This window comes from Uranotaenia lowii, chromosome 3 (assembly GCF_029784155.1).
Source record: "Uranotaenia lowii strain MFRU-FL chromosome 3, ASM2978415v1, whole genome shotgun sequence".
In the NCBI taxonomy this organism is placed as follows: Eukaryota; Metazoa; Arthropoda; class Insecta; order Diptera; family Culicidae; genus Uranotaenia; species Uranotaenia lowii.
Window position 1 is genome coordinate 157,186,477 of NC_073693.1, and position 70,506 is coordinate 157,256,982.

Here is a 70,506-nt window from a genome sequence, read left to right on the forward strand (position 1 = left end):
AAATAAAAAAAATCAGAATACTACTGTTGAGCATATTTATGATGGTGATTTTGTTTTAAAATTTCCTCACAGATAAAGTTGTTTGATAAATTAACTTATCAGATTTTTTTTAAATAACATTTTTTTTAGTAATTTGAACAAAAACGCTGATTTCGTTGGTAATCAAATTCTGGCAAAAAAACGAAATCATTAACAAATGATGTACTTTTGAATATATAAAAGCGTATATGACCTTCCTCATTTTGATAATAAACATGGTTGAGCGATTTAAGATTTCAGATCGACATGACTAAGCATTAAAATTGTCGGAAAATAATCTGTGATCATGACAAAACTTAACGTATCCTTTCAACACAAAATTATCGTTTATTCAGGTGCTAGTTGACAATATCAAGCTTTACATGAATTTTAGTCTTTCAATACTTCGTCTTTGAGTTCAAATATGTTTTTATTTTATTTCATACAATTATGGGTCAAAATTGTAGCCCGTGACAATTATTAATCAATTTACTCACAATTATTAGTCATATAGAAGTCCATGGCAACACCCGAATATCAACATAGAAATCAACAAGTTTCTAGCAAACTTTTGGGGGCATTCTGCAGGGAATATTTAAAGAAGGTAGTGTCGAGGCAGCCCTGCTTTAGTATTAGTACATACTGCGACGTCACAATCACGAAAAATCTGTTAATTTACAAGGAAATTTGCCTTTTTCGTAGATAATTTGAAGAATTTGCTGGAAATGTTCCACTTTTAATACCTGTTATTTTAGAAGGATTCTTGCTCTTCAAGGTCGGTACGAAAAAAGTTAGATTTTCGAGTAATTTTTGTATGAAATAGACCATCGAAGTTCGAAAAAATGGTGGATTTTCCTTACTTAAGGGGGGGGTAGGGTCTAACACTTTAAAAAATTCGATTTTTTTATTTTTTTATTTTCTTATTGTAAAACATTTCAAGAATGTTGTGTCAAATTTTCAAGTCAATTGAAGCAAAACTGTAGAAGTTATAGGCCTTTATCTCCTCCTATCTAATACTGCAAGAAAGCAAGAGCAGAAATTTCAAACGCGTTTTTCTCGAAAGCACATTTTTAAAGTCCGTGGACATCGTCATTTGAAAACTACTTATCCGATTCTTTTCAAATTTGGATCATACTTTCTACATATAAAATACCAGACCCCAACGTTTTTCTTTTTTGATTTTTTTACTTTGGGGAGATTTTACAGGTGAAAAATGGCAGATTTTTAAGTGAAAAATCGTAGTTTTTACTTCAAACAGCCACAAAAATTCCATGAAAATATTTTTAAGTAAAATAAAAACGTTGGGGTCCAGAAAAACATCTATTAAAAATATTTTGCTCTGATTTTTTGACCTCAGACGATTCTGTGCTGAGATACAGTGTCCACCGCAAATCCTGTTTTCTAAAAGGCATCCGCGAAAGTGCTCCGTCACCGGCTCATTTTTCAATATTTTTCTACGAAAAAATACTAAATGTTCTTTTAACAATGCTTTGTATAATGCAAAAAATTTGAATACATTTGTTTGAACGATAGCTCTAGAAAAAAATCGTGAAAATGGAGTTTTTTTATACCCGTTAGACCCTACCCCCCCCTTAAATTTGCAAAACTTTAAAATTAGTTCAAAGTCTTCCATGAAAATGATCAAGTCAGTGCAGTGTAAGATTTTTATTACAAAAAAGTTATCAAAAAACAAACTTTTATACAAAACCACAATTATTTATTGCCATTTTAGTAAATCGGTTAACAATCATCAATTGATGTTAATTATTCTACATATAAATTGAATATGGTAAACCGATTGGATAAAAATCATGACAATCTGTTCAACACTCAATAACTACCAGCTAGACCTTTTTAAAGTAGATTTATTCTTCGTTTTTGATCGTTTTAGTTTCAAAATGACATTGCGTTCATTATTAAAATGAGAAAAAAACATAATGCAATCTTCAGAGGACCAGAAAATTTCAAAACATAGTGAAATAGAGGTCTTACAACACAATCAAAATGAAATTGGAATTCATTTTCGTTCTAAAACATTTTTTTCTTTGAAATTTCAGCCATTCGCATACAAATTTTCGATACATTCGTTTTTGTGACGTCACAAAAAAAATCCAATATGGCTCTCGACACTACCTTTAAATTTTTTTAAATATTTCTTGGACATTCTGCTAGTATACATTCGAGGGGCAAATATCATAAACCACGTCTCAATTTTATCTCAATCGGACTTGATTCTGAAGTGCCTTGATTGGGCCAAAGGAGATTGAGAAATTGAGATGAACGTTGAGAAAAAAATATTTTTTTTAGTGATAATCGACATAGTTGGTGGTTCATTTATTTCCCACTAGGGTGGTCCTAAATGATTAAAACATTTTAGAAAAAGAATAAAAATTATTCCAATGACAAATTACACCAAGTTTGGAATCAAAAATCAAGAAACAGGAAAATGACAAACATGTCAAGAATGACATAAAAATATGAAATTGACAAGTCGCAGCGTGGTTGTGATATTCGTTAATTTTTTTTTAAATAATACCAATTCTCGACATTTTAGGCATTTCTAAGGGATTTGGCATAAAAATTAATATTTCCATTTTCCCGATATGCATTTTTTTAAATACGATAATTTTTTCTTCTATATTAATAGTTTTTATTTCAATACAAAAATATTTTTTTACAAATATTGAGTTGTTCACGGAGAAAAATATATAGATTTATCAGTTATTTTACGCGTCTACATGAACATAAATATGGTTGTTTGGTTCTGACCCGAAAATACGTTCAAACCAACAATCAGATGATACTTTGCCACGAAAGGATAAATGGCTGATTTAGCGATCGCATCGATGCTAAGAATCCAACAGGAATGTTTATTTAATCATTCGTATGGCTGTTTGTACTGTAAATGCTGCTCCCCGTGAACGTGGGAAATCGTTGATTCAAAATATTAATAAAATTAATTGGAACAGATAAAATGCATTGTTTTTCTTTTTTAAATGAAACAATTTTATTTATTTTTTTTAAATTTTATTTATATATACGATTAGTGGCATGAATTTTAATTTCAACCACTGCATCGTTTTTTCGCTTCTGCTGGGGGAGCCAGCGCCATAACGCTGAAACAGAATGCTGTTATTTTTTTCGGTGGAAGTTGAACTTCCGGCGCCCTGAAATAAGATAAAAGCTCTTATCAAAGTATGATTGTGATAGATTAAGAATACTATGTAACTTACGTGATATGATCTTGTTTGTCGCTGTTTATTATTCCACATTCCGGATAGGCCCTCGGGGGTCAAAATGCACCCACACATCTCTATATGTATCTGAAAACAATTAAAAAAAAATAGAAAAAGAAATCAACTGAAAAAAATAAATCATATTTACCTTCCCGCTTCGTGTTGGTTGATTTTTTCCACGAGAAATAAATACTGGTTTTTTTTTCCTCTAAGTCAGACAATTTACTTGCTTGTTCATACGAAATTCAAGGTCTAGTCAAGCATCAGTGATATTTAAAAAATAACTATCAGTTATTTTAATGTAGACTAGGAAAATATAGCCAAATCTACTAGCTGTTAAATTATTTTAGCGATATGCGGTTGAGAAATCCTCTACAGCTAAATCAACTTTACATAAACGCTAGTTTGTTTGTAGTTATCGATGTTGATTAAGTAATATTATGCGTTCAAACAAAAATATGTGATATAGATGAGCCAACCATACGAATTTTGATAACAACCTATAGAGTTTTTTTATCCGTGTTTTATCTATTTTCTTACTGTCTTAAGATAACATTTGCTTATAGTTACTTTTTTTCTTATTTTAATCTATCATCTTTAGGTCATACCAATGTTTTGTTTTGCTCTGCCGAAAATTATAAACAATTAGCCATGATAACGAGAGACAAGATATTTCTGATATCGTGTAATCGTTCGTTGATTCAACGTCTCATTGTTTAGGTTGTTTTAGAAGAATAACATGCTTAATCTAATCGACAAAACAGCCGCCTCAAATTGTGCTTCAAAAATTTACGTCAAGAATCAGGACTCTGAACGTTTGAAGGAAGAATTATTTGATGAGGTGGAATCAAATTATATTTTCGAGGGCGTTTTTTCATAACTTTTGATTGACGTACTTCCGTTCTGTTGGTTTCTGGAGCTCTAGAGAAATCTGTGCACGCGCCAGTAGATGTATGAGTTCGCCAAATCATTGTTTAATTTTTCGTATTTGATAAACCGTCGGCGTTCTGGTTTATTGCTATCACCATGACTCGGCAAATCGAGGAAACAATCAACAACTGCCGGCTATGTGTGCGTCGTTTTGTGCCCGTCGCTGTTTACGTCGCCTTCAAAACTAGGTTTCCGTAACGTTCGTTGTGTTAGTGTTTGAATATAATAAACAGCATGCGCTTGAGGCGTGATCCTGCCAGATTGTTTCTGCAAATTGCAATTTGCTATGTGAGTAACTCGACACAATTTTTTTGTCATTCAAATTCGAAGGAAATTTAGAATAAATAAAAGCAAATCATCTCTAAGTCGATGAGAAATGTCTAACCTCAGACGGGGTCATCAATTATTTCGTAAGCGCACTTGCTCTCCCGGCTCAAGTTACGATTGCATTTTGTTTGAACTACCGTTACGGTCATCGAAAGGAAGAAGGAAGGAAGAAAGCCGCAACTTGAGCAGGTCTTGATTTCTCATCATCTGATTTACTACATGATGAATGACGAATATACATAGGTAGTAGTTGCTTATCGAGGCGCTTGAACCAGTGATATGATGGTTTGTAAAAAAAACTTTCATTCAAATTTTTGTTATTATGCTTATTTATGCTAAAGTTTGTTGGCATTTTCTTCTCAAAATTGAAGGATGCTTTTTGGGAGTTAAGTTGTACATTTCAAGTGAAAAGATGAAGTTAACGTGAAATTTCAAAAAATAATTTCACTGTTGCTTAGCAATTAGGACAGCGAAGAAATTTTAGCCAGGAAACAACTAAATTCGACAATCTATAACTTAGAAACCACTACACAAAATTTATAAAAAATGTATCTTTGAGATACCAAAAATGTTGGTTTTAATTTTGTAGAACAAAGTTACATAATTCAATTTATAACATTATGAGTTAAGTGATGCATATTCGAGGCAAGCGAAAAAACGAGAATTCTCGTATATGGTCCGAATTAGCCGTGGACCGTGGCCTAGAGGATAGAGTTCAAGTCTTCTAAGCCAAAGGTCATGAGATCGAATCTCGGTCACGGCGTATACAGTACTTTTCCTGTGGGCTAGTGGTTTTAGCATTTGTAAGATGTTTTTGAAAAATGTACGCCTTAGTGTAAAGTTTGAATTAGATCTCTTCAAAGAAACATGAAGTTTCACTGAGATCCTAGTATTTGTTCATTTCCTTCATTCCTCAAAATAAGATAAAAGCAAAATCTAGGTTGAGCCCTATAAACCCTATAAAATATAAAACATATCGTCAATTTGTCTTCTAGAAGATTTAATCTTTCTTTTGTTGTAATGGAAAATAAATTGCAATTGTACAGTTAGGGTTAGGGTGATATACACTTTGTTTTGCAGAATCTTATCAGTGGTAGCTTTTATTCTTTAGGCAAACAAGAACTTTAGTCAATTTCACTTTATCCGGCTAGTTATAATTATGGCTTAGTTTCTCCGGTGTTCTTTATTGAATCTATAAAAAAAATGAGAAAACGTTCCTCAGACATCAACTAGAAATGTTACATTTCCGATCACATAGGCAAGACATTAATCCAGAAAAGGTTAGAAGACATTCTATTGTAAATTATCAGTAAAACCCCTCAATAGTTTAATCAGTTTACCGGTCGAAGAATTGCATCACATTTTTAACCGCCAAAGCGTGTGCCTCATCAAAAAGCACATGTTGGCGCGGCGCCCGGCTCAAAAAACGCCTGACGAAAGCCATCGAGTCTGACTGAGAATGGCGCTCAAATGATTTCATTCAATGTGATTTTCCGTTTGCAATTTGGGGATCTTAATTTGATCATAATGTCATAAAATATGGTGTTTCGGAATCGTGAAGATCTAAACTTTTGAAATATGTAGCTTTTGAAGGGGGTCGTCTAGAGATGCCGTCAAATGTGTGTTTTCGAGATTTTTTCTATACCAGTTGAAAGTTCCAGCTGTTATGACCCTCAGGGTAAAATTTTAACCAAAAATTAGGCCCACAAGTTGTTAAAACACGCCCAAACTTTTCGATATGAATGACTTACAGTAATGCCTCTATCACCAAGTCAGACGAGCCGGATTGGCTCAATCGCGTCGCGTTTTTGTTTTGTTTTGTTCGCGAGCTTTTCCGCGTCACTTCTATACTAGTTAGTAAGTGGCTTATAGTAAAAGTGTGCCAGTTAGCGATGCCGTCGTCATATGTACAATCCATGCTACGTCACTCTAAGCGGTTTGATGACTTTATGACCGTTAATGAAATGTTGGTTGATTTTCAGAAAATACAGTAGAAATGTCAAATTATTTTTCGAGGGATCTTTCGATACACTTCTAGTTACAGGAGAAAACAAAAACGTCCAAAAGGTAAGTCAAAAATTGTTTATCAAAACATACATAATCGAAAGGTTCTTGACCAGCTGAACATATTTATATACTTGGGACGCTAATCCGAGAGCTAGAAGTTGCCAAAAATCGGTCCCAAAATAAACTTTAAATGATATGGAACCGGATCGCGCTACGCCAAGGGGTTTGTTTACATCCGCTCAGCTGCGAATAAGCTCTCGATCATCAGAAGAACGCTGTGCTCAGGGTGTGATTAAACTCATACAAACACGCGGGAATAAGCTTAGCACGTGCTCGCTCGGCTAACTGTTTTTAATTGGTGTGGGTGATATTAGCATTTCAATTTAATTCAAAACTATGCCTCAATCATTGCTGATAATACTTTAAAAACATAAAATTGCTGATTTTTTCAACTCATGATTTTTCTGGTATAGTTTACACTTTGTTCTAACTTTTCATTTAAAAAATCAGTTTTCGATAAGTCATATAGCTTTAAATATATGAATAATGTAACCACTACATGAAAGGACAAAGGTATGTGTTTGTTAAAGATAACAGAGCATCTGTGTTTTGACGCTGACAAAGAGTTTTTAGTGAAAGTTTACTCTAAGATAAAACTCCAAATTAATCCTAAATTTTTTACTTAAAATCTTCATCAGGATGGCAACGGTAAGTAGAGACGCTAAGCTAATTCAAATAACGAACATTTTCTCTCAACAAGACGGGCCCGTTACACCAAGTTGATACACCCTACGAAGTGGCAACACTAGGTATGGGATGCTACTGGGGCAGCGATTCTTTGTTTGGAGCCACGAAGGGTATCCTAAGGACCCGTGTAGGTTATGCTGGAGGGACTACTGGTGCTCCTCAAGGAAAAAATATGTAAGTTTCTCATGCTCTTTGTTATCTTTAATTTCTAAACTGTTTATTTTATCTAAGAGGTGACAACGTTGAGGTGATCGAACTTCACTATGACCCTTCGGTAATCAGCTATTCGAAACTGCTCGATATCTTTTGGAAGAATCACGAATATCTTGCCTCTGCCAGACTCAAGCGGGAATACATGAGTATGATAATGTATCATTCCGAAGATCAGCGGAAGCTAGCCGAGGAAAGTAAAATCACACAACAGAAAAAGGAAACAGATGATCAAATTGTTACAGAAATTGTTCCTTCGTCGGAATTCTACCCGGCTCAAGAGTGTGTTTCATTTTCATGTTATTTTAAATCCATTTCCTAACTTTCTCTCCTTTCAGCCACAATCAAAAATATCGTTTGCAAGGTCATGTTGATTTGGCAAAAACCTTGAACCTGACGACGGACTTGCTGCAAACATCCCACGTAGCAGCTCGCTTGAACGGATTTCTCGGCGGAGCCGGTTCTCTCGAACAGTTTGAGCTGGAATCTCAGCACCTAAACCTGTCACCGGAGCAGATTCAGTATGTGAAAAATTTTCTCATCGAGAATCCTGACATGGGAATTTCCTGCTGAGCTGATAAGTTTTTGATAACTCTGCACCGATGCACTTACCGAAATATAAATAATGACTTATCAAAGCTGCACGTGTTCAACTGGTTCCTGCAGAGATAGTCCCAAATCAAAACATAATAAAAACATCCCGGGACCTGTTATCTACATACCGCAACCATCGCGAGCCGTTAGGTCATAGATTTCGCTATCTTTTTAGGCAGGTTCGTTGAAAGTGGCGCAATTGAAATGACATTCAGGTGTCAGAAAATTGCGTTGATGCCGATGGAGGGCAATCAACTTTCCAAAACCAAATTAAGCTAGTCTATCCCTATTCTATGCCCATATGTGATATCACAAAAAGCGAGATTTTGAGGTGTCAAATAGTTGCAAGTAGACCGAAGGATCGATTCGATCAACCCCGTAAACTCTTCCCGCGGGAGCGAATCATGAATGGAGATTTTTTAAGTGTGTTTAGTTGCTTTTTGGACAAGTAGTGGTTCAAACGCATATAGTCAAAGAATTTGGCTTAGTGTGTGAGCGAGCTTAAAAAAAGGGTGGGGGTAAGCCAACTTCGGTGCAATATTGCTTGATATAAAACTTCTGAACTACAAACTTGTTTTAAACATTTTATTCAAAAATCAAGCCTGGCAGTTTTTTTCTCAACTAAAATATGTCGGTATCTTACTTAGGATTAAAATAAAAAACCTTTCGAAAATTTTAGTTTTAGTTCTTTTTGCTGTCGAATTAAGAGTTAAAAAACAAATCTGGTGAAAACTTACGTTATTTATCATTAGAACATATATTCCAAACTTTCAATTTTGCTCACATCTTTTTCAGTTATTTGTTATCTTATAAGTAACCTACTAGCATTACTTACTAGATTGAGGATGAACAAATACTCGTCGTCAAGGTCCTTATAGATTTCGACAACCTTATACACATTTTCATCCTGTTTATTCTCGTTACAAATATTTTCACATAAAACGTCATTCATAGGGAAAAGGCATCTCATTCCCAAGCAATCTCACTCACTCGAATCCATCCAGCTGCTGCTATTTGTTTGGCTCAAACTTCAACCGCCCCAGCCGCAGGATGAAATCTAGCAAGTACATTTGAATCTTAATCTCCTTTGGATTGTCCGTTACGTAAAATCCCGGAACACCGGCTTTCTCCAGGGTGGATTGTTGGTCTTTCACCTTCTGGTCCAGATGCAACACTAGCTTCATGTCGGTTTCTTTGAGATTTTTGGTATGCTTTATCTTCATCAGGGCGATTATATGTGATAGCTCTTCGGGGTCTTGAATTTTCGATTCCCACTGCTGAACTTCCACTGAAACAGCAAATTATTGCATGAATTCTGCGGAATATTGTTATAAAGGTAAATTGCATACATTGATGGTCGTTTTCCACCTTTTCTCGAACTTGCATCAAATGCTTTTCGGTTACATGTTGAATCTCCATCAAACCTTTTACTATTTCGAATATGGTATCGTTAAGTAGTGAGTTAGCCAACCCGGCCAACAACTCGTAAGATATTCGTAACTGGTATTGTCTGCAAAAACCAAAAATAATTTCATTAAAAAAACTTAGGTGTTGAACAAAAATCATACTCCGGCAATGTGTTGTGCATTTTCTTCAGCTGTTCCAGCAAGAAGTAGAGCTTCTTCTGCAGAAATTCCTGGCTCTGGTAGGGGTCGTCCGGAAGACCGGTGTCAGTGCTCTCCTGACTCGGTGCTTGTGATTCTTGGGACAGCTCTTCTTCGGCGTCTGTCGTCTCCGGAGCTTCCGATTGAACGTCTGATAGATCGGTATCCATGGTAAAAACCGCCTGAAATAACTGTAAAAATTGTGATTGCAATACCAAACTGCACCGAATGCAATGTTTATAAACAAACTTTGGGGTTGTTGGGTTGGGAGATTCACGTGGAATGAGTTCATTTGAGTAAAGTTCGCTCTCCCTCTGTTCGAATGAATTTTTGGATCATGCTCTCTGCATTTAAATCCTAAAATGAACCATTTTAAGGTAACTGCACAAACTGCACAGGACATATCATTGAAATTAAAAAGTTGTGAAATATACGAATAACAGAAAAACGCTAACACTTGTCATTTTGATATTTCTTTGATTCGAAATGAATAAAACAGCCAAAAAAGATGAAAAATAAAATATTGTAAAAGTTAGTGTAATGAAATAAAATAATTGACTTATGAAAAATACCTAAAATAACAAGACTGACAGAAATAAAAGATAACGAAAAATGGCAAAAGATTACAAAAACTTCCAGTTGTGTTTACTGCTAATTCCCGGAAACGTCCAAAACCAGCTCCTAAGAACACCAGAATCCCCAAAAAAATAGTCACGTTGAACCCTCCAGTCGTCGAAAGACAAAAAGCGCCAACTGTACAGAAAGAAAAACCATCTCCTCCTGGATTCCAAATGAATATTACACCTCAGTATAAACCCGAAGTAGCGGGAACTTCTAGTAGCTTCAACCCCAACGTAGTTTCACCAGAATCAACCTCCCAACCTGGACTTTTCAAGTTGTCGGATATCCTGAATAGGGTTTTTTCGTTTTTCAACGTATCAGAATCAATGAGAGGCATTGTAATCACAATGCTTCCTACAGTAAAGACATTTTTAAAGCAATTGATGCAAACTTGGCCCCTCATTTCAGTGTTTATCTCTCTCGATGGCTAATTTACGCCCAGAGGTCGGAGATATCACTGTTTTACAGTGGAATTGTCGTAGTCTCATTCCTAAACTGGATCCGTTCAAATTTCTTCTTCATGAAACTAGTTGCGATATTTTTGCCCTTTCTGAAACATGGCTTTCTTCTCAATCAAACATCACTTTCCACGATTTTAATATTATCCGTTTGGATCGCAACGATTCTTATGGAGGGGTGCTTTTGGGGATCAATAAGCGCCACTCCTTTTATAGAATCCACCTCCCTTTATCAGGAGGAATTGAAGCTGTTGCATGTCATATAACTATAAGAGGTAAGGACTTATGCGTTGTCAGTTTGTACTGGCCTCATAGAGTTGCAGTGGATCAAAGTCACCTAGAGGACCTGTGCTCAGTGCTTCCTGAGCCAAGGTTGATCCTGGGTGACTTCAATTCACATGGAACTGTCTGGGGAGAACAAATTGACGATAGTCGTTCTACTCTTATATATGACATTTGTGACAGTTTCAATTTAACAATTTTGAATACGGGTGAAAAAACACGAGTACCTAAACCTCCTGCAAGACCAAGTGCAATTGACCTCTCACTCTGCTCAAATTCACTATCATTGGATTGCCAGTGGAAGGTAATCTCTGATCCCAATGGTAGTGACCACTTACCAATCAAAATTACAATCACCAATGGGGCCAGCACTTCGAATCAAACAAATATGGCATATGACCTTACAAGACACATCGACTGGAAAAAATATGCGGACACGATTACAACAGCCATCAATTCTATGAATGTTCTTCCTCCTTTGGAAGAGTATAACTTCCTAGCTTGTTTGCAACATGAAAGCGCAGTCTGTGCTCAAACGAAACCCATCCCAAATTCATCTGTACGTCGAAGGCCTCCTAACCCATGGTGGGACATCCAGTGCTCCAAGCTTTATAAGGACAAATCAAAAGCATTCAAAGATTTTTGAAAACATGGAACCCTCGATCATTTTCAAGCATATCTGTCCCTTGAAAATCAATTCAAAAAATTGATTAAAGGGAAAAAACTAGCACATTGGCGTACATTCGTGGAAGGGTTATCACGAGAAACGTCCTTGAATACCTTGTGGAAAGTAGCACGAAACATGCGTAATCGATCTTCAACAAATGAACATTCACATAGATGGATATTCAACTTTGCACGAAAAGTCTGTCCCGATTCCACACCGAACCGAAAAGTTGTCCGGAATGTGTCCCTAGACAGGTGCGATCTGGATTCCAGCTTTTCGATGGTCGAATTCTCACTTGCCCTCCTCTCTTGCAACAATTCAGCTCCGGGAATTGATAAAATCAAGTTTAACTTGTTGAAAAACCTTCCGGATGCCGCAAAATTTCGCTTGTTAAATTTATTTAATCAATTCTTGAAGCACAACATTGTCCCCCAAGAGTGGAGACAAGTGAGAGTCATTGCTATCCAAAAGCCCGGAAAACCAGCGTCTGATCCCAATTCGTACCGTCCAATAGCGATGTTGTCTTGTATACGCAAATTGATGGAGAAAATGATATTGTTTCGCTTGGAAAAATGGGTGGAAACAAATGGTCTCCTTTCAGATACTCAATTTGGGTTTCGAAGGGGCAAAGGAACAAACGATTGTCTTGCTTTGCTGTCTTCAGAGATACAAATGGCGTACGCAAAACGTGAGCAAATGGCTTCAGTGTTTCTAGACATAAAGGGAGCTTTTGATGCAGTCTCAATAGAGGTTTTGTCAGACAAGTTGCACTCCCGGGGTCTGCCTCCTTTATTGAACAACATCTTATACAGCTTGCTTTGTGAGAAACATCTGAACTTTGCTCACGGAGATATTGCAGTTAGAAGAATCTCCTACATGGGCCTTCCACAGGGTTCATGTTTGAGTCCACTTTTGTACAACTTTTATGTAAGTGACATCGACAGTTGTCTCTCTGAAGGCTGCACTTTAAGACAACTTGCAGATGACGGCGTGGTGTCTGTCACAGGATCTTCCGAGTCTCATCTGCACAGACCTTTACAAGATACTTTAGACAGATTGTCTTCCTGGGCTTTGGGACTTGGGATTGAGTTTTCCCCTCAGAAAACGGAGATGGTTGTTTTCTCTAAGAAACATAGACCTGCTCAACCTAAGCTTCAACTCCTAGGCAGGACGATCACTCAATCGAGGTGTTTTAAGTATCTGGGGGTTTGGTTTGATTCCAAGTGTACTTGGAGAGCCCATATTGAGTATCTGAAAGGAAAATGCCAACAAAGAATCAATTTTCTCCGATCAATCACTGGCACCTGGTGGGGAGCCCATCCAGAAGATCTTTTAAAATTGTATCGAACAACCATTCTCTCAGTGATGGAATATGGTAGCTTCTGCTTCCAGTCAGCTGCCAAATCTCACCTCATCAAACTCGAGCGTATCCAATACCGCTGTCTTCGCATCGCTCTGGGCTGTATGCCCTCAACGCATAACATGAGTCTCGAAGTTTTGGCAGGAATACTTCCTCTTAAAGATAGATTCAATCTACTATCACTTCGGTTCCTCATCAGGTGTGAGGTCATGAACCCATTGGTGATTGTGAATTTTGAAAGGTTACTTGAGCAAAATCTTCGAACTAGATTTATGTCTATATACTATGTCCTCATGTCAATGCAGGTAAACCCTTCTTCGTATTCTCCAACTCGTGTTTGTAGCCCAGACTACGATCATTCTTCTGTCCAGTTTGATTTGTCTATGCAGCAGGAAATTCGTGCAATCCCGGTCTCGCATCGCCCTCTTCTGATTCCAAGAATTTTCGAAGCTAAATATAGACACGTCGATGCTGATAAAATGTACTTTACCGATGGATCACTAATAGAGGAATCAACAGGATTTGGAGTGTTCAACGAAATATATAGCGCCTCTCACAGTCTTCAGTCACCATGCCCTGTATATGTAGCGGAGTTAGCAGCTATTCACTGGGCTTTGGACAGTATCGCATCACGGCCAAATGGACACTTCTATATTGTAACGGATAGTCTGAGCTCTGTTGAAGCAATCCATTCGATAAAACCGGGAAAGCACTCGCCGTACTTCCTCGAGAAGATACGAAATAATTTGAGTGCTTTATCAAAACGTCGCTTTACCATCACCTGTTTGGGTTCCCTCTCATTGCTCGATAGTGGGCAATGAGAAGGCAGACTCTCTGGCAAAGGTGGGAGCGATGGAAGGCGACACGTATCAACGTGAAATCGCCTTCAACGAATTTTACTTTATAGTTCGAAAAAACTCTCTTGTCAACTGGCAGCGCAAATGGGACGAGGATGACAAGGGTCGGTGGTTCCATTCGATTATCCCAAAGGTAAGCCTTAAACCATGGTTCAATAGATTGAACTTGAGTCGGGATTTTATTCGTATATTTTCCCGTCTCATGTCCAATCATTGTTCCTTAGACGCGGTACTCTATCGTTTTGATATTGCTGGCAGCAATCTATGTGGTTGCGGCCAAGGTTACCATGACATCGAGCATATTGTTTGGTCGTGCGAGGTCCATCTTGTCACTAGAACGAATTTAATAGAGGGGGGGAGCCCGAGGAAAACCACCCTATGTTCCAGTGAGAGATGTGCTGGTTGTGATAGATTTGGACTACATGTTCGAAATATATCTTTTCCTAAAAGCTATTGATCTTCGTCTATAATTCTTTTTATTTTCACATTTCCCTATCTATCTTCTATCTTTTCTTAGAAAAGTGAACTAGATATAAGCACACAATTGTAATCAAACAAAATGAGTTTGGCTCCTTAAAGCCTAAAGGTACGAGCCGTTTCAAATAAAGAATTTACAAAAAAAAAAAAAAAGATTACAAAAATAACATACATGCCAAAGTGGCTAAAATGACATAAATAACAAGAAAAAAAAAATTTTTTTTGGGGTATTTTATTCTTTTTATGATAACTTTTTGGAGTTAAGAAATTTTGGCTAAAATTTTCTAAAATAACACAAGATCTCAATGTGTTATGCATATTTAAATCATTCTGACATCGATTTTTTTTTGCGATTCTCCGAGTTTCCTGGTATTTCACGCGATTTTTGAAGATAAAAAAATTTAAGCTTTGAGCGATTTGAGGTCCCTTCAAAACAAGTTCGATTGTGCAAACAACAGTTGGTCGGGCCAATAATCAATGTATATGGTTGGTTTGTGAAATAAGAGATAAAATGTTCCTATGTCTCCCATACATACATTGCCATCCTTATGTATGCTAAAAAATATATCATCGATTTTAGAAAATCAAAATTTTGTTGGTTATTTGTTTTTATTCTAATTATTTTAAAATTACCCTGAAATAGGCCCATGAAAAAATTAAATATATGCTTGCCTATAAATTTTTACATCGCTCTTCTGTGCTTTGAAACTAGTTGAGAGTCAATTTAGATATTAATTTAAAATCGTCCATATGAAGCCCCTGGTTGAAAAAAAAGTATGTAAACAGTGTTCTACATTAAGCCAGAAAATTTTATCCGGGATAATGATAAAGATCAATATTTCATTAAAAAAAACTTTTGAGGATCGAACAACCATTGAGTTATAAAATTCAAAAACCAATTATTTAATTAATTTGACTGCGTTAGAAATGAAAACTAGTCTATGGTCTAGATCAGCATTTTCCATAACTGAGCAGTAATAAGCATTTAATTGCTAGAACTGATTCTAACCAGTTCCTCCATTTGAATTCTTAGAAAAAATAGAAAATAGTTTAAAATCGAGTTAGAATTGACGACCCCACCTTTGGGGCACTGAGTCTTTTACGCCCCATTCAGCATGCCAATGTTAACTGCCCTCCCATTCAGAAAATGCAGGAATTTGCAGAGTGGTTTTTTAGTTTAGGGTAGCAATTTCTTTGATCAAGAATAAAAGAAACATAAAAGTCACACCTGCAAATTCCAATCGAACAGGTAAGCAACCATTTCTTTGTCAACGGTTTTATATTGTTTGCCAAATTTCAGAAATGAAAAATACTTGTACCTAAACACATTTTTATGCATCGAGTACCCGTATAGGGGAATTTTACCACCACTACCATAGACAGTGGTCATTAAGGGTTTTCCGTATTCCGTTTTGACGAACGTCCTTGCCTACGTAGCTTTCCGAGAAGAAGGATACCAGAAAAAGGAATAGTTTTCTACCTGCAGTTCTGACTTTCCTAAGTTGGGAATCGATTTCTTGACGAAGGGGATCGCAACATGTCATTCATCGATCAACACGCCAAAGAATAGGTCTGCCTATTAGGAGGGAAAGTCAGGACAGTGTAATTCATTTAATTTTACCAAGCTCGGTTTGCTCGTTTGGATTGCTGCAGAAAGTTCAAGTATAATGGAAGTAGTTGAGTGGCTAAGTGCAATTCTCGTGACATTGGTTATTAAAATTTCCTGGACTTTACGACAAACTATGGAGACTTTAGAGCTAAACAATAGTGGTAACAATCAGCAGTCGCGTTACTATTCGGCTTTCATGGATCTCAACAACAGTGAAGACAGTAACGAAAATCAAAACAACGGTAACATTGAGCGCAATCAAGCCCTGCAACGATCGCCAGATGGAGACGTATGTAAGAAGAATACGCCAGATAACCACAACCAGCAGTTAGTAACTTCAACGCCATTAGTGAAGGGATATCGAAATGAGAAAATCGTATCACCAAATTTGTCAGATGTCGTCGAAGCAGAACCTTCGCCGGTGGTGATCACTGAACAGAAACAAAGGACGCCCGACGCGCTACGATATGAGCGCGAACTGGTGGATCGGCTGTGCATGATGCGTATGCCAACCGATGCGGAAGGCGAAATCATCAGGACCACGTTCGCCCGAGGGCAGATCTCACCAGAAACCGAATTGAAGTACAAAAAGTTTCTACGCTCCCCGGTTGTCAAGAGGAGGCCACCGATGCAGCGGAAGCATCTCAGGTTGTGAAAAGTAGAAGTAAGAATTTAAGATAGTCTTAAGAGTTTAGAAAAATAAGGATAGAAATTCTCTGAAATGCAGTGCAATGATAAATAAATTCAATTCTTAAAATATTAAGTAAGATTTTTTAATAGCCGAGTTTCTTCATTTTATCAAAACTAAAAAAAATCCTATGTGGAAGGTTTCCCTGTTTTTAATACGATTTTTTTTTCTGATTTTCTGAATATAACAACTTGGTGCATATCGGACAGTTTTCACGAAACGAGTAAAAGCTCATTAAAAAAGACACGGCACAGGCAAAAAATGTAGAAAAAGGATACTTGATCCCTGGGGATACTTGATTCCTAAGCTATATCTCCAAAATGGAATGTCTTATAAAGAGCAAATGTTTTAGAAAAAAATGCCTAACTGAACAAAACAACAAGCCAGTTGTCTAAAAAAAATTAAAATATTTTTTGAGTAAATACACTTTGTTTGCAAATCTTACAAAACGTGACTTTAAGATCTTTTTGTATCACTAAGATGTTTCCCACACGAAAAAATACCTATAATAAAAATATTTATTCTGAAATGTCAATCGATAAAGTGTGATATGAACTTCATAATGCCTTATTTTTAAACAACAGTAAACTCAATCTTTCTAGAAAAAGTTTTCGTTACGAACGTATACGAAATTTTCATCAAGGTGGTTGAGGGCTACCAAAGAATGTTACACTAGAGAAAATTCTATGAAAAATGCTACTTTAATCAAAATATTATTAAGAAATGTATTTAAACTGTTGAATATAGATTTATTCGCCGAAAAGAACACCAGAATAGAGGGTGAGGGAAGAGCGAGGAGCCTCGAATGATTTACTTAGAGAAATTTTCACCAACAATTTTCTGTATGCACTACTTACAGCAGGCATGTCAAACTCGTTTAGGTGTGCGGGCCGCATTAAAAATTTTCTATGACGTAGAGGGCCGCAGCCAAAATCAGTTAAATCGGTACATTCAGCTTTAGTTTTTTTTGCAGTTATATTTTACATAAAAATCAGTGGTGTTTTTTTTGTGACAATTTAGACGGGGCTACGCGGGCCGCATTGACCTAGCAAGCGGGCCGCATGCGGCCCGCGAACCCCCAGTTTGACATGCCTGACTTACAGGATCGATACTCAACTTTACATTTTTATAAACAACTAGTTGACCCGGTGTGCCTTGCTACCCTTTTCATGAAAAAAAAAACAATAATTTCGATAAAACTATTATGATTAAAAAAAATGTTTCTTTTTAATAAAATTTCATCCCTTTTAAAAAGCAAACTATTTTTCATGATATCCGAGCTTCTAGATAGTCTTGAGTCGCAACATAACTTGAAGGTTGAAGGAGCCACTCTTTAGAGAAAAAAATAGGAGGGATATTCAATACAATTTAAAATACTTTTTGTTAAGATACAGGAAAATTTGTCAGTGTCAAAAAGTATTCCAAATTTTATGAAAACACTAAGACTTTGGCTTTGATAATATCATATATGTTCCATTTATTGAATATGAGAGTCTTAATTCATTACATAAAATGGGAAGCCTCTATCAAAACAATATATCATCTGAATTTGTCAAAACTTTTTTGTCAATTCCATAAATCTCACTATGTCAAAAAGGCTTACGTTTATTATTTTTCAACAAAAATCTATCGAAGATTGTTGAAATTTTGACAATTTTGTATTGGTTTTGTATGGAAGCCCCCCCTTTTCGGAGGGTTTTTTTTATATATTTATTTAGGACCTTTTTCGGATGGGTTTGAAAATATATTAGAAACCATTCCCGGTCTTGAAAAAGGCTACATAGCATATTTCACGATGATCGGTTCAGTTGTTTTCGAAAATTTTTCGGAATGTGTCATATTTTTATTAATTTTGTATGGGAGCCCCCTTTTTTGGATTCAAAGGGGTTTTTGAGTGTAATAGAAACCATTCCCGGTCTTGAAAACAGCTACATGAAAATTTCACGTTGATCGGTTCAGTAGTTTCCAAAAAATGTTCAAATTGTGTAATTTTTTTTTTGTAAATTTTGTATAGGAGCCAGCCTTTTTTTGGATTCGGAAGGGTTTGAAAGTTAGTGAAAGAAAGATCGTTTTTGAATTCAGCTTTGTACTATTTAATACTAAAAATAATCTCTTTGTTTAGTAACCTTTTTTCTCCCACGGTAGATTTTTTGACCCAATAGTTTTTTTTGTTTCGATTTTAGTCGTTTTATCATCTTTATGTCACTCGCAACTTATATCAACGATGCGGTTGGCGGACAGTCATTGAAAAACTTATCCGATACATCCGTGATCGATGTTTACTCTTGAACTAGAACTCACTCATCGGCCAGGGTGCTACTGACTTGTCAACTGAGCTATATCACAAGCCATCGTTTTGGCCAGATCCCGGCAACGTTACACGATTTGTCTCTGTATCGTGTGACCACCTATTTTAAATATGTGCTCGTGAATCTCGTTTTTTAGCTTTTTTTCCTCAGATTTAAGCTTTTTTTTGCCTTGAGAGCATAGGAGATGAAAGCCTAAATCTGAGGAAAAAAGCTTGAATCTGTCAAAAAAAGGGGAACTCTGAGAGATGTCCTCCACACGGTTTGAACAATATGACTGGGATGTGGTTTTGGTCCAAAAGTATATTTTTGTATTAGTGCTGCACATCCATGTACAGACCCCGTTCGTTTTTGGCAACATGCCCGAACATTTTGTGTTGCCAAAATCGAATGTTGCCAAAATCGAACGAACGAAATTTTTTCTTCAACTTTTTTTTTAATTATTTTTACAAAATCAATATTTTTATTATCATAAACGTTGTTTTTAGTCAATTTCCGACCATTTTTAGTAATTTTTTATTATTTTTTTTTCATGTTTTTGATGCATTTTGCACTATTCATGTTTTGTTTATAATCTTTTTGTTTTTTGCCTTATTCACCTTTTTTGTCATTTTTCATCACTTTTAAGTTGCTTTTTGTTATTTTTAGTCTTTTGTTTGTATTTGTTTGTTAATTTTTTGAATTTTTCATCTTTTTGTCATTTTTAGTACTTTATAATTTTTTTTAAAAACTTTTGTTTTTTTCATTGTATTTTATCACCATTTCAGAACGTAAAAACCTATTTTCAGTGTTTGTCTAAGTTATAATGGTCCTGTTATAGCGAAAACTAAAAGGTAATGTTGTTTCTAAAAACCGTTCGATTTTGGCACATTGGCCAGCTTTGGTTAAATTTTTTCTCCAATGTATTGAAAATTTGAATTAATTTTTATTTTGAAACCCATGTTTTTTTTTATTCTGTTTAGGAAATTTGAAAAAAAATCATCAATATGAACAAATGAAAAATTTTCAGTAAACGAAATAAAAAAATATGATTTCAGATCTGACAACTCAAAGTGAATTAAGAAAATATTTTCGGATATTAGTATTACATCAAATTAACCTCTTAAAATTGTTGAAAACAAAGTGTATGTTGAGATATTGTAATCTTCTTTTTTTCTTTTTATAAATAAATCAATGAAAGACATTAGGTTCAGTTCGTGTACTTTTGAGAAAAATGAACAATCTAGAATTTTTTTTTCAAATCTGAACCACATTTCACATACACGAGTGTTTCCAAAAACACTAATTTATGCAATCAAACATAAACAATAGGGTAATTTTTTTTTTAAATTTTATATATGACACTTTATCATGCTTGTGATACCCGTGTCTAAGGTTTTACAATCAATCAAAAGTGAAAAGTATGAAAACCTTCAGAAATCATTAAAAAGGATGAAAGATTTTCAACAAAGGTGAATTATTTAAAATTTGGGCTTAAATGTAAGAAGTAAATCTATTTTTTCCTAGTCCTAGATGTTTATTCATAATGTATTCAAACTAAATTAGCTCAAAATATAAATAACTAAATTTTCAAAAACGGCGGGAGATAATTTTTCTAGAATAAAACCCTTCAAATGCTCATAACTTCAGAAAATCCGGCTCAATTTCATGTAAAAGATTTATTTTTTAATGTAAATAAACCAGTTTGAACATTTACACACTCTACAATCAATAACAAAGCTCGTAGAATACTTTTTCTGGTCTTAGTACAATCAGTGCAGTGGTGAGAAGTTTTATTAGATTTCCCAAATGAAATAATAATCACTCTGTTCGTGACATTCTAACTCTTTTCTCTCAATTTGTATCACTTTGATGCTTTCCACAAAATTGTAGCCAGGGAAATTTCCAATTAAATCATATCATTGACATATGACGTTGGATTTATGCTAAAGGGAAGACAAGCGTTTTCACAGTGATTAGTATGATTTTGACTTTGAAAAAACCATTAAAAATGTATGAAAACTTTATTTAAAATATCTTATTATTTATTCATTCCCCATTTAGGGATTTTTAGAAAAATCGGAGTGACAAAAATAAAGTGTTTTATATTTGTTCCGGAATAATAAAACCCCAAAAATGCTCATAACTTCAGATAATCCTGATCAATTTTATGTAAAAGATTGATTTTTTAATTTAAATAAATCGTATGAACAATTATACACTCTACAATCAATAACAAAGCTCATAGAATACTTTTTTTGGTCTTAGTACAATCAGTAGTGAGAAGTTTTATTAGATTCTTCAAATGAAATAATAATAACTTTTTTTGTGACATTCCAACTCCTTTCTCTTAATTCGTATCACTTTGATGTCTTCTACAAAATTGTAGCCAGAGAAATTTCCTGTTAAATCATATCATTGACTTATGACGTTGGATTTATGCTAAAGGGAAGACGAGCGTTTTCACAGTGATTAGTATGATTTTGTCTTTGAAAAAACCATTAAAAAGGTTAAAAAATCTTCAAAAAAATAAAATGTTCTAGACCCCCCGGTGGATTATTTCAAATTTGGGCTTAAATGAAAGGGGAAAGTTCCAGCTTTCGAATGGTGCAAAAATTAGCGATGCGATGCTTTAGAAAAATAAAGTTTTCTCCCAGAGACACCGTGATGTGCCAAAATCGAATGTTGCCAAAAACGAACGGGGTCTGTACATCAGAATACCAAGATTCATACATTTTTGTCCAGGCTCCTTTAAGACTTCTTTATTTGATAAGGCATGTTATCACAAGCAGAAATCTAGTTCATAATACCCGAGAAAAGTCAACTTTTTTACCGGAAAAAAAACTTGAGGGCGCCGCCCGTGGCCTAGAGGATGGCGTTTGAGTCATCTATGCCGGAGGTCATGCGATCGAATCTCGGTCACGACATACAGAGTATACTCTTTCTGTGGGCTGATGGTTTTAGCGTTTGTAAGATTTACAAACACCCTTTACACCCTTTAAAGATTTTGAATGACATGGCAATTTATTTTATAAAGAACCAAATCAGGGTTTTACAACTAAAAGTTTGGTAGAGAATCTCAGCAATAATTGTTTTCCAGCAACATGGCCACACTGCCACGTGGTTCATTGAAATGAAGTTCATGCACTCTCTAAAACCCAAAAAAATCCCAGAGCACAAGTCTCCGATAACATTCCGAGAAAAAAGAGAGCAACACGTGTTCACCGGCAGGCGACATACGCTTGAAGCACCCCACGATTGTCTGCTGTCAGCCAGGCAGGATGATAATAGTATGGGACCAGCGCGGCAGTCGCGCTCCCTCATTGCTCGATTGCAGATTCGAAAAAGGTTCCACACCAGACCGTTCCTATACGAGAATCGTAAGAGAGTGTTCTGACGGCTGCTGACTAGCGATTGACCTGTCTGAAGTGTTAAAGTAGGTTCGCTTTCGGGAAGGATTGCTTGCGCGTGAAGCCGGTTCCGGTCGTTCTTTGGCTGTAGGATGTATACTGTGTCCAAGGGTCCCAGCAAGTTGGTAGCCAAAACCCGAAGAGGTAACTGTCCCCTTTGGTTGTCCGGAAGAATCAAAATCTTCCTGTGTCGTCATATGACGAAAATCACAGTTAATGTTGTGCAATCGATTTTTCTCGTGACCGGAAGAATTTTGAATTCAACATTTTTTTAAATGAAAATTTATGAACCTTAAGTGATTATTCCATTTCTCGTGTAGGTATTCCTCAGAATTATGAGAAGTTTGAGCTTATGCGTGAACTGGGCAAAAAGAACGGCGACTGTGATATCACGAACGGTGAATTAAGGTGAGTTTCTAGTTTACATAACAACTACATAACCTCAACGCGATTGAAATTCTAGAGAGGGTAAAGCGTGATTTTGAAAGCAACTAGGTGGGGGGTGAGTTGTAAGGACGAAGTTCTTAGCCAGGCAAAAAGTGGCTTAGTAAATTAGTAATGGCTCGTGGTTTCTCAGCTGTTGTTATGTAATATGTAGGTATGCCCGAGTCGCGTCAAACACTTGAGATGAACAATCAGCATAGTTACCAATCAAAGGCAATAAACATCGCGTATCATCATGAACGCTTGCCAATTGATGAAGTGATGTAGCATTTATACGTCTAGTTATGGTTTGTGTTGTTTGATACTCGTCGTCCAATTGGTCGCTATGTGCGTTGTATTTTCAGTTAGGCCGGCCGGTTGGGCGTCGTCGTCGCCGTCGCAGAGAGAAAGCAAGATGAAAACATCAAAGTTCAAACACCCTCGAGTAGGTACACGTTTTCATGGACGCTAGGCACGATTTTCTTGAACGCATTTTAACAGGAATGTGCTAATTTTCAAGCCTAACGCATGCAGGATGAGAATAATATGAAGATAATTTCTGGATACCCCCGGAAGGAATGCATATCTGGACAACACGAAAAAAAAAAAAATAACCCAGATATGTGCCACACTTTTTGATCTCCTCAAATCGCATTGTTAGGCTGAACTTACAGTGACTGGTAATCCCCTCTTCTTTGAAATAAAAAAAAAAGTTAGATCTATGATTTTTTTTTGAAAAATTCAATGAATTCATCGTAACGGTTGGAATTTCAATACCATGTTATCATTTATTAATATTTCGGTAGTGAATTCTGGAAAGGGCGAATGCACCAAATGTAAACAAATGAAGTTATTAGCTGGGTTAAAAAGTACGTTTGGAGATCACATTTTAATACTACAAAGTCATCTGAATGATTTACGTTTTCCGAAAAATTGGAAGAAAAAAAATGTTTTCTGGGAGCTTATGGAGCTGTCAAACTTTGAAAGCGTTTTATTTTTTTCGAAACAGTGATGCTGGCGCATTCGCCGTACTCAAAATTCGATACCGATTTGTTTATTAGCTTAGTATTAATAAGTATCTAAATTTACATTATGGATCTTAGAGGTCATATTCAACTGAATTTGAAGCAAAAAGTGTAGAAAACAGCAGAATTATTTCATCTACAAGGTAAAAAAACAATCTTGAGGTTATCCCTAGTCACAACATGAACCCTATAAAGCATCATTGATTATTTTCGAACAAAAAAGGTAAAGGAAACTGACATTAGGAAAGAAAATAAAGCTTTTTTAACAGTAGATAAATATTAAACTAAATATTTCAAAAAAATATTCTAATTGAAAAATGTTTTAAATTTTGTAAAGCTGTTGATATTGACTTTTTTAAATTTTAATGTGAAGTGGATATTTTCTCATGCCAGTCACATTTTAGATGTATTGTTCATTTTTTTATACGAAAATTTCTTCCGACACGTAGGTAAACTTTAGAAAATTCATATAATGTCAATTCGTTGACGAAGAAAAAAATGAGCATAACCTTTAGCTGGAACTATGTTCAACCTTATTTTTTCATTATTTATAAAGGGAAGATTCCCAACCATCGTTAGAAATATTCTCCTCATGACTTTATGTTATTATACTTGGAAAAGTGCGTTTATTACCATACGCATTATTGACACCTTCCAGTGCGTCAAGCTTTGTCGCCACCATGAGGCTGATAGATTAGAATGCGCACAAAAGTAAACCAAAATGTTGCTACGCTTTTTGCTTTCACGTGTTTGTTAAAGGTTGGTGAGATTGTGAGATAAGCGAATGGGAGAAGTTTAGTGTTTACACAAATCGTTTCCCGCAATTATTTGTTCACGGATGCAAGGGCAGAGCTCCCTATCCTATCATCTGTGAAGCTTCACCGCAGGTCTAAGCAAGAACCTCATTTATGTTTTGACACCGATGTGTGCTCCCTGACTCTTGTTATCTGATCGCGGGAGAGTTCCGGTCTATCAGAACACAGGGACTCGAATATAAATTGACTGACATGTTATTTCTCGTCTACTAAAGCTGGGAACTAAGTAAGAAATCATATTGAACAAATAAAAATAACTTCAGTTGAGATTTAATTTTTCTAAATCTGATCATCCATCTAGCAACAAAAATATCAAAACTATGAATTTTTACAAAAACTAAAGATCACATTTCCTTTCTAGTGTTCCCCGGCCAGTTTTCCAGACAGCGAAAAAATCATCCGCACAACACCTGAGAGCGCAGCAGCAAAATTCAGAATCATCAAATCTCAGCCCGCAGCATGAGGAACTGATAAAGTACATCAACGACTGTAAGTTTACCCTTTTTGTTTCTAATCTCTCTAATGTTTAAGTTTTGGCTTAACTACCTCAAGCAATGGGATGGGTTACTTTACAGTAGCCGACTTGATTGACGCTTGTTGTAAATAAAGGAAAGCAGGGCACACGACTGTGAACAAGATTATTTTATGTTTTAACGCCACTAACGATCGATTGATATGGTTAACGTCTCGCGTGGCTAAGGTTTCAATGCAAAAATTAACAACATTGCAAAATTTTATTTGATCCATGCTGATCAATTGATTTTATGTGACCCTCCAAATAAGCGTGCTGTGTGATTTTGCGAAGAATTTGAAATTATCTGCAGTTGAAAAAATAAATTGAAGATCTCACCTTAATCAGAATTAATCTGATTAAGACATGGGGAATTATATGCCATTATTTACCTATAATTGCGTAACAGGCATTATAAACTCAGGTTTAACTTTTTGACTTTCAGGGTCTGTTTTGTAAGAGATTCTAGGCATTAACGTTGAAGTTTGAGTTAGAACCAACCAAGGGAAGTTTCAGATGCCCAATTGGTGTCAATTGAATTTATTGTTTATCAATCAAAAAAGACATACACCTGTTAAACAGCTAATAACTTTTTTGTCTAAAAAGAAACGATGTTATGATATTCGACAAAGTTGTTCAGCGGAAAATTTCCTTCAAAGAATTAATAAATTGACATAACAACCATGAGCTGGCACGGTTTCTCAGAAGAAACAAAAGTGATGTTGATTTTTCAGTACAAAATATTGAATTTGCCCATACAAACCTAAAAGTTCAAATTTACTCATGTAAACGTTACTTAAAAATTCTGCAAAAAATCATGGATGAGTTTTGGACTAAAACGGAGCTTTTAAGACCCCAGGGTTTGTGAAATTCAAAAATGACCCCAAATCGACTCAGTCTAATGCCCAATGCATTTTCTAAGTGCATGCCAAAATCTCAAACAAATTCTAAAAAAATGTTCATACGAAACGGATCAGCAATACACAGTTATTTTACTAATTTCGGTGCAATTTTTTTCACATTATTTTTTTAAAGCCGTATTACCTCTGGAAAGCAATCGTTCCTCAATGTATTAAAAACAAAAATTCTATAAAAGCTGCATGACTTCTCTACAGTTATTGATTCCTAGAGGGAACTTTAAAAGGAAAATGAAAGTTAGAGGAGTAAAGTTGAAACAACCTCATTTATAGCTGTAAAGTGCAATATTGTTCGTAATCACTATGCACATGCTAGATCAGACAGTCCACATTCCGTATACATTAGGCGATTATGAAATGGACACCAAATCCTTGTGAAATTTAGATACCACAATCATGGTTTTTTTTCTTTTTAATAGGAGTTTAACCCGTTAAGGTCATTCTTCCACGAGAATCAGGGTTCAGGTTCAGGATTCAACAGACCTCAGATTGAGATTCAAACTAAATTTAGCATTCTAAACCTAAATGTTCAGATTGAAGAATTTTGGTTCTAAATTTAGAATAACAGATTACAATTGTCATTCAGAATTTAAATTGCTTCATAAATAACCTTTACCTTACTTATCATAACATTTAAAAAAAGGATTAACTAAACCCAAATTCAGAAGTTTATCTAGAATATTTGAATTAAAGATTCCACCAAATTAACTTAAAAATTTGTTTTTATCATATAATGTATGTGAGAAAACTTTTGTAAGAAAATGAAATCAACAAAGCAATCAGAACCATGCTTTTGCCAGTTTCATCCATTACAAAAATTTATGTAAAATTTTTTGTAATGGATGAAAACAAAAATCCCACATTTAAATTTAAGAATACATTAACTCAAATACAAGATTGACATTTCAGGGTTTACGACATTCATGAGGTCCAAAATTCGATTTTTTAATCTTTGATGTGGATTATCTCGAAAAAAATATTTAAAACTAGATGCTTTGCTACACCTTTTAATTTGTTGTAGGCGTATTTTTGAATTTCATATCAACATAATTCAGACGCAACCACCTTTAAATGAAAGCTACAGCTGAAATTTTGAATTGCAATGCAGATAGGAATTCAAATTATTTACTGAAACTTGATCTATAATTTTTTTTCAAGATCTGGAACTTTTCCTCTGTTTATAAGCTTCATGAGCGCTTTATTATGCCAAAATGTATGTTTTAAAGTTATTTCAAATCTCAGTTAGTTTAACACAAATCTTTAAATAAATAGGTTTTGATGATGTAGTCATACACAGAAATTTTTTTTGACTTTTACGTGTCACTAAAAACTGCAACCTTTAAAATAAATCAACCTGTAATTTACAAAACCTGTAATTTTAAATTGTTTTCCTTAAAAGTTAACGAAAATCATTTATTATTTCAGCAAATGTCCTGTAAAAAAATTGTACACTAAAAATTAAATGTCACGTAATTTGTTTTTCGACCTGTAAAATTACGGTAAATGTCCTGCTGCTTTTTGTTACAGGACATTTGCGTAATTTTACAGGAAATAATTTTGGCTGTTTAGATAAAAAAGCTTTTTGACAATATGTCGATCTCTTTAGTAAACCCAAGTAACAAATTAAGTTTTATAACAAGCTACAAGACCAAGTTTAGGTTTCATAAGAGGCTTAAAGAGTCTTACAAATCAATCAGTGTTACTTGGGAATATTTTGCAGTGTTGTAGATATTCGAATTTTGATTTTAATTCCATCTTTTTCCATTAAACAAAAACTACAATTTTTTTCAAACATATTTGCAAAAGCGCGAGTACTTTGAATCTGAAACGTGCTTTCTAAAAAGTAACAATTTTCATGGCTCATTAAACATCATATCTGAACTCTTATTCAAGAACGATTGATTTTTTTTCCGTTTGAACGACATGTTAATTAAAGTACGAATAAAAGATTGTTGAAGCTAAAAAAATGATTTTCTCATAGATTATTTAGGCTTTTGATGGAATCTTTCGGTATCAGATATGCTTTAGAGCAGGGCGAGCAACCGTTTAAAAAGCAACGGGCTAATTTGAATTCAAAATCTTTTCGGCGAGCCGCACTTAAAAAAAAGCTTACGTCAATATTTTGCCGAACTCTTCAGATAATAACCAAAAGATTTAATAAGTAAAGAAAAGTTGGTTCGTTATAACAATTTTTGGCACTTTTGTTTTTAAAATGTACGAATTAATGGGTTATTTTTTCGAAATTTATTTGAAAAGAAATTCAACATCATTTTTAAATGCAAACCGTGTATATCACAGAAATTACTTAAAAAACGAGTGAAATATTTTGAATTTTCGAAACCGTCTTTTCAGCGTTGGACGTTAAATCTTTGTTCAAATTCACTGATCAAAATTTCGGTTTTTTGTGCGTATTTCAAAAAGGTTTTCCACAGTTGAAATTTGCACTCTAAGCCCTGATTTTTTTCTACAAATGGAGAGAAAATATCTTTGACATAAGATTTTGTTGAAATCTGCTGGAATCCTGGGAATAACAAAAAAATCACAGATTCCCAAGCAAATTTTATCCAGAAATCTAAGCTAGAGTCTACATTCCTTATTGTTATATTTTTAAACATTTTTAAATAGATTTTATGAATTAAATTTTAGTGCTACTGGGATGAGATTTGTAACTCTATTTTAACAATATTTCTTGACGTTTTCAATATGAATTGTTATTTTCCAAGTAAAAATGCTAAATTTTCAACGTTTGGTTTAACATCACAAAAAAATTTCTCAGATTTTTGGGATAAAAAATTTCTATGTTATAGGTTTTTCCATGAACACATTTTTTCCGGCAGTTTTAAGGCTTAGTCATGTCGATATGAAATCTTAAATTGCTCAACCATGTTTTTTTTTATAAAAATGAGGAAAGCCATAAATGCTTATCATTTGTTAATGATTTCATTGTTTTTTTTTTTTTTGCTAGAATTTGATTCCCATCGAAATTAGCGTTCTTGTCCAATTGATTAAAATAATAATTCTTAAAAAAATCTGCTGAGAATTTATCATAGAACTTTACCTTTGACACAAATAAAAAAAAAAATCATCATCATGTGCTCATCAGTGGTCGTTTTTTCGTTTTCATTTGCCTTCGTCGACGTGGTATTAGTTATTGATTTTGGATTAAAAAACTCTGAAGGAGAAGTTAGGAAAACTGTATTTTAAATTAGAAAATAACCCCAATATTACTTTTCTGACCATGATGTTGCATTTGACCCTTTTAAAAAATACAGGTTGAATGCTTAAATCCCTGAAAAAAATTCACCAATCTTAATGATTGTGGGATAATTCCAAACAAAAACACTTGAAGTGGATATTTAAACATGTTGTAGGGATGAGATGAAGAATATACAGAAAATAAATCAAATTTAATTAGGAATAAAATAAAATAATAGTTATATTCGGCAACACTGTAGATGAAAAAAAAATAAAATAAATTTCTATGAGAACATTTGCTATTTTGGCAGCACTTGACAAACAAACAAAACAAAGTCAGTCATTGATCTATTCTTGCGAGCGACAGACGTGTTAAAGTGAATCTCTGAATAGAGATTCGTAAAATCACGACAATGGCACGACAATTTCTATGAGAACATTTGCTATTTTGGCAGCACTTGACAAACAAACAAAACAAAGTCAGTCATTGATCTATTCTTGCGAGCGACAGACGTGTTAAAGTGAATCTCTGAATAGAGATTCGTAAAATCACGACACATGTCATCGATATATCAACTATTTCCGGTTTATGGACTGGTATTTCATGATAATTAACGATGTATCGCAGGAAAAATTGGAGAAATCAATTCAATTTCAGAAAGGCTTCGCGGGCCGCTCAATAGAGTCTTGAAAGGTCCGAAAGCGGCCCGCGGGTTGCTCACCCCTGCTTTAGAGCAAAGATAATGCATGTTTAGCACGTTAAGTCTTTGGAAAACGCTTTGTTGAATTAGCCCAGGGGATGTCAAGATACGAATATGTGTGTAGGAAAGGTGAAGTAAAAATGGATTATAATATTAAAGTATAACATAACACTTTCAATATGCTTCGGCTAGCGCACAATATCCGTGAATAATATCTATATAGAACTTTTAATTTTTTCGGAATGTCAACAAATTTTTCTCAACATGTCATTTTCCTTATTTGTTCAAGAATTACATTAAGGTACACCGGGGTAAGTGTGGACGATGGCTATTAAAACAATACTGTGCACTATTTTATCAAACTTTTAATGCAGAATGTTCAATTTACTTTTAATCTATCCAATAACTGTGAAAAAGATACGATTCAGACAATAACGGATGTTTACAGCGACTTTTTTGGAATTTTCTATTTTCACCTACGATGTCAAGTTGATGTGCATCTTTTTCAATTGCAATTTTCTCGTAAACTAGCTGGCTCTCGATGAAAAACTCTACATTGAAACAATCCTTACATTCCAAACAACCAGTTAGGAAAAGAAACGGCGGTTAAAAATGAAGAAAAAAGATTTTATTTACAAAAAACTAAAATTTTGTCTCCAACCCCTGTCTGGGGTAAGTGTGGACGGCTTTAAAAGACTTGATGTTTACACATTTTTTAAAATTTTCTGTCTTTCATCCTTCATGAATTGTATTATTTAGCTATATTTTGCATTCGGATCATGAAAAGTTGGATAAAGTACTTGTTTGTTCTGTGTTTTTGATAAAATCGGATTTCGTGTGTTGCAACATATATTACACAATGATTATTGATAGATGCCTTACTAATAGTATCATGAACTTTTTTTCAAAATTTTGGACGGTTCGAGCAATAAAATAATGTATTCAACCAAGAAAACACAATTTTTTCGAAAGTTTGCTAAGAAATCAAAGGGAAAATCTACCGTCCACACTTACCCCATAAAGCGGGGTAAGTGAAGACACCAGCAGTCCATTAAAATTTACGTGATAACTTTTCTCGCTTTGCTTCTATCGAGCTCATCTCTTCAGCGTTTGTAAAAAAACATCGCTGGACTGGACACGTACCAGGGAACAGGTTTCATACGACGCCAAGCCGCGAAGCCAGCCGGTCACGCAGAGTGGTAGTGGGAAGTTTTTTTCATTTTTATAACCGCGTCGTTGAATTCAAACAACAAGTTTCGGATTTTTAGAATAGTGGAGTGGCAGTGCCAGGAAAACTATTTAAAAAGAAATAAGTATATAGTAACTACGATAGAGGAAAAGTATAGGTGAGAGAAAAAAGGAGATAGATTTGTTAAGATTAGTAATCCAGAGCAAAAGGTAAGAAAGTGAGGTTAGAATCTAAATTGGTAACATAAATGACCTGACAAAATGGACGACGAAAAGCATAAAACGAACATACTGCCAGATAAACAACAACTACCAAACTTACCTGACTTATCGACCACAGACGACGAGGAGGAATTCCAAGGATTCCAAGACGCTCGTCAAGATGAGCCAGTACGTAACACCAGGAAACGACAAATTAAAAAAGCGAAAGAAATTAACAAAAAAACCAAAAATGAAGAACTAACTAAACAATTGGAAGAGGAAAATCATAAAACTCAACCAAAAACCCCAGATCAAAATTTGAAACCAAACACTTTTATTAATAATACTAACAATGATTCTGAAAAATGGATCAAAAATGATCTCTATAACATTATTTTTCTTGATCCGATCTCCACTTCTTCTGAAGAAACATTATTAGAAGCTATGGAAATAGGTAAATTCCTTTTTAATTTAAATTTGAACCAATTTTCGGAAATAAAAAAAGCGGGTAAATATAGATATAAGTTAATTTATAAGAATCCCAAAGATACAGAGAAAATATTAAATGCAAAACAATTACTTACCATTAATAACTACAGAGCCTCAATACCGCAAATGCTTAAAGAAACAATCGGTGTAATTAAAAATATTCCTACTACCATTTCGGAGGAAGAAATCCTAAAATTTGCTGAAACTGAAAAAAGGATAATAAAAGTAGAAAGAATTAAATAGAAAAAGGATCAAAATACCTTAATTGAAACCAATTCCGTCAAAATAACATTCGAAGGTCCAGACTTACCAAGAAATGTACAAATTTACGGAGTAAATAATAAAATTGAATTATACATCTTCCCCATAAAAATTTGTAAGAATTGCTGGCGCATAGGCCATAGAGAAAAAGCTTGTAAAAGCACCAAAAACTGCGAAAACTGCGGAAATACTCTAGACACAAATCATATCGATTGCTCCAAAAACAAACCAACTTGCAAAAACTGCAAGGGAGAACATCTCCCAAACGCAAAAGAATGCCCGGAAAAAATTAGAAGACAAAACATAAACAAAATGATGGCGGTCAACAAAATGACCTTCTTAGAAGCTAATAAATGCTACCCAAAAACTTTCAACAGATTCTCACTTTTGCAGTCTACTGACGAATTCCCTGAGTTGGAACGTCCAAGTACGACACTCAATACAATATCGAAACATAGTAAAGAACTTCCAAAAACCAAACCAAACCCCTACTGAAAAGCATATTCCAAAATTCATTCAAACAAAAGAAGTAGAACTTCCAACTAAACCAATTACATCTAATCCACATAAAACAACAGATTTTGAAAAAACTACGGCCGAGCTTATACAACAAACGACTAGGCAAATGATGATGGCTTTAACAACCATCAACAAAAACATCACAAATATTGATTCAGACATCTTAGAAATAGAAATCGGATCAATTTCAAAAAACATGATCTATCAAAATTACAAAATAGCATCAAATATTAACCAAAACATACGAAACAAAATTAATAAAAATTAAAAAAACAAAAAAAAAACATATAAAATTAAATAAAACTTAGATAAACATTAACTAGAATACGAAATCATTAATTAACGACTATTAATTTAATATTAGGATACTACAATCAACGACCAAAAAGAAATCACTATACTCATTTATATTCTTTCTGAAACAAAAATGGCCACCTTCGAATCTAATTTGAAAATATCTCAAATCAATATTCGTAGTATTAGACCAATGCAAAAAAGAGAAATAATAAAAAAATATCTTATCGAAACAAAATACATATACTTATGATCCAAGAAACTTGGATTAAAGAATCTGAAAACTTCAAATTTCTAAATTATATTTTTTTCAAAAAATGTCGTGACGAAGGATATGGTGGAGTAGGGCTACTAGTTCACCCTAAACTAATCGTAGAAGAAATCAATATTAGTAACGTAGATTTAGAGTTAATAGCAATAAAAATTAAAAACATTAAAAATCCAACAATATTTATATCTATATACATTCCCCCTGAAATTTCAATATCATATTTTGAACAACAAATCAACAATCTTTTCCAATTCATGCAAAACTCTACAACTCCAATTATAATGGGAGGTGATCTTAACGCTCATCACCCAATATGGGACAAAATAACAAACAAATTGAATAGAAGAGGATCCATTATAAGTGATTTATTAGATAACAACGATTTAATTTTCCTCAACAACGGAGAAGCAACAACATGGGCAGATGTAAACCATACTTCATCAGCCATAGATTTAACGCTAGCTACAGCAGATTTGGCTGGAAAAATAAATTGGGAAGTAAACAATACACACTTCGACTCTGACCACAAAATGATAGAATGTACCCTGATCAACTACAATAAATTCCATGACGCGAAACCGATAACTCTTGTAAACAAAAACAAAGCTATCGAGTATCTAAATAATTTAGATCCGTCGAGCATTGAAGATGAAAATGACATGAACTACAAAATTACAGATGCTATCAATAACTCGTTATATCAATTTAAATTTGATAAAAAGAAACAATTAAAACCATATTGGAACGAACAAATTAAAGAACTCTATGAAATTAAGAATAGGAAACATATAATTTTTAGAAATAATTTAACACTTGAAAACAAAAAAGAATACAAAAAAGCAGAATACAAATTTAAGAAAACACTGAAACAAGAAATTAAAAATTACAGGAAAGACATGCTCGACAAAATAAACAATGAAACACCAATCAATGAAATGTGGAAGATTGTAAAAGCGATCGAAGGCAATTTTAAACAGAAAGAAAATGACGAACTAATGACAAATGATGAACTTGCCAATAAATTTATGGAACTTAATTTCAAGAAAACGGATCTAGGAACATTCCAATCCAATAATTTCGAACCAGATGAAGTAAAATACGCGGGCAATATTCCAATTGCCAAAATGATAAACAATATTAAGAATAAGAAAGACCGCTCCGCGGCGGGAGAAAATAAACTGTCGTATTTTTTGCTTAAAAGAATCAATAGTGATCTACTTATTAGGATTCTCGAAATAACTAACAACGTCTGGATGAAAGGCATTATACCAGAAGATTGGCTAAAAATTAAAATAATCCCAATCTATAAACCTAACAAAAACAAATCTTTAGAAACGTCATACAGACCGATAGCACTCATTAATACGAATCTAAAAATAATTAACTCAGAGATAAAAGATAGAATAGAAAAATTTATCAATGAAAACAAACATGTTCCAAAGTACTCTTACGGATTCAGGGCAGGATACTCGGCAGTAGACTGTATAAACCACCTTAATTCAATAGTTATGGAAGCGAAACGAAACAAAAGGAAAACAATCTCAATATTTCTTGATCTATCAAAGGCATTTGATTCCGTTGAAACTAAAACTTTATTGAAAATATTAGACGATATAAAACTACCCAAGAAAATTCTATTTTGGCTAGAACAATATCTTAAATCGAGGAAAGTTTTATTACAAACCGAAAACGATACAATTATTAAAGAAAATAATCATGGCCTCCCGCAGGGTTGCCCCTTATCCCCAATATTATTTAACCTCTACACAAAAGATTTACATAACATCAATGATACAAACAAAAAAATACTCCAATTCGCGGACGACTTCGTACTTACCATCTCTAGCGAATCGAAAGAAGCTGCAGAAGAAGAGTGCAACAGAACATTAAATGAACTAAATAAGAGATTGAATGATTTGAAAATCGAAATAAATATAGATAAAACAGCTGCGATACTTTATGACGCAAGAATGGGCGATCAATTAAATCTCAAAATAAATAACATTCCTATTAAACAAGTGAATAATCATAAATATTTAGGTTTCATAATAGATCACAAATTATCAAATAAGACTCACATAAACTATCTCAATAATAAAATTAAAAAAAGAAACAATATCTTAAAAATAATTTGTAGGAAAAACCACGGTGCACATCCACAAACAGCTCTTAGTATAAGCAAAGCTATTATAAGATCCCAAATTGATTACGGGATTTCCATATATGGAAACACTGCAAAATCAAACCTGATTAAACTGAATACTTCCTTCAACGATGCACTAAGAACCTGCTTAAGACTTTTGAAATCCACGCCCATTAATGCATTATATGCAGAAGCTGGAGAAATGCCAATTAAGAAAAGGGCCCAATGGCTGGCTAAAAAAGAAGTACTAAAAGCATTCTATAACAATAAACCGATAGTCGACATATTAAGTAAATTTTTAGAATCAGAAATACTACCAAAAAAAGTAACACTTTTAGAAACGATAACCTATCAGAACAACTATCTGATAATCCAAACAGCTTCAAATAAACCCCACCACTTTGATGAAAATCACAGATCACGGATCAAAAACAATATTGAAGAAAATATCATAGGAATTAAAAAAAATGAACAAAACAAATATACAATTAAATCAATAGTTAAAGATATTCTTAATAACAAATATAGGGAATACGAAAAAATATACACCGATGGGTCAAAATCAAATGAAGGCTGTGGAATCGGTATATTCTTTGAAAAAAATTCAGGGAAAATTTGCAACAAAGTAAACAATGAACTGTCAATCATGAATATTGAATTGATTGCAATAAATATAGCCATTGATAAAATTATAATTGAACCAGGAAACAAATTTCTCATTTGTACAGATTCAAAATCAGGCTTACAATTCCTTAAAAATTTTAACATTAGAGATAACTTCATAGTAAATGAAATACTTACAAAATTATTAAATACTGATAAAACAATAAAACTCCAATGGGTGCCAGGACACTCAAACATATACGGTAATGAAATCGCTGATCAGTTATCGAAACAAGGATGTTCTAACGAACAGATGATCCACACTCAAATCCCCTTAAACGATGCGTTAATTTTAGCGAAAAAAGAATCCTTACAAGAATGGCAAGAGGAATACAAAAACATATCTCTAAGTAAAGTAAAAGATCATTTTAAAATTCTACAAAATCCAACATTAAAACCTTGGTTCTCAAACCTTGATCTGGGTTTGCAACAAATAATAGCCATCGGAAGACTAAGAACCTTCCATTCTCTAGATAAACAAAAACTATATCACTGGAAACTAACCGACAATGACAAATGTGAAATTTGTAACACGACAGAAAATATAGAACATACGCTATTTAGATGCTTCAAACATACTCTCTCCAGGAACAACTTTCCGAGCTTAATACTTCATGACGATTTAGTTTCTCTCCTCACCAACGCAAACAGGAAAAGATACCTAGAAATTGCTAGATTTATTAAGCTTAACAATATTTCTCTCTAAGTCACTGAGATCCTATACCAATCCGATATCTTTGAAAAGTAAATATGCAACTGCCATTTCAATTCTGAAAAACCAACAACTTTCGTAACACAGTAACTTAAAAGAGGCGAAAAACTGCCCAACATAAACTTCCCTTTCACGTTATGCGACAAGACTTGGCAGTGTAGTTCGTAAACACAACGCGAACTCGCCATAAATTAGAAAAGAAGAAGAAGAAGAAGAAGCGTTTGTAAACAACATGTTCTGCATCAGATTGAATGTAATTTTATGAAAATTGCTCCACTGCTGATTTTTAATGATTTTTCAAAGTTGAACTATACGAAAAACCGTCCACACTTACCCCGGTGTACCTTATCAGTTTCATGACCTATAAACTGCATGAATGGTTCAACTTTGCATAGTTCAATTTATATAATATTTTGTTGGTTTTTTTTATCATAGTTGATTATATAGATATTAAAGAGTGAAAAAATCCAGATTAAAAAATAAATAAGTTAAACATTTGAGATTATATGCAGAAAAGCTTCAATCAGCTGTATTTCAATCAAAGTTTATACATTAAACATTTATTCCAATATTTCCCGGAATCCCGGAAAAATGCCCGGGAAACGGACACTCTAAAGAGAATTCAGTAAGCACGTTATTTAGAAGGGAACGGAGGATGAATAATCCAACCGGCTTAAAATCCCAAATAAAATAATATAGGTTATCAAAAATCAGTTTTTGATGTATTGATTTCTTTGAAAATAGTAAAAATGCTTTATCATCTTAAAAATGTCTTTTGCATATATTTGAACAGAGACCAAAACATCAACATAATCTGAAAAAAAAAACGTTCCTTTCCTTATTTGTTGACGGTTTATTTTGATTTATAAATATGTACTAATTGATGTATTCCACAAAAACGGGTACATATCTACTGAAAAAATCTGTTAATTGTGGAGAGCTTTGTCTGCCAACTTTTCATATTCTAAAAGAACTAATATTTGACTGGTGCAAATTGAAAGTAATTTTTGTTTTCAAATCAAGTTTTTTCTACTGACACCGATACGATCAACGCCGAAAAATAATTACACTTTTCTTTCTTTAGCTATGTCGCTTTTTGTTTCAAGTGAATCCGTTTGTTGTCAGCTTTTTGTTTCGTTCCACACAGCATTTGTACTTTTGACGATGCCAATAAACTGTTAACTGGTCTGGTGGGGTTATAAAAATAAACTCCAATTCGGACTTATGGCATGAAGTTTTTTTTCGCTTTTTTTTATTTTGGACAAGCAGCGTTTCCAAAAATAACTCCGTCTTAAAATAATAATTAAAAAAAAAGATCAATTTTTTTTTTGATATTTGTTATAAATTTTCTTTTGTTTTAAATTTCGTTTGACTTAATAGATTGTTTTTTTTTTCAGCTTGGAATATGGCGGTAGCTCCCAATCCTTACGACGTGCCTGGGTCCCCGGATTGTGAAAGTAAATATTTTGTTATTCAACATATTACGTAATTCTGACCAATGATCCAACAATTTGTCACATTAAATGAAGGTTCCTCCATGTCGTCGGCCTGCAGTACCAGCTCGATGTCCTCGGATAGCTCCAGCAGTAGTACGACCACGTTGTACTACAACGACCCGCCCAGCCCGGTCCTGGTAGACTTTAAACCCTTCGATCTGGAATCGTGGTGGGGAAGAAGAATATTCAACAACATCACCAAAAACCTGTGAACAAGTCTGATTAGTGTCGATAGCAAAGTAAGTGGATAAATCGTATTACAAACAACACAAAAACACGGAATACCAAACTGATGAATCCTAATTTACACATACCCCGGCACGTGTCATTAACACAAATTACTTACAGTGATCAGCAAATAGAAACAAAAAACTAACGATACAAATTATGTAAAAAGTAGTCCTAGTAGTTAAATAGTGATATGAAAAATATTTCGAATGGCTGCAATAATGGTGCTTCAAAATGGGAAAAAAAAGTTGGGAATCAGCAAATGCATATTCGGCAAACAAAATATTAAGGGCAAGCAAAAAGAGGGTGTAAACGAGAGTTTTTTTTGTTGGCCGGATGTGATTTAGCGCATTTAGGAATGATCGAAACGGGCGTGTGCAGTTGTTTTAAGAATGTGGAGACGATACTTTGCAGAGTTAGGTTTTTTTTTTTTCGGTGACGTAGAATAGCTATTCCATGTTTGATTTTACTCTGAACGCTATCCTTAGACTCTTTTCTGTAAACAGCAGTAGCTAGGAGCCGAACTAATGGATCTGATTGATCAATTGCGCAATAAATCCGTTTGAAAATTGTATGGAGATACGCTTTGAAAACAAATAGTTCTTTAGTTCTACGGTCTAACGAGATATTTACAAACAACGCTGGCTCTCCTCCTCAGATCCTATGTTTCTCAAATTGATCCAAAAGTAGGGAGCAAGAAAAAGAATCAATTGCATGCTTGGTGATAATAGTGTAAAAAATATTCTGCTGGAAAAGTGTGTAGATGTTCGGAACGCTAGCAAATTGAAAAAGCAGACATAATAAACACATAATAACAGCGAATTTCAGTTAAGTTTGGCAGCTTCAAAAAGTTGTCACTCGCATACAACTTGTGGTCATTGCTAACAAAAATCGCAAAATTGAAAGTCATTATATCGGGATAGATTTAACTGTTACTTTATGCGACTGATGCTGATGAGATGAATGAGAAATTAAAGAACAAATTTATTTAAAAAATGATGGCCTTTTTATTTGTCAACGAATGATCACCACAATAATATCCCTGAGGTGGATTTTCAGTCGCCTGGTTTTTCAATACATTTAACTTTATATAAGTACCAAATTAATGCTGTATAGATTTTTGAAACGATGATTGTAAAGCCTTGAAAGAAAAAACACCATATTATTTTTCGAATAGCTTTTGATTGCGTGGATGGTGTTATTTCATGCCTTTAGTTTTCCTGAGGAAGAAAAACGATGTTTTTTTTTATCAATAAAACAGTAGCTTTTAATTACGTGTATTTTAAATCCTATATAACATCGGTAATTAGTACATAACATCATTCACTTTTTCAATAGAAATTAATTGTAACTTAAACAACGCCTATTTTAATATTATCTCATTTGATATTACCTACAATTCTTATAAAAGAATTGACATTAAACGTCCACTGTTCGCTTGTACGATTTTTTTTATCAAAACATATGACAGTATCAATACGTAGTGCTTTTTCGTCTTACGAATCGTCATTCATCAGAGAAAAAAACATTTCTAACTTAACGTTGAGGAGTTTTTTGTGATGCCAAAAAATCACTCTTGTACAATACCGAAGGTGGTCGCGTATTTATCTTGGTTACCAAGAAGGACGCCCATCCTTTGGATTTCGGCCATCAACTCGTCCAGTATCGAGTGGGCCTCTTCCTCCGAGGGTATCACGGTTCGATCGGCAAGAATGCCCAGATGAACTCGATTGCCGAAGGTAATTACGGCCAGGCATACGGATATTTTCCCGGTGTTGGGCAGGAACAACGTGGGACATTGTATGGTATAGCCCAGGGCGGATACTTCCTCGATCTCGGGTAGGATTGAGAAGACAACGTTAACGCGGAAGTTGGACACTACCAGTCGAAGAAGAGCAATCGGTAACAGATTGCAGAGCGTTGAGATGAACATTGAGGTGGCCTAAAAGAAGAAATTTGGAGTAATTAAATTTTGGAAATACTCATGAAGATTAAGGTGGCAATAGATGAACGGGAAAAAATTTCATGATCGAAATTTGAAAACTGATCATATGCATTTTGTAGATTGGTCCGAAAAACTGACCTGTGCACAATTTCAGCTCAGTCGGATCCTATTTATGGGTGTCTCAAAGCGGGTTTTGGACCCTGAAAAATCACCTAAGGAAGCATAAAAAATTTTGGGATTTAGTCGTTTTTCAAAAAACCGACTATTTCTTACAAAGCAAATTTTTACCCAAACATTTTTTCGATATAACACAAGATTTCGACGTTTTATGCCTTTTTAAGTCATTTGGCATCAAAATTATAATTTAGATTTAGGTGATTTTTGAGGGTCAAAAAGCACCCCAAATTCAATCCCATTGAGCTGAAATTGAGCTTGGGTGAGAGTTTCGGGCCAATCTACAAAATGTAGATATTGCCGTCCGATACTTACTGCATGTGATCCTGCGGAACGTGTCGATTGCGAGCCTTGGGAAATCATGGCCAATCGTTGGCGCAGAGTGTTGAGACTTGAAGGGTCATCCAGCTGAATACCCCGGGTAGGTTGCAGCTGCTGTCGACGGGTTGTGAAACGATTCTTTATTTTCAAAGATTTCGCTGCGGGTCGTTAAGAGATCATAAGAGCGATTTAATAAAAAAAAAAAATGTAAATATGTTTTCAAACCTTCATTTCCAGCTCGTCCAGGTATGATGACCGAAATCCCGCCACTGGGACAATGTTGACTCTTCTGTTCGAAATATTTCTGCAAACTGGCGGCCAACGCAACCAGGAAGATATCCGAGAATCGGGCTCCTTCCACGAGCTGTTTAGTTTTCTTGGCAATCTGGATCACTGGTTGGCCAGAGGCGCCCAGATCCACCTCATGGCACCAGCTGACGATTTTTTTATCGCTTATTGAACCGGTGCTGAGACAATTTTTCTCAGTTTTTCGCAAGATACCGGCAAGCAGTAAACTTGGTCCGTTGAAGGCAATTTTTAGCAACTGTGCTAAATTTGGCACACGTGTGGTCTTAGATTGTTGTCTCTGTTGACTCGATGGCCGAGAAATTCGCGCAGCCAATGCTTTGTGGTTTCCGGCGATCGTGTTTAAAATTAGTTTTACTATCGCCATGCCGTCTCCAGCGGTGTGGTGCAGTCGTAAAAGCATCTGTGCGAAATTAGATAAAAACATAAATTAAAAATGCAGTACGATGGTTGGTGCGACGCGTGGTATTAGTTTTGACGATCGATCCGGATAGCAAATTTCGTAAATCGCCTTGGCTTGGCAGAACTGTGATGAGTCAATGTAATAACCCTCAAAAAAGTCCACCAGTATCTCAGACTGGGGTCAACGGCGTCGTTCGAAAGTTTTCGGTCACATGCCTGACCTCTTTTTAACCATGCATTTAATCGATAATTTGTATGGCGGTTTACGGATTTGCCAGGAAATTATTGCTTAAAATGATTTTGTGATTCGAGTTGACTCTATAGATGTCATAATCGATTACAAGGTAAAGATGTGCCGTAACGGTTTGTACAAATAAATTTCTGAAGTTTAGAGCTTTCTGATTGAGTTGTATTTTGAAACCTATGAGACTTTTTTTTGTTTCAATTTTAGTCGTTTTAAGATCTTTATGTCATTCGCGAATTATATCCAAGATGCAGTTGGCAGAAAGTCATTGAAAAACTTATACGGTACAACTGTCATCAATGTTTACTCTTGGGCTCGAACTTACGAACATCGGCTCAGGAAGCAACTGACTTGCTAACTGAGCTATATCTCAAACCTTTCCCTAAAGTATGTAGCTTCATTTGTTTTTCTTTGGATTTAAAAAAAACATATAAAATAATTGAACCACTAACTGTTACTCTATTAATGCTTGCATCATTTATAATTGTAACAAACTTTTGCTCATACTGTGGCGCTCCTGGTGGACGGATTTGGAAGTTCTTGGCGCTCACGTGTCGGGAATTTTGTCAGCTTCACGTATGTATTTTTGACATTCCGTAAATCGACTGGTGTAAACAATCAACAATCATCGAAAATTTCTTGAATTCCGTGTGTAAATATCAGTACCGATATAAACAAAACCAATACCATGACAAGAAATGTGCAGACATTTTCGACAAGTCGCTTAGAGTTCCCATATAGGTTCTTTAAAACACCTAGAAGAATCTTTAGAAAGTGTTAAGGAAACGTTATCGACCTTCTTGAAAGAAGTTGCATTAAAAGCGTTTAGAATAAGGTTGCCAGAATTTTTTCCAGAAAACCTGGCAAAATCCGGGCATGGATTTCAATTTTTTTAAATCCAAAAACCGGGCAAAATTTAGGTGTTATTAGGTGTTATTATATATAAAAGCAAAGAAAAAATGCAAAAAAAAATGAAATTAATATTTTATTAATGTAATTGCAGACTTCCAAAAACTTTTTGTAACTCTTAAATATTTAAAGGTTTATAAAAGTAAATCAGCGAAATTATTTGAAACAACCGTTGAAAATTTCCATACCGTTAATCGATTTTGCTGAAACTTACTCAAAAACTTTGATTTTTTTTGGTTACTTTGTGAAAATTGTGAAAAAATCCGGGCAATATCCGGACTTTTTTCATGATAACCGGGCAACCGGGCCGGATCGGACTTTCTCGAAATTTTGCATCAAATATCCGGGCAAACCCGGATAAAACCGGGCAATCTGGCAAGCTTAGTTTAGAAGTTCCGTTATCGATAATATAACCTTTCAAACGGCGATGAAAGTTCCTGAGTAACTTTTACGTGACAAGAGCCACCTGAAGTAAAACATTTTTTTCAGCCAAATGTGAACTTCGGAGTTGGGTAGGCTAGCCAAACAGCTGAAATGGCCCAGAAATACCGTATGACGCTTTATGAAACGATATCAGGAAACATTAACAAGGATTCGCAAGCCTCAAGCCAAGCGTAGATTTAGATTTTGATAAGATTTTGAAGACGCCAACATCGACCAAACGATACAAATCAGACCAATAAATAATAGTTTGAACATAAAAACAACAAAGTTTTGATGAAACGATGCAGTCGAGATTGGGTGCGCTTCAACATAGATGACAATTTGGATTGAAATCCTGCTGCGCATAGATAAACGCATTTCGACCAACGCAAGAGCGCATTTAACTTTATTCCCATGATGGCCAAATCTTGAAACGTTGGGCTCGGAAATTAACAATCGAGCCTCTAATACTAGCGCTAAAATTGAAAAAAAAAAACAACCTGGACGGTTGCATTCCGAGACTCGCGGCAGCATTTTATGACCAGAGCTATATTTAACCACAATCTGTAGCGACATTGGCTATAAATAAAAAAAAAACAATGTCACTTTAATTTGGGCGTACAAACATTAACAGCATTTTTTCAGCATCATTTTTCTATGTCGAATTGTCTGCGTTCTCATCAACAACCAATAAAGACCCTACTGAGTGATGTAACTTCTGCCACGCGAGTGAACTTGAAATTGTTTAAGTTTATTTGATCAAATGTCTTCTCAAGTTCAAGTAAAATTTTTAAATGCACTATTAAGCGAAAGCACTAAAGTTCTGTATCAATCAACGGTAAAAAATGTACAACTTTTGGTGAAAATCAAGAAATGCAATGCTAAGTGGACCATGGTGGAGATAGTTCTACTGAGCCACGCCAGAGATCATGATATTTGAAATGTATTTACCGTCATTTAATTTAAATCTTATATATAGAAATGGAGGCGTTTTCTTTGTAACACTGAAGGAATGAAGTAAAATTTGGTATCCGAGGGTTTTTGGGGTCAGAGATGGTTTGTATAATAGTTTCAACAATCTCACTTATTATGGAAAGGGGGGTCCCCGTACAAAATTATCTCTTCTTCACATCTTATATATAAGAATGGTGGCTTTTTTTTTGTAACACCATCACGTATGAATGGTCAGTCGGAATTAAGTGAAATTTGGGATTTTTCGGGCCAGAGAGGGTTTGTATAATTATATCAAGAATCTCACTTTTTATGGAAGGGGGCTCCTACACAAAATCAACTAGAAACGAGACAAAACTCGAACAACTTGAAGACGATTTTCATGCAAACTGATTCACGAGCACGAAGAAGTTGAAGAACTGTAAACATTTTCCAACGATTTATTAAGTTACGGGTAAAACGAAGTTTACCGGGTCAGCTAGTTAATAAAAAAATGCTAAGATCATCGGATCATCCATTATTCAAAAAATTGTATGAATCGTTTTGGGTTCAATGATTTGAGCTGGATGTGCTTAGCTAAGCTAAGCTAAATGCAATGCTAAGTGTGTTAATACCTCACCGAAACGCCATTAATTAAAAATGAAAAATCTAAGTTTTGAGCTTGAGCTTGAGCTTGCTATCAACTACGGTCCACCTGCGGCCCCTCCTGGCCAATGGCATAATGGTTGCACTCCGTGATTGGCCCGAGATAATCAATATTGCACAATGAACCAAATGAAAGATTGCTGGGAACAAGCAATACAATCTCACTGTACAGTTTTGAGGATCTCATACTTTCAAATGAACCAATAACGACGCCGGCCAAGTCCGTGTAGTCGATAGAGGAAAGGAAGTGCAGCACATGTGATGATTTGTTTTGCGGAGACCGGCTGTACGCCATCCTTCCACAAATCTCACGCTGATTGGTTGGGGGTTAGGGTGATGTGACATGGAAATCATTTTGGTAAATGATGTGGCCACTTGAAACCTATTCTCCTACACTCCTGACATGCTTAAGTTTCCTATTGAAACTCCTGATTAATCCTAGAGGCCTGATAAGGTTAAAAGGTATCAAATTTTAAAATAAGCTGCATGGTTCAACAAAACCCTTTGCATCGAATTCATTTGTTATACATATTAAATGTTTTTTGAAAATTCCATTCTAAGGTTCCAACACTTTATATCTTTACCGTTTCTAATTCCCTAAAATTTCTGTTTTGTTCCTGTTTATACTACATTGTACCATATAATTCAATAAATGCTGACAAAAAAAATAGAAGAGCAAGTTCATATCAGTTAACTCAAATCCCTATTCTAACTGAAGGCCTCATAAAAAAATTTCATCAAATTTTTCAATTAAATTTGATTTTGAATGATTTTTAAAGAGAAGTTTCTGGTTTTTTAATTGCTGATCGAAACGTGAAAAAACAATTCTAATACTGCATTTTACAAATACGATAAATCACGATAGAATTAAGTGTTTTGATGGTACAAACGCCATTCATTATACATAACCTTGAGTCCCTTAACTAAGTACAAACACACTTCAAGAAAAAACGAAATAAACTTTCAATCACCTTTGTTAGTAGTTTTTAACCATTTCACTATGTCGATTTTCGTAAAAAAATCATTCTAGCGCTTCCTTTCAAGAAGTTTAATATAATGGATTATTTCAAACCTTCGTCGATGATTTGGAAATCGAACACGAAATAATAATTTTCTAAGAATGTCAAATTTTTGGAAAACTTTCAATGATTCGACGGAATGAATAAATTTCATTAAAAAAAAACTACTAGGCAACTAATTCTTAATTAAAAGGAACTTTTCACTTTATCGAATAATTTTGGAGAAAATGGGTGATTTATAAAACGAAAAGCTGATATATTCTGCTATTTGTCGCGCAAAAAATAATTCATATAATCTCTGAAACAAACTAGGTTGTTTTCGTGCAAAAAAAGACTAATCAAAATCGGAACACATAATTTTCTTCCATTTGAAAAACTATTATATTTTGTAATTTAATTTAGTTAAAAAGCAACTTTCAATAGCATTGATACTTGAAAATCTTAATACTAAAATACTTAGCTTGGACGTTGATGTTGAATAGGTGATGGATATGATTCGTTCAGATTAGCACTATTTTGATTTTGCCCTCGAGCAATGTATAGTGTAGGTGACACTGACTGAAAGTAAGAAATAAACGGACCGTTTTTATAATGCAAATGCAAAGTTTCAACTGATCCTTCTAATGATGTTTCGTGTTTCTTTTTAAAAAAAAATCACTGATAACACTTAATTTTCATTTGGAAATTTACAATACTTAACAAATGTGCCCATTTAATTATCCACCACTTCCATATCAAAGCAAGCCACTGTATTCAAACGGAAACGAACCAAAAAAAAAAAAACACATCAAAGCAATCAGATATTTATCCTCGATTTCGTCGAGTTTGACATGCCCTTTAAATTCCACGCATTTGATAGAATCAGAACTTAATTTTGTCTGATTTACTTCATTAACTTTTAAAACACTTTAACCTTCCTTATTGCACTAATAAACACTCCTTTCTACCCAGCAAAACTAGCAAATTAAACACGATTTTTTCGTTTTTCGCGCTGCGTGATAGCCAAAAAAACGCCAAGCACCATGATTTCCATTCATGCTTTTCTTTCAAAAGTCACCAATTTTATAAAAAACTATTGCTTAATTCGCGTTATATCACATCAAGTTTATACAACACTTCATTTACACAAAGAACCGAGAAAAAATACTTATTTTGGAAAAATAAACTTCGGAAACGCGACGAGTCAGGATCGTGAGAGAAAATCAACCGCACCCGACCGCAGCTTACTACGAACTCCCTCAAAAAAATGAAAAATCTAAGTTTTTCACGAAAAAATTATAACCTTATAGAAATAAAAAATCCTAATTTGATGAGAATTATATAAAAATGGCAGATTTTGCTGGCTGGTGATTTTCACGCTTTCAAGAAGTGTTTTTTATTTTCAAGGTTAAATAAATCATCAAATTCATTAGCTTGGCAGAGCAGTTTTTTGCGATTTTTTATTCTCAAAACACTTAAGTTAAAAGAATATATGTTGAATTTTTTTTCTGCATAACATTAAATATCTTTTCTGGGGTAAAAATTAGGTTTAAGGTCATTAACATGAAGAGTACTGCAAGAATCAAGCAATTCCTAATATCAAAAATATACTTTTTAGAACTTTCAATACATCTCTGACGATTTTTAAATGAAAAATTTGGTTCTCCCATACAATTTTCCATACAAAATTTATACAGGTTGCGCTAATTTAGGACTGAATGAATAGCCTCCAAAATTTTTATTGCTATTTGTGAAATAAAAACAACCAAACAATGTAATGGGAGGTGTATAAATGTAAAAAAATTTGAAATTTTCAAACAAAGCTTACAGTGGGCTAGTGGGAATGTCCTATTTTATCTTAAAGCTTTGGTTGTATAAACATTAGACTGCCCCAAATGACCCGACTTTTGAAAAAGTTATACGCTGCATGCTAAAATTGATCCTAGGCCTAGTAGAAGGTCTCGTGCCAGGGCCAGATCGGATCACGAGAAGGGGTCGCTCAACAAGCCTAAAGTTTGTATGGGATTTTGGGACATTTTGTTCGGGAGGAACTTGAAAATCCAGTTTTTCATGGATAACTTTGGCCCCTTTCGGCCGATTTATTTTGAAAACAGTTTTTCTTAAAGCCCAAACTATGACAAATATTTCAGAATAAAGAGATCTAGAGTAATTTCAACGAAACATGCGTAAAAAAATCTGGATTAGGCACTTGTCAATTTTATCTAAAATCAAAAGAAAGAAATCAATGGCATCCCTTCAATTAGGAATTTTAAATTTTTCTTCCGGATTATGGAGCGCGAATCTTTAAAAAATTCTGATAAAAACACAGTCTAGAAAATATCACAATGCGTTTAATCAACTAAAAATGCTCGCTAATAATGCAACAAAGTTCAAAGGGTTTAACATAGAATGTAAAATAGATAGATCTCACCGGAACTTTTCAGGAAGCAGCTTTGTAAGTGCTCATTTTATGCTTCCCATCCCAAATCCCATCCCTCCGTCAAATTTCCATAACATCCTTCAACTGATTTCTGACCACTTCGTCACTTTATTGTAACACTGACACTCAACACTGTTTAAAAAAGTTTCCAAATGAAATTTAGATTGTCTCACAAAACCAAATTTTTGGGAAAAATTTTAACGGAGCACCGATTTTTCTAAACTTCACCGTTCACACGCCTACTTTTCCAACAAATACTGCTTCATTGTGTAGAAAAAAGGTTTTTTCAATATCCAATGCGGTTGTTTTAAAAACCTCAAAAACTGTCGCAAATGAGTGAATTCACGTCACAAAAAAGGAAACTTTTTAATTTTACGAGAAAACGAGAAAACGAGAAAACAAATGGGTGAATTCACGTCACAAAATTTGATTCTTTTTGTAAAATTTTATAAAGGAAATATGCTCTGAAAGTTGTTTTGACCCTCCAGATGGTCGGCTTTTTACAAATCGAACATAATTTTGTTGATTTTATAATTTATTTGTTATTTTCAAATATAAAAACCAAAAAGTTGAAAAAAAAATTTGTTTTTTAAGGATTTTTAAATCAAGACTGTGAGAAACAGTAGTAAATTTAACGTATGATTCCTCAATATGCTGCTATTCAAGTACCAGTCAAAATAAGGAAAACGTTAGGAAAGGATACTGAAAATTTATGATTGTAAAGTGTGTTTCACATAAAATCTGATTGGATAAAATAGATCATTTCTCCGCAAAGAAATAACGTACAACAATAGTAAAAATGTCATTACGTAGGGTTTTTATTGCACTTTAAGGAAAAATACATAAAAATCATTCGTCAGCTTTTTGGATGAATTTTTGATACCACCCATCATTTTCTGCACAGTACTGCTGGTAACCTCATTCGCCATCTTATTCCACCACTTTTCCATTTGAGCGGGTTTTTTCATGGTTTTGCCACATTTCTTCAGTTTGCCCTTAACTATTGCCCAATATTTCTCAATGGAACGAAAATCCGGACAGTTTGGTGGATTGATACTTTTTTCAACAACATCGATCTTGTTCTCCTTACACCACTTAAAGACATCCCGGCTGTAGTAGCAGCTTGCCAGGTCCGGCCAGAACTTCACCGGACCTTTGTGGGACCGAATGAATGGCAAAACCCTCTTCTGGAGACTTCTTCTTTGTAAACATTTCCATTCATTATGTCCCCAGTGATGAAAATCTTAGTCTTCTTCCCACAGCTACAGATCCCTTGCCAAATCATCAACTTACGAGCAAATTTATTTGAGAAAACAAACTTGAATCTACTAGCAACATTCCCTTTACGCTTCGTAAGGTAAAATTTGTTACCGGGTATTTGTCCAAAATCCATTTTGACGTAAGTTTCGTCGTCCATCGAAATGCATCCGTTGTATTTGGTCAACACTTTCTCGTACAACTTCCTTGCCCTGGTTTTGGCAACCAGGTTTTGTTTCAGCGTCCTGTTGGGGTGTTTGCTTGCATGATACGAGCGCAACCCTTCTCGCAAACAAATTCGTCGAGCTGTACTGTGGTTCGTCTTGAACTTTTTCGCCAAATCACGCAAGGAGATTCCAGGATTATTGTAAACTGATCGAATTACCTTTGCTTGCAGCTTCCGGTCATATGTTCCACTTTTACGCCTGGTTTGTTTTGCTCGATCTACCGTAAGGGTCTCCCGGTAACGTTGCAGCACCGAATTTACAGTCGATTTTGGATATTTCAGGAATTTTGCGATCTTTACCCCTGACCACGTTGGTTTCTCTACGTGAGTGTGCAGAATTTTCTCTCGCCTTTCGCGTTCCATCATCGATAACTTTTGACTGACTGCTTCAATCTTTGATGAAATTTTCACCACTAAGTAAACAAACCATCCGGATCAAAACACTGTCAATAGATTCACGATGTGACAACTAGAGGCGCTGCAGTAAATGAAAAGATGCGACCAGATTTTATGTGAAACAGACTTTACACGTCGGAATAACAAAATATCACTTTAAAAAGTGAACATGAATTTGAATTTGAAGGTTCTAGAAAATTGTTCAGTATAACTTGAAATTACGTCACAACTTGAAAGAATCATAACTTTGTTCGTTGTTGTTCAATCGAGAATCTATGAACACCAACTTATTTGAAGACATCTATATTCTATTTCCACATGGACAACAGTCAGAAATGGTCAATTCTACCGTGAATTCACGTCACAAAAGTAATTGACAACTACACAAACAACATACACTTTTTAATGATCAAAATATATTCATTTTGAAGGAAACTCAATTTGCAACCGTTTGCTACTATTTTTTTAATTTTAAAGTTAACTGTTTGACTTCTAGAATGATAACACTTCAGAAAAGTCCAGAAAAGCGATTTCACGTCACGGTGGAGTGCAAGGTTGCCGAAATCACAGAAAAATTTGTAATTTCACAAAATTTTGAGCAAATTTTCATCACAGAATCTTTGTCACAGAACACAGAATTTTGGCAATATTCACAATTTGTTTTTAATTTTTTACGTTTTTCCAAAATTTCAATTTTTCAAGTCAATATAAATTTAAGATTTCTAAGTTTAGATTGGAAGAAAATAATAAATAAGATTAGTAAGGTTGATCGATTTTGCTCAGGTAAAATGTTAAAAAGAACCAACTTTTCTTGGAAATTAATGAAAATAAAGGAAATAGCGTCACAGAAAACCATCACAGAATTTTTAGGTGAAATCACATAAACTCAGAATTTTTCTTTGGCAAGACACAGATTTTTTTTTTCGGCAACCTTGGTGGAGTGTGCCTAAAACTGGAAACCACCCCCATCACTTTTTAGCGAATCCTGACTTAAGAAGATTTCGCTAAAGCCAAATTTCAAACTAGCAAACTCCCCTCACTGTTAACCGCCAATAAGCGAATCCTTCCCCTGGCCTTGACAATTAGACATCGTTATAATCAGGTAGCTAACTGGAAATAAGTTCTTAATTTTTTAAATTTTACTATAGAAAAGATTTTTTTTGTGTTTTCCAGTAATTTTTAGCATATGATACTGAATTCAAATAATTCGGATATATGTCGTTCACTGTGGAACCCTCTTAAAATAAACCTACAACAACAAAAACAAGGATTTAAAACCTTTGTTCTCAGAATTGATTATCAACTTTTCTGAATAGAGCAAATATGCGAATTGATTCCCCATCAATTTTTACGATCTCCTTTCTAATTTAGTATACCAAATTTAAGTTTTAAATCATAGTCACTCTGAAATCCTAAACTGAATATTGAATAAAATTATTAGTCATAATTGTACCTAATTGTACCTAATGAGTTACTTTTTTCCCAACTATTATCTTAGAGCCAGCCATCGCTGCACCCGTCAAACCAGTTTCTTAGATTTTAAAGCAACCAAACCAAAACAGTCACCTTTGAATGGATCACTACTTTCTTCGCTTCACGCGAGCCAAAACCATCAATGGGCGTGTAGTTTGGAGGAATTAGATATGACAAACACTACTGCTGCTGCGCTTGACCATAATAATGCTTGCTTATCTGCGCCGAGACGATGGATCTCCTCGATTAAAAAAATATGCTAATTTTTTAAGACCCCTCGTCAAAACCTCGTGTGAAAAGTGTTTTTATTATCCACTGCCTCCGTCAACGTCAAGGTCACGAAGTGCTTTAGGCATCCCCATTTTGGAAATATGAAAAAATGACTTTGATCGTTTCGCGTCACGTGCTCTGACGTGTGATATGATAATGTTACATAGTATGATGAGCCCTAGAAAAGTGTAAACAAATGGTTGGAATGGGAACTGATGTCTGAAATTAATTGATGCACTTCTTATGTTGTATGTAAATCAGAAAGGAAAAATTAAAATTTAATTAAATGATAAATGTAAAAGAAATTGAATAAATCATGAATACCGATGAGTCCAGTCAATTGGAGATATCATTTTGCGGCCCATTGATGAACATGGTAGTAGTCGTCAATATGTAGGTTCAAAGTTCGGCGAACAAACTCGGTGACGTGATCTAATCCATTGTTTTGGGACGAAGATATACTCTTTCTTTGAACAAACGAAAGAACCAAAAGCGCGCACAATTTGTCTTCAATAAAATATTCACCCTGGGGCATTCGTTTTGTCCCATGACCTTGACTAGCTTCGAGTAGTGGCACCGATTACACATATAGTCTTCGGTAAATCTTCGGAAAGGCTTTCATTTGCTATTTAATTTTAGCACAATTTGGAGATATGGACAAGCACACCTCAACTGGAGAACCGATTTTTGTTTTTAATTATTAAAAAAAATTGCACACCATCAGAAAGGTTATTTCTTGAGCTTAATTTTCCATCTAAAGGTTTTCAGTTCCCTTTTTTGAGAGTTGAGTATATTATCATTGAAAGTTAAACATTTTAGTATGGAATTAAATTGATTTTTGATAAATATCAATAAATAAAATATCTGTATTTGTCTAAAAAATTGCAAAATGATGTTAAAAAAGCCATAATTTATGCATGATATGAGTCGATTTGGAGACATTTTTGAATTTCTCAAACCTTGGGGTCTTAAAAGCTTCGTTTTGGTCCAAAACTCATCCATGATTTTTTGCAGAATCTTTAAGTAACGTTTAAATGAGTAAATTTGAACTTTTAGGTTTGTATGGGAAAATTGAATATTCTGTACTGAAAAATCAGCATCATTTTTTATTCTTCTGTGAAACTGAGCCTGCTTATGGTTTTTGTGCCAATTTATAAATTCTTCAAAGAAAATTTTCCGCTTAACAACTTTGTCCAAGGCCGTAACTTAGTATCTTATTTGGCAAAAAAGTTATTAGCTGTTTTACAGCGGAATGTCTATTGGCATTGATAAACAATAAATTCAATTGACATCACTGCTTTTGCCTCGCAAATCATTGCATAAAAAGTAGTCATGCAATATCTCGTTAGGCACCCAGCAGTGATGTCAATTGATTTATTTTTATCAACGCCTTAAGACATACCTATGTTGAACAGCTAACAACTTGATTTGCGAGGCACAAGCAGTGATGTCGATTGAATTTATTGTTTACCAATGCAAAAAGACATTCCGCTGTAAAACAGCTAATAACTTTTTCGCGCAATAAGATACAATGTTGCAGCCTTCGACAAAGTTGTTCAACGGAAAATTTCCTTTTTAGGATTTATAAATTGGCACAAAAACCATAAGCAAGTTCGGTTTCACAGAAGTAACAAAAATGATGTTGATTTTTCTGTACAGAATATTCAATTTTCCCGTGCAAACCTATAAGTTCAAATTTACTCATGTAAACGTTACTTAAAAATTCTACAAAAAAATCATGGATGAGTTTTGAACCAAAACGAAGCTTTTAAGATCCCAGGGTTTGAGAAATTCAAAAATGTCCCAAAATCGACTCAGTTTAATGACATATAGAATAATCACTGCACTCAAATTTTACTGTATTTCAACTCATGATTCATTGAAACGTCATATTGTCATATTGTACATATTGTCGAAAATTGGAGGTCTCTTCAGCTTTTTGAGAGAAATTCAATGCAATTTTCAGAAAGATAATCATTTTATGAGGTTGTGAGATGCACTCGGATAAATAATGCGTTGTGACGTCACAAAAATTGATATGCTGTTTTCGAAAACGTTTCAGACTCATAGCATAAATGATCTTGAGCGGAACTAGCCGAAAAGTGATCTTGAGCGGAACTATTTACTTTTTCTAAAATCTAGGCAATGATTATTATTTATGAATGTTATCGAAATGTTGAAAAAACACTTTTTCAAGATCTTTTCATGCAAGCATTTATTTTTGTTAAAATTCATTAAATGAAATATTGCTATTTTAAGCTTCAAAAACATGCGCCTTCTGTTTCAATTTTCACCGAATATTGCTTTTTTATGAATTTTTCTAACATTTTAGTCATTAAGAATCAGTGCATAACGGTCAATGGTTTTATATGGAATTGACATTCAATGTCGGCATAGATCATCAATTTTTTCATCAAATTATCAATTAATCGCGTAGTTTTTAAAAGTAAAGTATGATCTTGAGTGGAACTATCTTTGATCTTGACCGGAGCTACAAGCTTCCAAAATAAACCGCTAGCTAAGGGTTACCATATCAACGTCAAAAATAGTACATTGAAATCATATTTACAGATTTATGAGAAATTGAAGAAACAAGGATATTTTAAGTCAGTGAAATCCTGTCAACCAATTGCGAGTATGTGTCTCACCTGGCAATAGTGATTTTTTTAAAATACATTTATCCAAATACATATTTCCAATTTCAGTTATTGTCCATTTCCTTGTAATTATATAGTGAAAAGTAAAAAGCACTTTCTATTGGTGTACGAGTCTTTGAAGCAAATTGCAGTGGTGCATATTGATGCTGTTTGCATTCACCGTTATTTGAAGTCTTTTTTTAACACAAAAAAGACTTTCTTAAAACAGGATATATAACTATCTAAATTGATGTATTCGACTAATAGAAAAGTATTGCTTATCAAAAAGCAAACTTATTTCAATGAAAAATACCGATTCAAATCGATTCGTGATGCTTTCCAGTTTTATCCTTCGTTTGGAAACAAAGAAGAGGGAACTAAAATATACACTTTATGCATTTTTTTTCGGAATTCTTGTACAACCAAGAGCAAACAAACATCTTGAATTGGAAGAATTGCGTTCGGTTCTGTGAAAAAAAAAGTCCTTCAACAAAAAAAAAGAGTACATTCCGTGAAATTTCACAAAAAGAAGAACACGCTCATTTTTCTATCGAAAAAGAGTACATGTACTTTTGAAAGTATGGTATGGTAACCCTACGCTAGCTGTACTGCCTCATGCCTCATGTCTCACACGCAGATCCCTAAATGTATGCAGCACATTTTTATTTTTCTTATTAAATCAGCTTTAGGGACCGATGTAAAATTAAGTTCGAATAGAACCAAAAGCTACTTTAATTGGAGTCACAGCGTTCCAAACCAGGCACACGAGAAGTTTAGTTTTTTGAGGTATAAAAAATGTTTTTTGATTCTTTTTTTGGGAAGACGGGAAGGACTAAAAGGAGGAACTAATTGATTCGAGAACTTATGAAGCCAATAACGGTGGAGTCGTAATTTCAGAATAAGAATCTATCTTAATTTCTATTACTATTCGAATTTCAAGAATCAGCTTTCATTTAAAGAAGCTGTTCGTTATGTTGAAATTCCAACTAAAAAAGATGTAGGTACTAATAAACAAAAATTTAAATTATTTTAACACAAATTTCTTCGACTCTACAAAGTTAAGCAAAGCACAACCGGTCAGCTGTTTAATAATGCATAACGATTCAATTGAAGGCCTGGTATTGAGAACCTATCCGATTCCCTTGTGTTTGATGTTTTCATTTGAGCTAGGACTCATGGAATCGATTTGGGAAATTGTGCTAATGTTTTCATAATGTTTTAATAAAAATAAACTTTATCGTAATTCATAAGACACTGGATTTTTTTATAAACGTTATTCTTTGAATGAATTGTTTAGAACAAGGTTACTGAAATCATAGAAAATCGGTAATTTCACAGAATTTTAAGCAATTTTTCATCACAGACTCTGTGTCACAGAACACAGAATTTTGAAATATTCACGGATTTCACAGAATTTTTTAATTTTGAGCAGATTTCTATAATGATAATTTTTTTGGCCAATATAAAATTAAGATTTCTTACTTTTAATAAGAAAATAAGATAAGATTTTGTAACGAAAATGGATTTTTCCCAACTTAAAAATAAAAAAAGGCTCAATGAATTTAAAGAAAATGCAACACAGAAATCTATCACAGAATTTTCGGATAAAATCACAAGCAGTCAGATTTTTTTTTCAAAACACCTTGGTTAAGACCAATGTACAGTTTTTTTTTGCTAAATCTGTAATTTAAGACAAATGAGTTTTTGAGATTAAAAAAGTAAAATTTGAGCTTAGAGAATCGACTCTTTAAAAATAAGATTCTTAACTCGCTGTATCATATTTTGAAAGAGTCGATTCTCTAAACTCTGGATTCTCTAAACTGATGGTGAAAATTGGACTTTTTTAAAGTCAGAAATAAATTTGAACGGATATTTTGGGAACAAATTTGGAAGGCTAAGTTTCTGTTATTTGCGTAAAAACATTAATTTTTCAACTTGAAAATCTTTAAAGATGAAATTCAATTGAAATTTGTACAGCTATATACAGAGAATAGGAATGAGAGCTATTAAAGATGTTGGCAGTATTCCGGCAGGCTCCGCTAAAGATCATATTTTAGTTCCACTCAAGATCAGCATAGTTCCGATCAGAATTCTTTCTTCAGTAAATCAGCTTTAGAGTAATAAGGATTTACTCTAAAATTTATCTTCCAACTTTAGATTACTAATGCCGTAAGTGGTAGAAGGAAATTCGAAAAGCATTTCAAGCATTTTTTTAATATGCGCTGAAACTGTCATGTCGAAACGTGTTGTAAAATGGAAATAATACAAGATGGCCAAAGCTGTGATGATCGAATGAAGTTTAAAGTGAGTACGTTTTCAATTTAATACTTTAAAAGGAAAGTTAAAATGTAAACTGAAAAAAACTAAATTTTTGGAGATGATCTATACCTCCTTTCCGATGCATGTTTTTCAATTCGAATAACGGAAAAAGTCAATCATATATTGTATTAAATATTGTCTGAATAACATATTTAAAGTACATGTTTCCAACATTAAAATTTTTGTTAAATCTGTTTAGAAACTAAAGAGATATAGGAATTTTCAGAGAGCAGTGTCAAACTAACACTCTAGAAGTCAAAAGGGAGTATGTTTTTGTCTTGGCTCACAGGGAAAAATGTTATTATGAAAATTTAAATAATTCATGAATTTACTGGGAGTTTTAGACGATATTTTATTTGGATGCGCCTAAAAAAGCTACAATCGGTTCAACTCAAACACAGTCGTATGAGACCGCTACAAAAAATGACTTTTTGCCATATGTTTTTTCGATGCCTTTTTGATCACCAAGCATCAGTGTTAAATTTTAGATCATTTGGTTGATTTTTGAATTAGCGCAACGCTTTTTAAATTTGTATAGAAGAAGAAATTTTAGCACATTAAATCATACAGAAAATTCAAACAAGCTTGTAATGAAGTTGGAGTTTGATTTTTGGTTTTGACTATTCTCAAGCATCAGTTTTAGTTAACATGACAAGCAGCTAAGCATTTCAAGAAAAACGTTATAACCATTTAAAAATAAAAATCGACAACCAATGAAAGGTATTTCAAATGGCAGACTTTGTTTGCTAGAGCATTTTATAATATCATGAAATGTTTTTGCAAAGGTTATATAAATCAATAAATTCTCTGGCTGTACAAAGCGGTTTTTGAGATTTTTTATTCTTATCTTACGGTTAAACAGCTTTCAAATAAGCAGTGAAAAACGCGAAAATTTAAAACATAAATTTAAAAAAAATTGAATAACATCGAATAACTTTTCTGGGATACAAGCTAAGTTTGTGCCCGTTATGTGACTCAAGTCTCTTACAGCGTACATATAAATCACTTTTGCAACTATCAGGTTCATTGATGAGAACATTAAGTTCACTCAAAGCCTTCATTCGAGTGAATATATGACTTTTGGTTGCTTGGGTTTAAGCTACTTTTATGAAATAACAAGAAATATTTTGAAAAATCTATGGATGGAAATTGTTTTCAGAAAATTGCCTGCTGATAAATTTCATTCGATTTGTTCGAAAACATAGAAAAATCTAATGATTAATTCTGCTAATCACAGTGTAGTGGAAGCTGTACCTTAGAAGAAGAACTTAAAAACAAAACCTTTTTTTTTGTGAAAAAATTATTACGAGCAAACTTTGCAGTGAGTGCACTTTTTCCTCTGAGTACTTTCACCTTCACACGCAACTTGCATAATTTCTATTACCCTTCTATCAATGACTTGATTGAGAGCTCATAATCGAGTCATTGATAGACCGGCTTGAAGATAGAGCCTTAAAAAATGATAGTGATTTTATCCTTCGCCCAAATCCACTAGCTGTAGGAGTTACCCGGGCGTCTCGGCGGCACATTTGTCGATGCCCTTCAGCAACCAGATGAGCAACCAAATGCGTATTCGTGCACTCCTGATCTTCCGAATGGATAACTGTGTATTAGCATTTCGATGCATTCGATATGTAGTGGCAGATTTGAAGAGCCCTTCCAAATGGCACTACAAATCTGCGTTTCGATTTGTAGGCCGGCTCACGCATAACTAATTTATTCTTTCTCTCGAAACGATGACGATGAATGTCACGAAGGGACTGACCTCCTTTTTTGCCGATATCGAAGAATCGGACCTTGGTCCAACAATCCAAAAGCTGCCAGACAAGGCTTGTTTGAAGACATGATGCTGGAAAGGGCTCGCGATAGTTTTTATCACCCAAGAGCAGGCATCAACTAGGTGAGTATGCTTTTGACTAACGGATCGAGAAAAAAGAATCATATCGTTTTTATAAATTTGATACAAGAATTCATTTAAGATTCTAGTGGTGATTAAAGGTCGTACATTTGTTTAAAAGATAAACTCAAATCGATATTCGCTAGGGCGATTTGTACCACAGTACCCGATAAAGTTATTAATCTGAAGCCCTCGCGCCCACTGACGAGGGTTTTGATTTTAGCTTGCCTCATAAAAAGAGACAGGTTGACACTATTAACTGCAGTTTTGAAAACGTGGCGCCAAGCTTGTTACATCATTGATCTTTCTGCATTTCTGCATTTTGCTTACCGGGTATCGAATGGTGTCCACAACGGTTCCTTTCAAGGGCTGTGTTCCGATGAGAAGTTCCCAACAGGCTGTATGCTTTTCCGGAAGCCTCCGGTTGCTGATGGCACCGATGAGGACCCGCAGATCGTTCTCGTTGATGTGTTTCTCCCCTGGTGCAAAACTGATCTCGTCCATGAAGCGTACATAATCCTCAATTTTTAGCTGACAATCGTTGGTCCAGAAGCAATAGCCAAGGGTTTGACGTCGCTTCCAAAACAATCGAGGATAAGGTCGATCGTCACCCATCAATTTTCCAGCGATGACTTTTCTTATCCCTTCAATGAATTTCACATGGAATTCCCCCTGTTCGTTCGATGGAGCCACCACATAGAACATAACGTTGATCATCGATCTGGAGCTGCTCTTCTCTACGTTCCAGATCGCATCCAAACCTTCCAGAAATCCCTTAAAGTGCTGTCCGTAGACCAATTTAATTGCATTTTGCACGATTGCACGATAAACGATCAACAACAGAAAGAAAAGTCCCGCGATTGGAGCAACTGGAACTGCCAGCAGAAATGCTACCAATTTGAATAGTAGCAGCTTCATCATGGCATTAGCTGTTGATTAGTATCACTAATTCGAAAAACTGACTAGAATTGCACCTTCAGCTGCACCCGAATCACGATCGCACTGACTGTCACGAGATATCGAAAATAAAAACGTCTCTAGGCTTTTTCGCACCTTCCGCGCCAACTGGCCATCGTTGACTAACAATAACGGATTCAGCATCTTTGGATGTAAGCTCTATCGTAGAAGTTTAGAAGTGAGCGGGTGGGTTTTTTCGCTGTTTAATATATTGTTCGCCGGTGTCATCAAAGGGTGCTAGAAATCGAGATTCGGGAACGTAAGTGGAGATGGATTGGGCACACGCTGCGAAGAGATGAAAACGAGATTTGCAGAGAGGCGCTAGATTGGAATCCAGAAGGTCATCGAAGAAGAGGCAGACCCAGAAATTCGTGGCGGCGAAGTCTAACCGCTGAAATCCGAACTGTCGACGAGAATCTTGACTGGGACCAGGTGAAGACGCTGGCTCCGGATCGTCAACAGTGGAGGTCTTTTACCACGGCCCTATGCACCGGAGGATCGGCGCGGGACCACTAAGTAAGTAAGTAAGTAAGTAATATATTGTTGTAAGCCAACAATGATGTGTTTGTTGAAGATCAAATTATCACATGGGATTTGAAAATATTATCTCCTTTTTCACATTTTTGGAAAAAAATGCCGTGTGGTAGGTCCATGATCTTTCGCGTAGGTACCCAACTATCAGTTATTGGGAATTAGCTAAGCAGTTTTATGGCTGGTTGATGCCAATCATCGAAGGATTTGTGTACTCTTACAATTACACCCTGGGACGTTGTCATCAGTTGAACTGTTTACTTGACATTTAAAAATAAAGAGGATAAACAGCAGATATGATTAACATCATCAATTTGATTGTGTGAACTTTTAATGAGGAAATAATTCTTTAAATCATGCGTCATTTAACAAGCAACTGGAGAAAACATAATTTCCTTGGCAAAGAATTTAATCAAAATCTTCTGCAATTCTTATTTCTTCAAAAAACAATTTTTTGTCATTTTTGGTAATTTTTGTAATTTTTGGTAACTTTTGGTAATTTTTGTCATTTTTGTAATTTTTAAATTTTTGTGATTTTTATAATTTTTGTAATTTTTGTAATTTTTGTCACTTTTGTAATTTTTGTAATTTTTGTAATTTTTGTAATTTTTGTAATTTTTGTAATTTTTGTAATTTTTGTAATTTTTGTAATTTTTGTAATTTTTGTAATTTTTGTAATTTTTTCTAATTTTTGTCATTTTTGTCATTTTTGTCATTTTTGTCATTTTTGTCATTTTTGTCATTTTTGTCATTTTTGTCATTTTTGTCATTTTTGTCATTTTTGTCATTTTTGTCATTTTTGTAATTTTTGTCATTTTTGTCATTTTTGTCATTTTTGTCATTTTTGTCATTTTTGTCATTTTTGTCATTTTTGTCATTTTTGTCATTTTTGTCATTTTTGTCATTTTTGTCATTTTTGTCATTTTTGTCATTTTTGTCATTTTTGTCATTTTTGTCATTTTTGTCATTTTTGTCATTTTTGTCATTTTTGTCATTTTTGTCGTTTTTGTCATTTTTGTCATTTTTGTCATTTTTGTCATTTTTGTCATTTTTGTCATTTTTGTCATTTTTGTCATTTTTGTCATTTTTGTCATTTTTGTCATTTTTGTCATTTTTGTCATTTTTGTCATTTTTGTCATTTTTGTCATTTTTGTCATTTTTGTCATTTTTGTCATTTTTGTCATTTTTGTCATTTTTGTCATTTTTGTCATTTTTGTCATTTTTGTCATTTTTGTCATTTTTGTCATTTTTGTCATTTTTGTCATTTTTGTCATTTTTGTCATTTTTGTCATTTTTGTCATTTTTGTCATTTTTGTCATTTTTGTCATTTTTGTCATTTTTGTCATTTTTGTCATTTTTGTCATTTTTGTCATTTTTGTCATTTTTGTCATTTTTGTCATTTTTGTCATTTTTGTCATTTTTGTCATTTTTGTCATTTTTGTCATTTTTGTCATTTTTGTCATTTTTGTCATTTTTGTCATTTTTGTCATTTTTGTCATTTTTGTCATTTTTGTCATTTTTGTCATTTTTGTCATTTTTGTCATTTTTGTCATTTTTGTCATTTTTGTCATTTTTGTCATTTTTGTCATTTTTGTCATTTTTGTCATTTTTGTCATTTTTGTCATTTTTGTCATTTTTGTCATTTTTGTCATTTTTGTCATTTTTGTCATTTTTGTCATTTTTGTCATTTTTGTCATTTTTGTCATTTTTGTCATTTTTGTCATTTTTGTCATTTTTGTCATTTTTGTCATTTTTGTCATTTTTGTCATTTTTGTCATTTTTGTCATTTTTGTCATTTTTGTCATTTTTGTCATTTTTGTCATTTTTGTCATTTTTGTCATTTTTGTCATTTTTGTCATTTTTGTCATTTTTGTCATTTTTGTCATTTTTGTCATTTTTGTCATTTTTGTCATTTTTGTCATTTTTGTCATTTTTGTCATTTTTGTCATTTTTGTCATTTTTGTCATTTTTGTCATTTTTGTCATTTTTGTCATTTTTGTCATTTTTGTCATTTTTGTCATTTTTGTCATTTTTGTCATTTTTGTCATTTTTGTCATTTTTGTCATTTTTGTCATTTTTGTCATTTTTGTCATTTTTGTCATTTTTGTCATTTTTGTTATTTTTGTAATTTTTGTCATTTTTGTCATTTTTGTTATTTTTGTTATTTTTGTCATTTTTGTCATTTTTGTCATTTTTGTCATTTTTGTCATTTTTGTCATTTTTGTCATTTTTGTCATTTTTGTCATTTTTGTCATTTTTGTCATTTTTGTCATTTTTGTCATTTTTGTCATTTTTGTCATTTTTGTCATTTTTGTCATTTTTGTCATTTTTGTCATTTTTGTCATTTTTGTCATTTTTGTCATTTTTGTCATTTTTGTCATTTTTGTCATTTTTGTCATTTTTGTCATTTTTGTCATTTTTGTCATTTTTGTCATTTTTGTCATTTTTGTATTTTTTGTAATTTTTGTAACTTTTGTAATTTTAGCAATTTTTGTAATTTTTGTCATTTTTGTCATTTTTGTAATTTTTGTAATTTTTGTAATTTTTGTAATTTTTGTAATTTTTGTAATTTTTGTAATTTTTGTCATTTTTGTCATTTTTGTCATTTTTGTCGTTTTTGTCATTTTTGTCATTTTTGTCATTTTTGTCATTTTTGTCATTTTTGTCATTTTTGTCATTTTTGTCATTTTTGTCATTTTTGTCATTTTTGTCATTTTTGTCATTTTTGTCATTTTTGTCATTTTTGTCATTTTTGTCATTTTTGTCATTTTTGTCATTTTTGTCATTTTTGTCATTTTTGTCATTTTTGTCATTTTTGTCATTTTTGTCATTTTTGTCATTTTTGTCATTTTTGTCATTTTTGTCATTTTTGTCATTTTTGTCATTTTTGTCATTTTTGTCATTTTTGTCATTTTTGTCATTTTTGTCATTTTTGTCATTTTTGTCATTTTTGTCATTTTTGTCATTTTTGTCATTTTTGTCATTTTTGTCATTTTTGTCATTTTTGTCATTTTTGTCATTTTTGTCATTTTTGTCATTTTTGTCATTTTTGTTATTTTTGTAATTTTTGTCATTTTTGTCATTTTTGTTATTTTTGTTATTTTTGTCATTTTTGTCATTTTTGTCATTTTTGTCATTTTTGTCATTTTTGTCATTTTTGTCATTTTTGTCATTTTTGTCATTTTTGTCATTTTTGTCATTTTTGTCATTTTTGTCATTTTTGTATTTTTTGTATTTTTTGTAATTTTTGTAATTTTAGCAATTTTGTAATTTTTGTAATTTTTGTAATTTTAGCAATTTTTGTAATTTTTGTAATTTTTGTAATTTTTGTAATTTTTGTAATTTTTGTAATTTTTGTAATTTTTGTCATTTTTGTCATTTTTGTCATTTTTGTCGTTTTTGTCATTTTTGTCATTTTTGTCATTTTTGTCATTTTTGTCATTTTTGTCATTTTTGTCATTTTTGTCATTTTTGTCATTTTTGTCATTTTTGTCATTTTTGTCATTTTTGTCATTTTTGTCATTTTTGTCATTTTTGTCATTTTTGTCATTTTTGTCATTTTTGTCATTTTTGTCATTTTTGTCATTTTTGTCATTTTTGTCATTTTTGTCATTTTTGTCATTTTTGTCATTTTTGTCATTTTTGTCATTTTGTCATTTTTGTCATTTTTTGTCATTTTTGTCATTTTTGTCATTTTTGTCATTTTTGTCATTTTTGTCATTTTTGTCATTTTTGTCATTTTTGTCATTTTGTCATTTTTGTCATTTTTGTCATTTTTGTCATTTTTGTCATTTTGTCATTTTTGTCATTTTTGTCATTTTTGTCATTTTTGTCATTTTTGTCATTTTTGTCATTTTTGTCATTTTTGTCATTTTTGTCATTTTTGTCATTTTTGTCATTTTTGTCATTTTTGTCATTTTTGTCATTTTTGTCATTTTTGTCATTTTTGTCATTTTTGTCATTTTTGTCATTTTTGTCATTTTTGTCATTTTTGTCATTTTTGTCATTTTTGTCATTTTTGTCATTTTTGTCATTTTTGTCATTTTTGTCATTTTTGTCATTTTTGTCATTTTTGTCATTTTTGTCATTTTTGTCATTTTTGTCATTTTTGTCATTTTTGTCATTTTTGTCATTTTTGTCATTTTTGTCATTTTTGTCATTTTTGTCATTTTTGTCATTTTTGTCATTTTTGTCATTTTTGTCATTTTTGTCATTTTTGTCATTTTTGTCATTTTTGTCATTTTTGTCATTTTTGTCATTTTTGTCATTTTTGTCATTTTTGTCATTTTTGTCATTTTTGTCATTTTTGTCATTTTTGTCATTTTTGTCATTTTTGTCATTTTTGTCATTTTTGTCATTTTTGTCATTTTTGTCATTTTTGTCATTTTTGTCATTTTTGTCATTTTTGTCATTTTTGTCATTTTTGTCATTTTTGTCATTTTTGTCATTTTTGTCATTTTTGTCATTTTTGTCATTTTTGTCATTTTTGTCATTTTTGTCATTTTTGTCATTTTTGTCATTTTTGTCATTTTTGTCATTTTTGTCATTTTTGTCATTTTTGTCATTTTTGTCATTTTTGTCATTTTTGTCATTTTTGTCATTTTTGTCATTTTTGTCATTTTTGTCATTTTTGTCATTTTTGTCATTTTTGTCATTTTTGTCATTTTTGTCATTTTTGTCATTTTTGTCATTTTTGTCATTTTTGTCATTTTTGTCATTTTTGTCATTTTTGTCATTTTTGTCATTTTTGTCATTTTTGTCATTTTTGTCATTTTTGTCATTTTTGTCATTTTTGTCATTTTTGTCATTTTTGTCATTTTTGTTATTTTTGTAATTTTTGTCATTTTTGTCATTTTTGTTATTTTTGTTATTTTTGTCATTTTTGTCATTTTTGTCATTTTTGTCATTTTTTGTCATTTTTGTCATTTTTGTCATTTTTGTCATTTTTGTCATTTTTGTCATTTTTGTCATTTTTGTCATTTTTGTCATTTTTGTCATTTTTGTCATTTTTGTCATTTTTGTCATTTTTGTCATTTTTGTCATTTTTGTCATTTTTGTCATTTTTGTCATTTTTGTCATTTTTGTCATTTTTGTCATTTTTGTCATTTTTGTCATTTTTGTCATTTTTTGTCATTTTTGTCATTTTTGTCATTTTTGTCATTTTTGTATTTTTTGTAATTTTTGTAACTTTTGTAATTTTAGCAATTTTTGTAATTTTTGTAATTTTTGTAATTTTTGTCATTTTTGTCATTTTTGTAATTTTTGTAATTTTTGTAATTTTTGTAATTTTTGTAATTTTTGTCATTTTTGTCATTTTTGTCATTTTTGTCGTTTTTGTCATTTTTGTCATTTTTGTCATTTTTGTCATTTTTGTCATTTTTGTCATTTTTGTCATTTTTGTCATTTTTGTCATTTTTGTCATTTTTGTCATTTTTGTCATTTTTGTCATTTTTGTCATTTTTGTCATTTTTGTCATTTTTGTCATTTTTGTCATTTTTGTCATTTTTGTCGTTTTTGTCATTTTTGTCATTTTTGTCATTTTTGTCATTTTTGTCATTTTTGTCATTTTTGTCATTTTTGTCATTTTTGTCATTTTTGTCATTTTTGTCATTTTTGTCATTTTTGTAATTTTTGTCATTTTTGTCATTTTTGTCATTTTTGTCATTTTTGTCATTTTTGTCATTTTTGTCATTTTTGTCATTTTTGTCATTTTTGTCATTTTTGTCATTTTTGTCATTTTTGTCATTTTTGTCATTTTTGTCATTTTTGTCATTTTTGTCATTTTTGTCATTTTTGTCATTTTTGTCATTTTTGTCATTTTTGTCATTTTTGTCGTTTTTGTCATTTTTGTCATTTTTGTCATTTTTGTCATTTTTGTCATTTTTGTCATTTTTGTCATTTTTGTCATTTTTGTCATTTTTGTCATTTTTGTCATTTTTGTCATTTTTGTCATTTTTGTCATTTTTGTCATTTTTGTCATTTTTGTCATTTTTGTCATTTTTGTCATTTTTGTCATTTTTGTCATTTTGTCATTTTTGTCATTTTTGTCATTTTTGTCATTTTTGTCATTTTTGTCATTTTTGTCATTTTTGTCATTTTTGTCATTTTTGTCATTTTTGTCATTTTTGTCATTTTTGTCATTTTTGTCATTTTTGTCATTTTTGTCATTTTTGTCATTTTTGTCATTTTTGTCATTTTTGTCATTTTTGTCATTTTTGTCATTTTTGTCATTTTTGTCATTTTTGTCATTTTTGTCATTTTTGTCATTTTTGTCATTTTTGTCATTTTTGTCATTTTTGTCATTTTTGTCATTTTTGTCATTTTTGTCATTTTTGTCATTTTTGTCATTTTTGTCATTTTTGTCATTTTTGTCATTTTTGTCATTTTTGTCATTTTTGTCATTTTTGTCATTTTTGTCATTTTTGTCATTTTTGTCATTTTTGTCATTTTTGTCATTTTTGTCATTTTTGTCATTTTTGTCATTTTGTCATTTTTGTCATTTTTGTCATTTTTGTCATTTTTGTCATTTTTGTCATTTTTGTCATTTTTGTCATTTTTGTCATTTTTGTCATTTTTGTCATTTTTGTCATTTTTGTCATTTTTGTCATTTTTGTCATTTTTGTCATTTTTGTCATTTTTGTCATTTTTGTCATTTTTGTCATTTTTGTCATTTTTGTCATTTTTGTCATTTTTGTCATTTTTGTCATTTTTGTCATTTTTGTCATTTTTGTCATTTTTGTCATTTTTGTCATTTTTGTCATTTTTGTCATTTTTGTCATTTTTGTCATTTTTGTCATTTTTGTCATTTTTGTCATTTTTGTCATTTTTGTCATTTTTGTCATTTTTGTCATTTTTGTCATTTTTGTCATTTTTGTCATTTTTGTCATTTTTGTCATTTTTGTCATTTTTGTCATTTTTGTCATTTTTGTCATTTTTGTCATTTTTGTCATTTTTGTCATTTTTGTTATTTTTGTAATTTTTGTCATTTTTGTCATTTTTGTTATTTTTGTTATTTTTGTCATTTTTGTCATTTTGTCATTTTTGTCATTTTTGTCATTTTTGTCATTTTTGTCATTTTTGTCATTTTTGTCATTTTTGTCATTTTTGTCATTTTTGTCATTTTTGTCATTTTTGTCATTTTTGTCATTTTTGTCATTTTTGTCATTTTTGTCATTTTTGTCATTTTTGTCATTTTTGTCATTTTTGTCATTTTGTCATTTTTGTCATTTTTGTCATTTTTGTCATTTTTGTCATTTTTGTCATTTTTGTCATTTTTGTCATTTTTGTCATTTTTGTATTTTTTGTAATTTTTGTAACTTTTGTAATTTTAGCAATTTTTGTAATTTTTGTCATTTTTGTCATTTTTGTAATTTTGTAATTTTTGTAATTTTTGTAATTTTGTAATTTTTGTAATTTTTGTAATTTTTGTCATTTTTGTCATTTTTGTCATTTTTGTCGTTTTTGTCATTTTTGTCATTTTTGTCATTTTTGTCATTTTTGTCATTTTTGTCATTTTTGTCATTTTTGTCATTTTTGTCATTTTTGTCATTTTTGTCATTTTTGTCATTTTTGTCATTTTTGTCATTTTTGTCATTTTTGTCATTTTTGTCATTTTTGTCATTTTTGTCATTTTTGTCATTTTTGTCATTTTTGTCATTTTTGTCATTTTTGTCATTTTTGTCATTTTTGTCATTTTTGTCATTTTTGTCATTTTTGTCATTTTTGTCATTTTTGTCATTTTTGTCATTTTTGTCATTTTTGTCATTTTGTCATTTTTGTCATTTTTGTCATTTTTGTCATTTTTGTCATTTTTGTCATTTTTGTCATTTTTGTCATTTTTGTCATTTTTGTCATTTTTGTCATTTTTGTCATTTTTGTCATTTTTGTCATTTTTGTCATTTTTGTTATTTTTGTAATTTTTGTCATTTTTGTCATTTTTGTTATTTTTGTTATTTTTGTCATTTTTGTCATTTTTGTCATTTTTGTCATTTTTGTCATTTTTGTCATTTTTGTCATTTTTGTCATTTTTGTCATTTTTGTCATTTTTGTCATTTTTGTCATTTTTGTCATTTTTGTATTTTTTGTATTTTTTGTAATTTTTGTAATTTTAGCAATTTTTGTAATTTTTGTAATTTTTGTAATTTTAGCAATTTTTGTAATTTTTGTAATTTTTGTAATTTTTGTAATTTTTGTAATTTTTGTAATTTTTGTAATTTTTGTAATTTTTGTCATTTTTGTCATTTTTGTCATTTTTGTCGTTTTTGTCATTTTTGTCATTTTTGTCATTTTTGTCATTTTTGTCATTTTTGTCATTTTTGTCATTTTTGTCATTTTTGTCATTTTTGTCATTTTTTGTCATTTTTGTCATTTTTGTCATTTTTGTCATTTTTGTCATTTTTGTCATTTTTGTCATTTTTGTCATTTTTGTCATTTTTGTCATTTTTGTCATTTTTGTCATTTTTGTCATTTTTGTCATTTTTGTCATTTTTGTCATTTTTGTCATTTTTGTCATTTTTGTCATTTTTGTCATTTTTGTCATTTTTGTCATTTTTGTCATTTTTGTCATTTTTGTCATTTTTGTCATTTTTGTCATTTTTGTCATTTTTGTCATTTTTGTCATTTTTGTCATTTTTGTCATTTTTGTCATTTTTGTCATTTTTGTCATTTTTGTCATTTTTGTCATTTTTGTCATTTTTGTCATTTTTGCATTTTTGCCATTTTTGTCATTTTTGTCATTTTTGTCATTTTTGTCATTTTTGTCATTTTTGTCATTTTTGTCATTTTTGTCATTTTTGTCATTTTTGTCATTTTTGTCATTTTTGTCATTTTTGTCATTTTTGTCATTTTTGTCATTTTTGTCATTTTGTCATTTTTGTCATTTTTGTCATTTTTGTCATTTTTGTCATTTTTGTCATTTTTGTCATTTTTGTCATTTTTGTCATTTTTTGTCATTTTTGTCATTTTTGTCATTTTTGTCATTTTTGTCATTTTTGTCATTTTTGTCATTTTTGTCATTTTTGTCATTTTTGTCATTTTTGTCATTTTTGTCATTTTTGTCATTTTTGTCATTTTTGTCATTTTTGTCATTTTTGTCATTTTTGTCATTTTTGTCATTTTTGTCATTTTTGTCATTTTTGTCATTTTTGTCATTTTTGTCATTTTTGTCATTTTTGTCATTTTTGTCATTTTTGTCATTTTTGTCATTTTTGTCATTTTGTCATTTTTGTCATTTTTGTCATTTTTGTCATTTTTGTCATTTTTGTCATTTTTGTCATTTTTGTCATTTTTGTCATTTTTGTCATTTTTGTCATTTTTGTCATTTTTGTCATTTTTGTCATTTTTGTCATTTTTGTCATTTTTGTCATTTTTGTCATTTTTGTCATTTTTGTCATTTTTGTCATTTTTGTCATTTTTGTCATTTTTGTCATTTTTGTCATTTTTGTCATTTTTGTCATTTTTGTCATTTTTGTCATTTTTGTCATTTTTGTCATTTTTGTCATTTTTGTCATTTTTGTCATTTTTGTCATTTTTGTCATTTTTGTCATTTTTGTCATTTTTGTCATTTTTGTCATTTTTGTCATTTTTGTCATTTTTGTCATTTTTGTCATTTTTGTCATTTTTGTCATTTTTGTCATTTTTGTCATTTTTGTCATTTTTGTCATTTTTGTCATTTTTGTCATTTTTGTCATTTTTGTCATTTTTGTCATTTTTGTCATTTTTGTCATTTTTGTCATTTTTGTCATTTTTGTCATTTTTGTCATTTTTGTCATTTTTGTCATTTTTGTCATTTTTGTCATTTTTGTCATTTTTGTCATTTTTGTCATTTTTGTCATTTTTGTCATTTTTGTCATTTTTGTCATTTTTGTCATTTTTGTCATTTTTGTCATTTTTGTCATTTTTGTCATTTTTGTCATTTTTGTCATTTTTGTCATTTTTGTCATTTTTGTCATTTTTGTCATTTTTGTCATTTTTGTCATTTTTGTCATTTTTGTCATTTTTGTCATTTTTGTCATTTTTGCCATTTTTGCCATTTTTGTCATTTTTGTCATTTTTGTCATTTTTGTCATTTTTGTCATTTTGTCATTTTTGTCATTTTTGTCATTTTTGTCATTTTTGTCATTTTTGTCATTTTTGTCATTTTTGTCATTTTTGTCATTTTTGTCATTTTTGTAATTTTTGTCATTTTTGTCATTTTTGTCATTTTTGTCATTTTTGTCATTTTTGTCATTTTTGTCATTTTTGTCATTTTTGTCATTTTTGTCATTTTTGTCATTTTTGTCATTTTTGTCATTTTTGTCATTTTTGTCATTTTTGTCATTTTTGTCATTTTTGTCATTTTTGTCATTA

At 32.7% G+C, this 70,506-nt stretch overlaps 4 protein-coding genes across 5 annotated transcripts; 2 read left to right on the forward strand and 2 right to left on the reverse strand.

Annotated features, from left to right (window-relative positions):
* The first annotated feature begins 7,106 nt into the window (after positions 1 to 7,106).
* Positions 7,107 to 8,476, forward strand: LOC129756144 (peptide methionine sulfoxide reductase-like). The gene is made up of 4 exons (XM_055752921.1): positions 7,107 to 7,226; positions 7,279 to 7,439; positions 7,497 to 7,757; positions 7,814 to 8,476. Exons 1-4 carry the CDS (start codon positions 7,218 to 7,220, stop codon positions 8,046 to 8,048), a joined length of 666 nt encoding a protein of 221 aa, XP_055608896.1. The 5' UTR covers positions 7,107 to 7,217; the 3' UTR covers positions 8,049 to 8,476.
* Positions 8,477 to 8,678: 202 nt separating this feature from the next.
* On the reverse strand, positions 8,679 to 9,956 carry LOC129756145 (gonadal protein gdl-like). Of its 2 annotated transcripts, XM_055752923.1 has the most exons (4): positions 9,923 to 9,956; positions 9,638 to 9,864; positions 9,419 to 9,579; positions 8,679 to 9,357 (listed from the first exon to the last, which is right to left on the reverse strand). In XM_055752923.1, the coding sequence occupies exons 2-4, from the start codon at positions 9,841 to 9,843 to the stop codon at positions 9,080 to 9,082; spliced, it is 645 nt and encodes a 214-aa protein (XP_055608898.1). In that variant the 5' UTR covers positions 9,844 to 9,864; positions 9,923 to 9,956; the 3' UTR covers positions 8,679 to 9,079. The 2 variants fall into 2 exon arrangements, with proteins under 2 accessions (XP_055608898.1, XP_055608897.1); XM_055752922.1 differs by lacking the exon at positions 9,923 to 9,956 and having other exon boundaries at positions 9,638 to 9,909.
* A 12,294-nt stretch (positions 9,957 to 22,250) lies between these two features.
* LOC129756956 (MAPK regulated corepressor interacting protein 2-like) lies at positions 22,251 to 39,415 on the forward strand. Its single transcript, XM_055754033.1, has 5 exons — positions 22,251 to 22,531; positions 22,708 to 22,795; positions 25,012 to 25,139; positions 38,113 to 38,172; positions 38,245 to 39,415. Exons 1-5 carry the CDS (start codon positions 22,480 to 22,482, stop codon positions 38,421 to 38,423), a joined length of 507 nt encoding a protein of 168 aa, XP_055610008.1. The 5' UTR covers positions 22,251 to 22,479; the 3' UTR covers positions 38,424 to 39,415.
* A 185-nt stretch (positions 39,416 to 39,600) lies between these two features.
* Positions 39,601 to 59,734, reverse strand: LOC129756737 (uncharacterized). The gene is made up of 4 exons (XM_055753732.1): positions 59,002 to 59,734; positions 41,105 to 41,588; positions 40,874 to 41,037; positions 39,601 to 40,381 (listed from the first exon to the last, which is right to left on the reverse strand). Exons 1-4 carry the CDS (start codon positions 59,590 to 59,592, stop codon positions 40,010 to 40,012), a joined length of 1,611 nt encoding a protein of 536 aa, XP_055609707.1. The 5' UTR covers positions 59,593 to 59,734; the 3' UTR covers positions 39,601 to 40,009.
* Positions 59,735 to 70,506: the final 10,772 nt, after the last annotated feature.

What these genes read in the sequence shown, in the direction of transcription:
- LOC129756144 (XM_055752921.1), top strand. An exon ending in GCTCCTCAAGGAAAAAATAT is followed by an intron (nt 7,440 to 7,496) that starts GTAAGTTTCTCA and finishes ATTTTATCTAAG; the next exon opens with AGGTGACAACGTTGAGGTGA. An exon ending in GAATTCTACCCGGCTCAAGA is followed by an intron (nt 7,758 to 7,813) that starts GTGTGTTTCATT and finishes CTCTCCTTTCAG; the next exon opens with CCACAATCAAAAATATCGTT.
- LOC129756956 (XM_055754033.1), top strand. Translation starts at nt 22,480, where the DNA reads ATGTATACTGTGTCCAAGGGTCCCAGCAAGTTGGTAGCCAAAACCCGA. An exon ending in GGTAGCCAAAACCCGAAGAG is followed by an intron (nt 22,532 to 22,707) that starts GTAACTGTCCCC and finishes TTTCTCGTGTAG; the next exon opens with GTATTCCTCAGAATTATGAG. An exon ending in GATAAAGTACATCAACGACT is followed by an intron (nt 25,140 to 38,112) that starts GTAAGTTTACCC and finishes TTTTTTTTTCAG; the next exon opens with CTTGGAATATGGCGGTAGCT.
- LOC129756145 (XM_055752923.1), bottom strand. Translation starts at nt 9,843, where the DNA reads ATGGATACCGATCTATCAGACGTTCAATCGGAAGCTCCGGAGACGACA. An exon ending in ATGCACAACACATTGCCGGA is followed by an intron (nt 9,580 to 9,637) that starts GTATGATTTTTG and finishes TGGTTTTTGCAG; the next exon opens with ACAATACCAGTTACGAATAT. An exon ending in GGTGGAAAACGACCATCAAT is followed by an intron (nt 9,358 to 9,418) that starts GTATGCAATTTA and finishes TTGCTGTTTCAG; the next exon opens with TGGAAGTTCAGCAGTGGGAA.
- LOC129756737 (XM_055753732.1), bottom strand. Translation starts at nt 59,592, where the DNA reads ATGATGAAGCTGCTACTATTCAAATTGGTAGCATTTCTGCTGGCAGTT. An exon ending in TGGACACCATTCGATACCCG is followed by an intron (nt 41,589 to 59,001) that starts GTAAGCAAAATG and finishes AATTTCGCACAG; the next exon opens with ATGCTTTTACGACTGCACCA. An exon ending in TGGACGAGCTGGAAATGAAG is followed by an intron (nt 41,038 to 41,104) that starts GTTTGAAAACAT and finishes AACGACCCGCAG; the next exon opens with CGAAATCTTTGAAAATAAAG.